We start from the raw sequence: 60948 nt of genomic DNA, 5'->3' as shown, positions 1-60948 counted from the left end.
GGTCGAGGATGGAGTCAAGCTCAACTCCCAGTCCTACTGCCAGTTTCTGGAAGACACCTTCTTCAAGCAGTGGTACAGGAAGAAGTCTGCATCCTTCAAGAAAAACATGATTTCCATGCAGGACAATGCTCCATCACACACGTCCAAGTACTCCACAGCGTGGCTGGCAAGAAAGGGTATAAAAGAAGAAAAACTAATGACATGGCCTCCTTGTTCACCTGATCTGAACCCCATTGAGAACCTGTGGTCCATCATCAAATGTGAGATTTACAAGGAGGGAAAACAGTACACCTCTCTGAACAGTGTCTGGGAGGCTGTGGTTGCTGCTGCACGCAATGTTGATGGTGAACAGATCAAAACACTGACAGAATCCATGGATGGCAGGCTTTTGAGTGTCCTTGCAAAGAAAGGTGGCTATATTGGTCGCTGATTTGTTTTTGTTTTGTTTTTGAATGTCAGAAATGTATATTTGTGAATGTGGAGATGTTATATTGGTTTCACTGGTAAAAATAAATAATTGAAATGGGTATATATTTGTTTTTTGTTAAGTTGCCTAATAATTATGCACAGTAATAGTCACCTGCACACACAGATATCCCCCTAAAATAACTAAAACTAAAAACAAACTAAAAACTACTTCCAAAAACATTCAGCTTTGATATTAATGAGTTTTTTGGGTTCATTGAGAACATGGTTGTTGTTCAATAATAAAATTATCCCTCAAAAATGCAACTTGCCTAATAATTCTGCACTCCCTGTTGTCACGGTTCTGGGTCCGTTGGACCCAGTATTTTGAGTTCATTATGTTTTGGTACTTTTGCATCATGGATTTTCCTTTATGTTTCTCTGGTACTTGGTGTTTCAGTTATCTTGGTGTTTTTCTATATTATGATTTATGATCTGATACTGTTGTGATTATGATTATCATTTAGTAGCCTTTGGTCAGTGTCAAGTCTGTCTCTGTCTAGTCTGTGTCTTAGTAAAGTGTGTTTTGTTTCCTGTTTTACTTTGAAGGTTCTTGTTCCTGTCTGATGTTAGTATGTGCAGCTTTGTTCCCCCTGTCTCGCTAGCCCTGATCTCTCCCAGCTGTGTCTCCCTCCTGTTGCCGATTCCCCCGTTACTACCCTGTGTATATAAGCCCTGTGTGTTTTCCTGCCTGTTGCCGGTTTGTCTGTATTACTTGGTGTCCGTCTGTGTTACTCGGTGTCCTGCTCGTCTCTCTGCCTCTCATCCCTTTTTGTATCATCTCAGGTTTGTCATTTAGCTTTCCCAGTTCAGGTCTTTAGTTTTGTCTTCCCTCTTGCCTGTTTGCCTTCTCACTCCTGTATAAATAAACTCACTGGCATCTTATCCACTGCCTGCATCTTGGGTCCTCCTTCTAAATCCACACGGCTCGCCTCGGCAGCCGTGACACCTGTATATGGGGTAATCAGGTTGTTAGTTTTTAACTGTTGCAAATTGGCAACGCCTGCCTCGAGAGGGTTAAAAGTTAATGTGATTGTCAAAAAAGGAACATAAACACCAAACTTCATGACAATTCATCCAACTGTTTCATTTTAATTTTATTGTCAATGATTTCGTGTTTGAGGATCTGCAAAACCATAGGGATCCCTGGGGCTATGGATACTTGTGTTAACTATCAAAACCCAAGTGGTTTACCAACTGCAGCTAGCTTGACTACAGATGTGAAAAATAGCACTGAACTATAGCATATTAAAGCGGCATGTTTTAACTTTGAAAAACCGCCACCATGCTGAGCACTGTGCGGTATTCCTGATGTTAGAGTGCAATTAATTGAGCCAAAATAGCTCATAAATGTGCATGTTTGACACCATGACATATCAGCCACACTGTTCCTATAATATTAAACTAATAAAATAAGTAAAAATCACATTAATTAAGTCATATAAAATCATGCCTACTTGCTTATGAAGAAGTGATATTATAGACAGCAACTCCAGATTTAGGGGTATGATTAAGATTTATTTCCTTTTGAAAATATACCCATAAATTTGTCATATGAAAACAATTATACAACCTTGAACATTTTATCACAACAGGATCACACAAGTTAACACCCACATCCCTGCATTACAAAGAATTGCCCTTAATTGAGTCACTTTTTTTTTTGTTTTCTCGAAACATTTAGAACAATTTCAACAACAACGGAAACCCCCCCTTAAACAGTACAAGATCCACTACAACTTTAAAATTTCCATCTATTAAATACCCAGGACCTTTTGGTAGCCCCTGGGAAGCATCCCGACACGCTAGCTTGAAGTGATGCGCTCAAAGAAAAATGCGAGAGGAAGGGGAATTCAACCCATAAATGTGCGAAGCTCAACTGTGTCTTGTCCCAAAGAGGGCACTGGCCAGTAAATCTTTGCCATTGTGTCTAGCTTTTATATCATATCAGGGGATTTGTCTGGCAGAAAAATCTCCAATGATTTATTATGTTATAAAATGGGTTTAACATGCCATTTCTATGGCTAGAAGCCTTTCCAGAGCAATAACAGAATTGTCCACTGCTGTTTGTCAGGAAAAGCGTCTTGTTTTGCTGGGAAGTGAGCTCCAAGGGAAAGACAAAGCTCTGGCCTCACATTATAACTACATTTCTGTAAGTTTAGAAAAAACTATCCAGTGTTGAAGTCATTCCAAGGAGGACAATGACCCCTTTTCATAATGTAGCTATGCAGCATCTCTTTTGAATATATTAATTGTCATTTTGCATACAAACATATATAATCCTCTGTTTTACTCAACAGTGGCGTTGGTGTCGTTACAATGACCGAATGAGAAGAAAAAGGCCTGGAAAAATGCTTTGGACCCCATCATTCGCTTTAATTGTTCCACCCAACAAGAAAGGCAATGCGTGCACATGCACAAAGAAACACACGAATGCAACATGCGCACACAGATGCACGCGCACATACAAGCACGCACGCACACATGAACACAACGCACACCTTTCACACTGCAGCTAAGATGGGTATTAGACAATTTAGTCCTGACATGTTGCAGCGATGATAGCTCTACTGCCACGCAAAGACGTCCCCTGTCAGTCCCGGCGGCTCCCTCCTTCACCTTGATGTCACGGTGAGTCGACAACATCATTACTCATCACATCACCACTGAATCACATGCCTAGTGCAACACTATATCACTCCCATATTGATATGTTGGTTATAGTATTATATTCAGTGTACTGTATGAGAACATTATTTCATATAAACACGTCCACGGTTTCATATATCACTTTTATGGTCACATGTCCACTTTGTCACAACGTCACCGTCATATCGACACCCATTATAAATGTACATGACTTTCATTTGTCACAAATCCACTGTGTCATAGAAAAAACTTTATTTTTTTCCCTAACTGATATGTGTGCACTGTGCCGTTAACACCGTTATGGTGTGTGCCAGTCTGCGTTGTTTTCAGATCATTTTCATGTTGACCCTTCGTGGGCCACTTGTTTCCGTCGCCTCTGCTGAAGCCCCGTTGGATTTGCGAGGGACATACTCCATATCAAAGTTGCTCTTATGGCGTCCTTTCCCTCGGCTCCAGGCAAACAGAAACAGGAAGCAGAAGATGACCACACCTAGGAAGGACAGGCAGCCCATGGCTGTAGATATAATGATAGTCTTAATGTCTAATGTGTCTGTCATGTTGTACAGTGCAGTCCCATTCCCCGATGTGCTGTTGGAGTCTGTCAGATTATTTGTGCTCCTGTTGCTATATTGAGATCTATCCCCAATGCTCAGACTCTTCACAGCTAAAGAGGCCGAAAGGCTAGCATTGCCAGCGGGGTTACTGGCAATACACCTATACACCCCGTGGTCATGCAGCTCTGCTGTCTTGATCTCAAGGGTACCATCTGGTCGGACCTCCACCCTACCACGGCTTTTGGCTGTGATATAGCGTCTGTGAGGTGTAATCCAGACCACAGACGGCTGTGGCGCTCCCTCTGCCATGCAGCTCAGACGGGCGGGCTGGCCTTCGTCAGCCATCAGCAGCTGTGTGGTGTTGGGTCCAATCCGTGGCTTGGTGCAGGTCATGTACTTGGACACCAGAGGCTCCTTGAGGTCCTGGAGAGTTTGCCCAATGAGGTTCTGAGGTGCGCTGCACTTAGGCTGGACATCCAAAATCTGCAGAGAAGGGGGCTTGTGGCTGTTGAGCAGCCAAAGCAATCTGCAGTCGCACACTAACGGGTTTCCACCCAAACAAAGCCTCTTCAAGCTGTCTAGAGAGGCGAACACTCCCTTCTCCAGAGAGTCCAGTCGGTTCTCTGACACATCCAGTAGTTGTAAAGATTTGAGGCCCGCAAAAGCAAAGGGCTCTATAGAAACCAGCTGAGCCCCTTGGAGGCGGAGCTCCAGCAAGTGTGAGAGTTGGCCCAGATCTCCCTGGTGGATGTGCTGGATGCGGCAGTAGGACAGGTTGAGATGCGTGAGGTAGGGTAGGTTGTGCAGTGCTGTGCCTGGGAAGGCAGTCAGGTTAGTGTTGGTTATGAACAATGTTGTGAGGTTGAGGCCATGCAGCGAGAGGGGAGGCAGTGTGTCCAGCCAGGGCCAGAAATCAATTTCTAAATGGCGGAGACGAGATAACCTCTTAAAAGAGAAAGGCTTAAGAAAACTAATGCTCAGGTAGCGCATGCGCAGCTCGACCAGGCTGTGCAGATGTGCCAGAGCGTCACTAGGTACGACCGTCAAATTGGAACGTTCCAGTGTCAGGCTTTGAAGTCCGAGTAATCCAGTAAAGGCCCGCTGAGAGATGAAAACCAGCTCGTTATCGCCCACCTCCAGTGATGTCAACCTACGCAGATCTTGAAAGGCATGATCCAGAAGAACCACCAGTCTGTTGTGGCTGAGATCAAGGCGGATGAGGCTGGTCAGGCCCGACAGAACACCGACAGGAACCAGTTGGAGAAGGTTACTGCGGAAGTTGAGCGAGCGGAGAGCAAGCTGAGAACGAAATGAACCAGGCTCGACCGCACTGATGAGGTTGTCGCTGAGATCCAGGTCTTCTAGTTGCTGGAATGAAGAGAAGTTGTCCGGCGTGATGACGCGCAGCTTGTTCTTACTGAGGTCTAGGACACGTGTCTCAATGGGGATGCCTTCAGGGATGGTGAGGAGGCGCTTGCGGTGGCAACTGACCGATTTGCTTGGAGCAGAGCAATCACATCGGGCGGGGCAGCTCAGAACCGAGCTGGCCAGGAGAAGCAGCAAGGCCCCGCCCAGAAAGAGGTGGCAGTGGTGCGATGCTGGGTGTCGCATGTCTCTTTTACCCACGATGCCCTCTTTCATGGCACAGCTTCTTGTGCATACAGAGCACCATCACGAACAAGCTCTGCAAGACATGAACAAGAAATGTGTTAAATTACACTTACACTCAGGCTGCACCCCCTCCTCCGCCTTCGTGCATTTTTCAACCTTTTACAACCTTTTACACTTTATGTCTACTTAAGCTGCCAACTCTGTTCTCCTTTAATGAACTGTCCCTTTTCCTGGCGAGGTGGATATGAGGGAATTAAACTCCCAGCAGGGCGAGACACAGCAAGAAATAGAAATATCAGCCCCAGAAAAATGTGAACGTTCATCACTGTGTTAGCACAAAAGGTTGCAGGCTAACTGGAGATGTTTTACGAGGATGGAAGATGTTTCAGCCCAATGGCGAGAAATGTCCCTCGTTAGAGTCCACTGAGGCTGAATGCCCATGTGGATTTGTTGTTGCTGCATGTGTGTGAGTTGACAGCGTGTGCTTGCTGCTATAATTAAATCTACAGAGTTTTGCCAGCACATGTAACCCCAACACAATGAATGGAAGTATATATTATATACAACTCTTTATTTAGCGATCGACATATTGAGTCAACTCACTTATTGTTAAATATTGCACTGAACACAGTGTGTTTCTATAATTTTCACTAAGATGTTGTGACAAATGGCAGTTTCACATGCTTTCTCTTCTTTCTTTTCTGTGCTTATTATTTTTTCGTTATGGTGTATGCATTTGTATTGCACTTTGTACTGCTTAAATAACCCAGCAATACTTATTGTATTTTGAAAAATACATTTTTATTTTTGCAGCACAGTGGACTAACACCTCTGCAGCCACTGTGCATGTTTCGCCGTGCACGTGATTTATTCTCAGCTCGCGATTATACAAAAGGTGTTTACCGTGGCCACATTTGCTGCTTTGCATAACAGTGCATGCAACTGTTTCCAGTTAAATCATTTTGAGTTAATTCAAACCAAATTCTTTCAATTATGTTTAAGGAGACAAATGCAAACGTGGCCACTTGCACAAGTTTTTTTCCCACACGGGTGAGGTGATTACACACTAATAATTTTCAGAGGCTGCTTTAGTGAATTTAAATACGCATTTTTATTCATTTGTCCTGCGAAATGTGGCTCTTAATTTCCATTCCTGCAAAGGCAGGGCTGGAAAGGAAGCATAGATAACAGCAGGGTAATGAGGAGACGGATGCAGAGTTCAACAGTAAAATGTTATCTCTAAGAGCCGAATCTCTCCATGGCTCGGAAAGACACAGACTTTGACAGAAAAAACCACCAGTGAGCAGCCACAGGTTGTTGAATTGACAGATGGCTATGTAGACAGAGAGGCTGACCATAATTGCCTCATTACCAGTAGTATTTGCATTCTGCTCATGGCTATCTTTGCCAATTAGGTGTGCAAAACGTAAGGCACATCTGTGAGTGGTGGAAATTTGAATGCTCTGTGATAAAGGCAAGGAAAAATGGGAGAAATATGAAAGGCGCCTTTAGAAAAGCTTTTCCACTGCTTGCAGAGCTCGCAAAGCAAAATCCTGCCAAGGTAAGCAGATGATGAGCACACAGACAGACACGTACCTTACTTTGATAGTGAAGTGAGTGACGTTCAGAAAATAGCTGAGATGAGGCAGAAGGAGCCATGCACACTCACTCATCCTCTTTCTTACAGCACTCACCCCACCGCTCAGCTCATCAGCCGCACCGCTCGCATCTCCATATCTCTGCCTTTCTTTCCCCTTTTCTTTCTATTGCTGTTTTATCTCCGTATCCTCCTGTTCACACATCTTCCACCTAACTCCTTTTCTCTCCGCGGTCCTGCCTGGCAAAAGCCCCAGTCCGTTCATCAGTCCCTGCAGGCTGGGTTTTTATCGATCGCGGCGCAGACACATCAGATGCCAGGAATGTAGCCTTTAACAAAGAGCAGGCCGTTGCCACAGCAACTACAAACCCTTACTCCCATCGGCTCTGTGTTGTCTGCCAATCAAATTAATGAAAAAAGGAAGGAATAGAGTAAGGGCGGGGGGTGATGTTTTTCCATATTCATTTAGTTTTCATATTGAGACAACAAACTATTTGAATGTATGGGTAGAAATTCAGGTCCGCTGGTGGAGCCAAGCTCACTTTAAGGTGTTTCCAAGCTGTCATTCCGAGCGCCTCGCTATTTGTCGGCCTGTCTTGTTTCCCATCCATCTGGTGCTCTGGTAACTATCTATGTCTCTCTACCTTATTATCCTTCCACATGCCTGCTTCTTTCTTTGTGTATTTATCAGTCTGCCCTTAACCGCCAGCTTCTCTTCCTCCCTGCTTCTCTGTTTAATAATTACAGTCCACTTCTCTTTTGCTGCAGTGGGGAACTGGCCTGGTGATGTGCTGATGAGTCGTGTGTCAGGCGGTCCTGCCACGGCTCTGCTCTGAGAGTTAGCCTACAAACGGAAACGGCACCATCTCGTCAGTTATTAAAGCTTGTATCAGGAGTAAACTAGCTGTTGTTTTACGCTTTCATTTCTCCACAGTTAGAAAAGGTTTTAAAAAATGAAGCAGAGGAAAATTTTATGCATTTTAAAGCAGAAATTGTGGAAAAAAAAAACTGTACAGTTGCTATATTGCTTCATGAATCAAAATCTGTCCAGGTTCCCATGCGGACACTGGTGCAATAAAGGTGATTCCCACAAGACTCCAAATCATGTCCTTGGATTAAAATACTATTTCAACATTTGTGCAAGCGCATAACCTTGAAAACTGATGTAGCTTTGATTCTTCTAAAGACCAGCAGTCTGTTTGATGCCCCCACACACACCCAACACCACTCTGCCGCTCACCGTTCTAGTTTATCTCCACAGAATAGCTGAATGGATAACTGATAAGAATGATCACACTTTCTAATAACCATCATCGCAAAAGGGTAAATAGTAGTAAACAAAAGTTAAATTAAACTTTCATCATTTTTAACTTTTAACTTGGTTAAAAGTTGTTTTTTAAACCAACCATAAACTTTGTTTGGCTATTGAAAAAGTTGTGACTGATGTTTAAAAGTATGTGTGAGTAGATGGGGGTAGTGATGGTTCCTCTCTTAGCTCAGGGCACTCTCACAAAAGAGTTTCACATCCTGGTAAACAAAGGTTTAAAAAAGAAATCACAGGACTGTGGTCATTATCAGTCTCACTCATTATTCATTGTTTGGTTATGTCTGGCAAAGTGTGTGAATCTCTGAAGTGCCTGCAGATGGATGAGGATGTACTTAGTGATCAGAAAATACTTTGATAAAATGTGGAAGTCTTTAAATACAAAATCCATTTAGTGATCTGACTATTGACCATTGCATTAAAAATTCATACTCTGAACTCTATCCAATCAGTCAACTGCATGGCAGCAAGAAAGCAACAGTAACTCAAATAACCATGTTACAACCAAGATTTGCAGAAGAGCATCTGTGAACACACAACATGTCCAACCTTGAAGCAGATGGGCCACTGTAGCGGAAGACCACACTGGAAGCTGGACACTCAGACTACAATTTATATGAGGTTATTAAAACAGGACAACACAAAACTTAAAAAGACTGGTCTGCTGAGTTTGGATTTTTACTGCAACATTTGAATGGGAGGGTCAGAATTTGGCATAAATGGCACGAAAATGTGTATCCAGCTGCCCTGTATCGAAGGTTCAAGCTGGGATTTTTTCTTGGCACATTTTCGGCCGCTTAGTACCAAATAAGTCTCATTTAACAGCAGAGCCTCCCTGAATAATTTTGCTAACTATGTGCATCCCACAGACCTCAGTGTACCAGTCCTTCCAGCAGGATAATGCGGCTAACAGATCTGCAGCAACTGTGCGGTACTACTACGTCAATAGGGACCAAAATCTGTAATGTTTCCAGCACCTTGTTCATGAAACTGTGTCGCAAAGAATTAAGGAAGCTCTAATGACTGTATGGGGTCCAAACTGCTCCTAGCAAGCTGTAACTAATGAAGTGGTCTGTGAGCATATAGTCCCTACTGCGTACACAAACACAAGAAAACAAATTACCAGTGGATTTGTTTCTTATCACCTTTGACACTGTAACTGTTTTTAAGTGAAACTGCAAGAGAGCATTCACTGGTTAATTGCATTATCCACCTCCAGATCACATTCGAAGCCCTCTATGTCACAGAAGCTTCTTCTATCAGAGTAACTCCACAGCCACTCAGATCACCACACCAATTTCTAGTGGGACTTCAACTGTGATATAGCACTGCTTCTGCAGACTCCTTTAACCATTAAAAACATCGATGGTTTTTTAGACATATTGTAAAATGCTAAATTAAGTTTGCTTACTTACTTACCCAAGACACACAGATAAAATTCTTAGAAAAATACAGCAAATCCTGTAACTGTACCCCACATCTTTTTAACATTGTGGCATAATTAATCAAAATAAGCGAGGCCTTTGCTGAAACAATGGTGTTTTCTGCGGCAACAACTTTGTTCTATACTGAGTAGCACCTGGTGCGAATTAACCAGAGATTAACTAGCTTGTTGTGATGAAGGCTCTGTGTTCCCAGCAAAAAGCTTTTCAGACTTCCAGGCGATGACAGGTGGTGGAGGGTGTGAAAAGCAGATGGGAAAGAAAACCCATTTCCAACATGTTAAAGAGTCAGAGGAATAAAAGAAGAAACGAAAAAATACAAACAAGACTGAAAGGAACACATTTGTACTCAGTTGCCAGTTATTAAACATCTAACAGCACATTTAAAAACGTGAGCTCATGACCTTTTAAAACAGCACCAATATCTTTATATTAACAGTGAAGAATATTTATGTATAATATAAAACAGGTCTTTAGTAGAGCCCACAGATGATTATTACTTCTTCCCATTGCCCTAAGCCAGTGTCTCAGGGAGGAGGGAACGAAAGATATTGATACTGATGCAAAAGATGATCATGTTTAGAATTTGCAGGTGTTGGAGTGTTGAAATTTCCGTCTGGAGGCATCATTCAAAAGAGCAGTACACTGCTAACAACAGTGTAAACTGGACACGCCGGTTGTTTAACTACGCAGGTGGATTTATACGGCCGATACTGCTGAATAAAAGTTCAGTGTTTCATTATCTTTGTTAAAGCTTTTTCAAGCAATTATAAAAAACACCCAGCTTGTGTGAAAAGTTTTTCTTGTTCCTTTATGGGCTTAATAAACACACACACACACACACACACACACACACACACACACACACACACACACACACACACGGAAGAATTTAGCCAGGTTACTGAAGAGTCAGATATATATCAACCTGGATTTGTGCAGACCAATACATAGAATGAACTGTTGGTATTTAATTTTTATCGGCTGGATAAATATGTTAGTGGATTTGTTGCATTAACTCTAAACTCTGCATTTTCCCAAATACAGCCAGTTACAACTTGGTCCCGATAGATAAGAAACACTATGGAGAAAAACTGGAGAGGTTGGGTCTCTTGGCTGACTTGGGTGAGCTTGAGGAGGAGGTGCTCGAGGAGAGGGTGGTCTGGGTGTGTCTGCGTTCACTGCTGTGTCTGTGATCTGAACTCAGATAATGGTTAGATGGATGGATGGAGGTGCAAAGTGAACTTTAAGCTCGCCACAGTGAAGAGGTGCAGGATGTGATAGACAAAATGTAACACCGAGCCTGCGTTTTTTCAGAAGGAAAAGAGAAAAGGGAGTATTTTCCAACCCATAACTTTTAAGCTACACTAACTTAATACTATGGACGAATTGAACGGAAAATGAAAGAAAGCACTTTCGCTTTAAAGTACACGCAGATGTTAATCTGAATATTTAAACTGTGAAAACATTTAATGAAAATTCAGCAACTCAAAAAATTCTACCATTACCAAATTTTGAAATCCAATAATCCTGATGGAAAACGACAGCAACAAATTCCTAATTATACATTTGAGAGTAAAAAATAGTCTTATAACAATGAGTCACTAAACATGATGACACAGAACTTATTCTACGGGTGCTCAGCTGTAACTGTGCTAAATGTGATTTATTTTAAAGAGAAAAAATAAACAATGGAACGCTCATTGGACTCACAGCTGTACCTGACCACCTCCTCACTGAATGGGCTACTGAGACAGCCACATCACGGTGCAGAAGCCTCCAGCATGTAAAGGGTTAAAGGGATGATTATTATCCTCTGTTATAATCATAATGAGACCAGAACTATAATATGAAAGCATTTACTGCGTCGAAGTAATCTGCACATCACTGACATATGACTCAACACTGCGAGTGGCCTGTTTAAATCTGTGGCTCTGACAAGCCTGACCCAGGCTGACATACAGTGGCACACATACAGTACCATAGATGCAGCTTCTCACTTTGAGCTTTACAATATTTTTAGAAAGAGTTGGAGCCAACCCTGTCACGTTCAAGATGCAAAATATACAAAAGCCCATAGAATTCTGGGTAAATTGTAATAGTAAGGCGGGTCATTGAGAAGGGCAGCCTACAGGGTTGAACGTTTTGGGATTTGGTTCTGAATTGGATTAGAGTCACAGTGAAACTGTAGAAAATCTGACAGCCGAAAAGGAGCTGTAGGGTGATGCATGAGTCACTGTGAGATGGAGAGAGAAAGAAAGAAGAGGGTAAAAAAGAGAGAGAGGGGAGAGAAGAACATAAAGCAGAAATGCATGAAGAAGTGAAGGAAAGCCACGCTTACAAGATTAGATAAAAACCCTTGTTTTCCTGAGCTGACCGTGACTTCTAATGTACTTTTTACTGCGTGAAGCTGGAGAAACTGATTGCAGCTCTTCCACGAGATCTCAGTAATACTCAGGCAATGTTCAGCGCACATGTTGATTTTAATCTGCGGGCTCATCTGTCAAGATGAGCACCATTAAATCCCTGTTCATTATCGCACCACTTACCAAATCTGCGGCCTTTGACAGGAGCAGAGCAAACGCAATTTACACTGGGAGGGACTTAATTGGACCGTACCAAAACATTTTATTTTATACAATATCTGTGGCTGCAAAACTATCTGTGGATTAATAATGCATTTTATTGACACAGCGTGTTCATCACGTTTCTTTTTGCCCTCAGGTGTGCAATAAATCAATGTGTTGTGCTGCAGTTTTGTGAAAAGCACCATTTGCAGGACTGCAACTTTGAGGTAATGATGTTTGCACAGTTAAGCCAGTATGTGTGGCTAGAGGTAGCTATATAACATTAAAGGCATGTGTTGTCTTTGTGGTTACGGTGCATAATAATCGCCACTATAAATCCTCTCTCCTCCTCCCACAGGCTTGCAAACGTGAGTCTGTTGTTGAATTCATTTACATGGCTGCAATTATTTTGCAGCCAGCTCCTTGGAAATAAGCCATTATCATTTTCTTCCCACTACAACCCCTGCAAAGGACTTTAATGCAGATTTTACTCTTGCTTTTGCATTATAAAAAGCTTGTATTTCTTTCAAGTTTTCATTTGTCACTTTAGATCACCAGTCATAAAAACTGTGCGCTTCTATTCATCCTTTTGCTTTCTCGCTTAAATAATAAAATGTTCTGCTTTGCTCATTTCCAGATGTATGAGTGGCATGAATAATGGAATTATTTCACATGGGAGAGTTCACATGTAGGCGATTATTATCAGCGGGAACATACTCTGCATGATAATTGACCCGAGAGGACATGTCATCGAACCAGTCATCGTTTTTGTGCATATCTGATGCACAAACAAATGTGCGTGCAAATGGTGATGATGATTCAACAAGCAACGATGCTGTGACACAGTGAATTAACAAAATATTAGGACTGCATATTCTACTAATGCCGTTAGACAAAGAAAGAAACAGGGGAGCTAGAGGACAGCTGAGATTTAGCAAAAGCAGCAGAAAGGCATTACTGATGCTTTCTGCCTTCGGTGCAGCCGGAGCTCGATTTAATGATAATTCGCTGTGTATTCACCACAAATACTAACAAGCCAAATTCATTTTCTATTCTGGGAATTGTGTCACTCTGCACATCCACTGACCACCCTGCAGAGTGCAAAATGTCAGCAGAGCTTTCAGGGTGCTGTTAGGATTCGGAAGTTGAACCGTGTTCTTCTCGGCTAATTAGAGCCTGTGCATCCAAACTCTGCCAATTAAACAGCTTCTTTCTGCACCACTGGCCACGTTTCCTCTGAAGCTGTGGCTTGTTGAGCCATCACCAGTGTATCCTGTCTTCCACCATGTGGCTTGTTGTGCGTCTGCTGTGCTGCAGGCTCACGAGGGATGTTGCTTTACCCCACAGTCTCTGGATTTAGAACTGTCCAGTTAATACTTAGTGAGTGTTTGCTCATACTGATAGACAGAGGGAGGGAGTGTGCAGAGCCTTTGCACAACAGCTTTTAGAAGTGCGACTAAATGCAAACAGTAATGTGCTGTAACACAGCGTCCATGCTGTGGACATGAATAATGTGAGCATTGTGTTCCTCCACCGGCTGACGTGCCATCTATGACACACAAAAACCCTGTTTGTAAAATGTTAGTCAAAACTGAATTCTCGTTACGTGCAAATTTGATTAAATTCTGACAAATACTGAAGGAAGAGCTGTGGTTTTTATAAACTGTGGATGGGCAACGGATTCCCATACTGCCTCTTTATATTCTTATATTCTTTAGATGACATATCATAGAGCACAGCAACTTTCAGATATGCTTCTTCTTGAAAATATATCAAATTTACATTTCAGTCTAATCCTTGGAAAGTCACTTTTGTGTAAAAGTGTATGTAGCATTGTATGAATGTTGCTTTTGTCTTATTAAGATCATTTAAGAGTCCTTTTGATTTTCAGCATTCACATGAAATAATTAAATTCAGTGATTTAGTCGCCATCATCCTCTGTTTTAATTTTTTTGGCATTATGCTAAAAAAAAAAAAAAGGAAATAAGGAAAAGGTTTGTGCTACCTATTCATCATGAAAGACAGACAATGTTAGCAACTATCCGATAAAGCCTAGTCATAAAGGTCCAAAGGCTTTTTGCAGTATTTTTGCTGTATGTTTAAAAGCTTTCGCTGTCATTGGTTATATATGAAGGAGATGGATGTAGTCACTGTGACCTCACCTATTGCTAATTAAAATCCACTTGTGAAGCCTGGATTTTAGCACTTTTGCTACCTTAATTTTGATATTTTGAAACCAAATGTCACAAATGAGGTTACTTGTCATTCATAAGGTAGTAGTAAGGGATCTTAACTCTAAATGGGACAGTAATTTACAATTCAATTTTATTATTTTATTATTTTTCAGTTGGTTGCACTGCCCCCAAGTGGCCAATAAATTATCTCACAGATTTCTGTTATTATTTGTTCTGGCAGAAGAATAATCTGCATGAAATAGAAATGAAATTTATGACTGAGAGGAACAGTGATCACTAGCCAAGGCTTCAGGGACACAAGCCTAGAAACAACATCCAGCAGACATCCATCCATATGGAACAATGTATATGTCTGACTCAACGGTGGTCGCCAGCTAAGTGAAATTGGTCGCAAAGTTGCTGCATCAAAAACCTCCTTGCTTTGATTGCAAGTGGTTGCCAAGGGGATTGCAACTGGTCTCTAGGCCGGTCGGACTGAGGCTGAAGGCTTCCATTGCAAAATATACTTAAAAATTGATCACTGAGCAATCAGGCAGCTGCGGTTCAGGAGGTAGAGAGGTCGCTACAAATGGAAATGTTGGTGTCTTCTCTAGTATGCATGTCAAAGTATCCTTAGGCAAGATATTGAACCCCGAGTTGGACCCAATGCATCCACTGGAGTTTAGAAGAAAAGCATAAGTAGCAGACCATTTGCATAATGTCCCGAATAATAACCTTTCAGACTCTTGTCATATCTAAGTAAAACTATAACACAACAATCTGGTATAACAGACGCGTCTGACAGAAAGCAGTTCCATTCTGCTTTTGAAAACAGTTCATTTTCAGCCTTCTAATGTACAGTCAAACATGTCAGATACATGGAAGAGCTTTACTTGATAAATGAGCGAGCCCTTAAGCTTGCTCTTTTAAATATGAGTCATTCACAAGTAGTTTTTTCTACTGATTCTCAAAGATTTCTCTCATATGCTAAAAGATCAAATAGTCCATTAAGGTCCTTCCTGAAATAATGAAATAGTTAAGTAGGCAATCTATTAGCTGCTTTCCAAGTGATTCGGTTTAAAATCTCCTTTTTCAAATGTGTCGCACAGACACTCAATTCTGTAACTAATAGTACTGTAACATCAATATTCATACTGGTCTGTGCGTTAGTCTCTAGCCATTTTATATTCTACCTCCGTCGCAGAAGGACAGTAATCATACTGTGAGAAGTGATTGCTTCAAATATCTCACTGCTTCATTTCAATGACTGCTTAGGTTTCCAACAAAATAATGATCTGATTTTCCACGCCATGTCCACCGGCATTATTGTCTCCTGCCTATCCTGGCAAGAGTTTTGTAGAGTAGTAGATTTTTCTCACCCTCTCGCTCTCTTTCCTTGTTGCTTATAAATCCGAGTGTTACTTGAAGGACACTCACCATATTAGGTTTCTGTCTAATTTTAGTCTTGGGAGGTAGAACTCATCCATTTTTCATGGTAGACGTATACCACTGCTGGTTCATAGGGGCCTTCCTCATTCACAGAAAGAAGATTTGTCTTAACATATTACACCAGAATGTTTTTGCTCTCTATTCTAATCATCTTATCTCCTGCAAACAAGTCCTGTGTAATGTGTTTCACGACTATATTACTGATAGGTTTTGGCACATTTGCATGGAGGCTTATTGCTGCTGGGGTAGAGGTTCGGATTTTCTTCTGTTAAACTTGTGCGCAATCCCAGCAACCATATTTAAAAAGAATCACATATAGTTCCAGGTTTTACTCAACCAGAGAAAATCTCCAATCCTTTTCATTCCAGATGACACTAAACCACTACGTCAGAGAGGTGCTGCTACTTTAAAAGGTCAAGTTTTACCTTACACATATTGCTTACCTCTAAAAATAACGAGGGAAAAAGAGCCCATCGTTGTTAGATGGTCTCTTGTTGTCAACATCTTTATGTTTGCCACAAAACTCATGGGAGGCATTTGTACTGTCCTAGTAGGGGCCTGTTGCAATTATATGGTGCCCGTATCGATCCCAAGTATTGATTCAAGTCGGTCGCTGAATTTAAGATTCAACAGATGCTTCTTTGGATTTCAGAGGAAATGAGAACAATGGAAAGTTCTTTCATTTGAAAACAGCAAGGCATCTCTTTAATAAGGCATTTTTATTTACCTTAAGAAGTAAGCTGCACCTTGTCTCTGTTGTGTTCACTAAAGCTTTCAAAACTGAAGGCTGAATGCTAATGAAGCAGCCCATTTAAATTCAGCTCATCCTTCATGGTTCACTGTGGAATTGGTAAAGTGTCGGTTTATAAAAGCAATTCTTACCATGTTTCACAGTTTCAAGAATATTTGCTGAATATCTGAAAATAAAATCTTTGAATGAAGTTGAACTATTAGCTCAGCCATCCTGTGTCTAATAATGCACACATGAATCTGCATGCACTCCCTCATAAGGCTCACTTTAAATTAAATATGCAAGATTATTTAACAGTATATGCAGCCAGGGACTACACCGCCAAGGTCTCCATCAAGGCCACAAGTCAGCTGATCAAGTACCGTGGGATCTTCATACAGCGATTGCAGTAATGAGGATGTTGCACAGGTTTGTTGTGGAGAAAAGAGCTGAGGAGCTGTCGTTTCACTGGTCGATACACATTCCCACCTTATCTGTGGCCACGAGCAGTGGGCAGTGACGAGTAAGATCACGGATAAAAGTGGCAGGAATGAGCTTCCTCTGAAATGTGACTGGGCTCTCCCTTACAGATAGGATGAGGTGTTTGTCCATTCAGGGTGGGTTCAGAGTGAGATGTCTCTTGGACACCTCCTAGGTGACTTTTTTCAGGCATGTCCCCACGGGGGAAGACCCCTGGGAAGACGCAGGACACACTGGAGATATTATGTCTCACGGTGTCTGGGGAACACCTCTGTTTCCCCCAGGTGCATGGGGAGAGGGGGGTCTGAGGGTCTCTGCTTCAGCGGCTGTAGCCATGAACCCACGATGGATGGATGGATGGATGGATGGCCTTTCTATTTCAAATCTCAAATTTTAGCCAGAAAAGATAAAACCCCCAAATCCTGGGAGGCTTTCAAAAGGCTAAGAGCTTCGTATTTATTATTTTTACACAACAGCTGAATCGATTTTCTAACATACCTCTTAGAGAAAAAGCTAATTTGCCAAAGTCGGCATGCTCCTTTGATTTGGTCTGTCCCCACCTGCATGCACTACACTTAAAAACATTCTTACTTTTTTTTGAGGCTGGTTTCAAAGATTAATTCACTCACAGATTCAGTCTTCAGTCTTTGCGAATAAAGATCGGCAGCTGACAAAGATATAGTTGCATTAGACTGCTAAAAAAAATATGATTAACTGTTGCATTTTTTTTTAAAGGGCAGGTTTTTCAGATACAAAGATGTGGGGATAACGGAAAGTTTTCCTTTCCAGTAAGCACAGTCCCTCTAAGTGACTGCATACCCAATTTTCTTTAGTATATCTTAAGGAAGACATAATTTCAGCTAATAGCATCTGTATTTACACTTGGTATCTGAAGCCAAAGCAAGACATTCCTGCCAGCTGTATAATTAATATAGCTTTAAAAAAAAGCCTCATTTTCATTTCACTGCCAGAGGGTTTGTGATTATAATTTGCTCTCATCCCTCTTTTTTTTGTCTTGGAACTTACACTCCCCTCCTTCCCTGGAATGTCTCCTCCACTTACAAACTATGTCAGCATGGGACCTGGTATTTTCTCTGTGTTCAGCTCCTCATATCTAGGAAGTAATTTTGCCTGTTAGCAATTATTAATAACACAAATCAGATGAAAGCCCGAATGCTGAAAAGCTAGTTTATCCGACAGATGTTTGAACTCATGCGGACGTTTAGTGCCAAGCTGCAGCATGTTCTCACTGGCTTCGGATCAGTTTGTATTTAGGCTGTGAGTGTTAGAGAGGAACACGCCGCAGCAGCATCCTTTTCATTAACTGCTGTTTACACGGCAAAAGGTGAAATGTGGATTTTTGGTGATCACATGTTCACAGTATTTGTTATGCTATTAGCCTAAATGTGAATCAGTTACTCTGGAAAAGCTGCTCTCGCAGGATTTTGATCCCAGCGATGCTTCAGATGATTTCTTTTCACCTGAGGAACAGGCTGTCTGTCAGGACGTTAATACGCTTCTGGCTCGGATCCAAACGATACTTAGACAAAATACACAGAGCAGCAGTAAATATTGGCTGTGTTGATATCAGTGAGTACCGGAAGCATGAACTTGCTCCCAGACCTTACGATCATTTTCCTAGTTAGCGTCATCTCTTTTTACATCAGACCCTCTGTGAGGGATTAGGCAGTCCTCACTGGCATTGAATAACATGGGAGGATTAGCACTTTTGCCTGTCACCAAATCAGTCTGACGGATTAGCAATCTCCTCTGCCACTCTAGAGAATTCACTCCTGCTCTAAACGTATTCAAGTCAGTGTGACAGCCAAGGTGACATTGGAGTGAAAGGGAAAGAGTCATTTTCGTCAAACCCTCTGACAGAGTGTGGCACTGCGCTGTGCATGGACAATTTTAGCCTTCACGGGCATTTAGTGGGAATGGGTAATTGACAGCATGGGCGTTAGCAGTCAGGTGAGCTAGCAGATCTTTGACTGAGTAAACTGGTTTCTTTTTTCAAAGTTCTCCAAACTCTGGTACCTTTTTGTGGTCATTTCATGGCATAGCTTCCAACTGCTTTTTGTAGATCACATGGTTGTGCTGGTGTCATCTGAGTATGACCTTGACCTCGGAGTGGGGTAGTTTGAACCTGTGAAGCAGTCTAGAAAAGAGTCAGCGCCTCAAAGTCTGAGGCCGTTGTTTTCACAGTGGTTTTCACCTGCTGAATGAGAGTCACTGCTCCAAGTGAATAAGTTTAAGTATCTAAGGATCTCTGGTTTCACGAGTGACGCAGAGGTGGAGCATGAAATGGGCGTAATCTGAGCGTTGAACTGGACCGCTGTGGTGCAGAGAAGGCAGAGCCTGAGGACAAAGCTTTGGTTTAACCAGTTGATTTTCATTCCAACCCACACCTATGGCCACATGTTCTGGGTAATAACCAGAAGAATGAGACCAAACAGTTGAGTTTGTTGTTTGGACATTTGGTGGGGACTGGGGCAGCTGAAGTGCTTCAGGCATCCAATTAAAATGCCTCTTTGACATCTTCTTCAGGTCCTGGGAGGCAACCTGGGGCAGAGCGCGAACTTGCTGTAGATGTCATATATATCTAATCTGACCTGCAAATGTGTCAGGACCACTCAGGAGTAACTGGAAAGTGGGGCGGGGGATAACTCCATCTGGAACTTCCTGCTCAGCCAAGAAGAAGAAAAGGTATGGCTGGACCAACAGATGGCTATATAGATGTGCATTTAAAATAGAGACAAACACCGAACGACATCTTTTTTGTGCCAACAGTGGCATCTTTTAAATTGGATTTATCCCACCAACAGAACATAATGCAGATATTCATTTGAACTTGACACGACTGACTAATTATCTAATAATTACAGCCCTATTAGAAATCTGCATGGATTTCTCATTAATTCAGGCTCCTCAGGATTGCAGTTCTACAGTTAACACTGGCTAGCAGTAGCACGAGAAGATTACCTGCTTTCAGTCTCTCCTTTAGGTGAAACCGTTCCTGCTGTGCACTATTTGTGGATTTTTACCACAACAGTGACAGAAGCCCGAGGCTGCCTGTGACAGAAAGAGAAGCTCTTCTCCTGTGATTTGTTTACAGCGGATCCGCAGACTTAATGTAAGAGCATCAAATTATTGTTTGTGTGAGCTCACTGGATGCTTTCACACAATATTACACCTGCCGCATAATTTGCTGCCTGCAAACATAGCTAGAGACTGGGAAATGTGAACTCCTTGGGGAATGGAGCAGGTTTGGGCCACATAAATGTTCGCTAGCACACATTCACATGCATGAATATTCCAAAGACACTGCACAAAGTCTCATATCCACTTGAAAGACTTGTTACTAAGCGGGAAGGGAAATTTTCCACTGCTATGCAGTGGCTAGACTTCATACTGACTTGAAGGCAGAGTGTTTGGATAGAGCTTCTATTTTATGTTTAAACAGTGTTTCATTCATGTACTCATTTAAACGACTGGTATTCCAAAAAGCACTTGGGAAGCTAGTAAAAAAAAGACCATACAGCTGAGATAGATGCAGAGAAAATCTTTTAGCTTGAAGCCACACATTTCTGTCCCTCGGTGGACTCTGGGTGTTTGCATGAGCTCAGCAGTCTCAGCATTAGCAGTCTTACAAATTGCACCATTCAGAAAAAGCAAGTATATGCCAGAAAATCAATATAAAAAGCTGCAGACAAAGTGGCCTCTATAGCAAAGCCCATGTTTTACACAGGATGGAGGACTACAGGTGGCACACATCCCTTAGCACCTTATCTATTTTCTATCAATGGAACTAAAAGAAACAGAATAAATAGTCGCAGCTGCTCAAACTAACTCAGACACAACTCAGTGTCTACCTTTTAATTTTCTAGGCCTGAATTTAGATCACACAGTAGGTTGTTTTAGACAAAAAGATGAAGGGATAACAGGTTTGGACAGTATGTTATGAAGTTTGTCATTGTGCAACAACTAGGACTGTAAGTGCCTGCTAGTTATACACATTGACTGCAAATAAAATATAAACACAGCCTCCAGGTCTGCAAAGTGAAGCCAGTGCAGGGACGCCTAAAATCTGCATTGTATCTAATCACCAGAAGGGGGCGACTACTGAAAAGATTTCTATTGGAAAACAACCCTTCGGTTATCTTGATCTCTGACCTCAGCAAACATTTTTCTAATACGTTTTCATGTTTTACTAAATGTAGCCTGATGCTTATTTTTTAAATTATGTTTTTAATTAGAGTCAAAAAGGACAATCAAGCAGGTTATGCTAAAGAGCAGACCTACACTCAACCTGCTAGTTGAAACCATGTGGGTGTGCAGTGTTCCTTGGATTCTTTGTGCAGAAATAAAGAACTTGACCATAAAACATCTCTTAAATCCAAAGGAACAAATCATGAGTCTACAAAACACTCAAAGACCCAGAAACATGAAAACAACTTCACTTATCAGTGACCGTGGCCATGTTTCTGTCAGAGAGTCTCTTTCAGTGTCTGTGTACAGCTTTCAGTTATAAGTCAAGAAAAGACACAATGTCTTATGGTTTTATTAAGTAGAGCCAAATAGACTAGACTTTTCTTTATGAGCCAAAATGCTTTTGAGTGCACTTTACAAGTAAACTTATGACCACGTAGACTTCTCAAGGAGGCAGATCACCGAAGCAAAATAAAATCCCCAAACTCAGACAAAGTCTTCCTCATGCCAAAATTTGGTTTGACCTTTTATAATAGGACCAAAATATAAAATATGCAGTACTATAACTCAGGTTTAAGTAACAAAAGTTCATCAAAAAAATATTGGAAATATTTGGGTATCGGGTGGCATAACTGTTAGCCATCGGTACTGGATACATTTAAACACTTCTCTGTTTATTTCTCTAAAACACCCCAAGAAAAAAAATCTGACTGTTCTTGGCATTATATGAGAAGTCAACAGAACTGAGTATTGATTACTTTGTGTCAAAAGTACTAAAGAGAAGTAGTTTTGCAAATTATTATCCAAGAATGGCAAATCAGTGCAGAAATGTTGAGTGCACTTAGCACATGCAACCAGAGTGCACCCTGATAGTTCTCTTCCGCTTCAGTGATCCATTAAGGCTGATAAGTGGCCGGAAACATTAAAGCGACTTTTGTCATTCACAGAAACAGTATTTTTATGTTTTAGAGAGCAATCAGGAGCAAACAGCTTGATTCGTTTTCTCTCGCCTTCTGTAGATCAACAGGTCATGTGTTACATGGTGGGTTTGGCAAGAGCTAGCATGCAGATGAGAATGAGGCAGCCTCACGCAAAGACCTATTTTTAGAAGGAGAAATGATACTAACCTTTCTTCCCTATGAAGGGAAATTTAGCTTCATTTGATATTCCTGTTAAAGACAACTGAAGGGCTTTTCTATCTCATAGACAAGTCACCTGCTTAAACCATGAAATACAAAGCAGCAACTGGTGCAACTAAAAAGGAAATTAAAATACTTTGTTACAAAAGATTTCCCTTAATGTGCTTTACAACAGATTAATGAGATACTGTACAATCCTGCATATGTCTCAGAGCGCCTGCTTACTGTTCTCTTGTGAGACCTGCGACTTGAGGAAAATGTAACGGAAGCACCAGAACTTCTTAAGTAAAATATTCCAGCAATTATCCTCCCTTTAATGACTCCCATAGTGAATTACTGAAAAAACTGTGCCTCCAAAGAATGGAGAAATGGATCTGCTACCTACAACATCTGAAATTTCTTGGAGTTTTGATCTTGGAATCAGCATATTGATGATGAACAGATGGATGATGGACAAATGGATGGATTCAGGGTCACAGGGAGGGCGGGGCCTATTCTAATTGTCACAAAGTGAAAGGTTTAGTGCACCGTGGACAGGCTGTCAGTCAATCACAGGCCAAATAGAGAGAGAGAAAGCCATTCATGTTAATATACTGTGAAATCACTCATTAACGTGACATGTGTATCTGTGGGTGATACTCCAAAGACGAGCAGGGAGACATATATGCAACATTCTTGCTTTAGGGTGACAGCGCTAACTGGTGCACCCCTCTGTTGTACAGCACATGTCCGGGGCGACATGCATACAGTGCGACCGCTAACTGCACCCAAGCATGAAACTCCAATGCATCCTCAATGTCAACTGTGACTGTGAAAATGCTGTGTTGAGTAATTAATAAATCAGCGAGGCATATGAAAGGACAGTATTTCAATGCTTTCTAAAGGAAACCCCCATGAAGAACACTGTGCCCTGCAACAGCACGAAACAAAGAGACAGTGAGAGAGGAGAGCTGAGATGCTAACGCAAACTGAGGCATATTTTGGGCTTGAAATCATATAAAGAAAAAAACGGTCTAGTGTGAAGCACAGCAAACAAAGAGATACTTTGGGGAAGATACAAGGTAAAAGGAAATAATAATGAGTAATAAGGTAGCTACATTTGTATGGGCAATGAGTTTCAGGGAACACATGGTTTAAGCAATAATAATGAGTTAAAGAGAAGCTGACAGCTTTATAAGGCTGAAATGAAAACGTGCCATTACTTGTGCTTTGATTCAAAACTCTCAGCTCCACAGTGGCGAGAAATGAGTGTCATTTCATTCCAGCTGGTAGAGCATTTACTCATTATGTCAACAATATGACACCATATACAGTTTTTCTCTGAACACCTGGATTTTATGTGGGATTTATTCATTTTATTTAGGTGTTACAAAACCGAGAGGTTCACAGTGTTATTTTACAGAAAGGCAGGTAAGTCACAGTATTTAGCAAAACATAACTTTTATGGTTTCCTGAAATTTGGGCTGTCTCTGTGAGATTGTTAAGTCTGTCCACTGTGTGAAATAAGGGACAGTCTTCTGCTGCAGTGGATCCATTTCCAGCACCGCTATGCTAATTAACCCCCAAAGCAGCTGACAAACACGGCGAGAAGGGAAGCTTACACATTTTGCGAGATTAGGAAATTGCAACAAACTCGGGATGTTCTCTCATCAAATTGTCACTGTCCCAACAGCAGCTCAGTCTTCACTCAGCTGCTCCAAAGTGTAACATTCAGACACCTCCGGAATATTTGTTCTGCCGAAAACCCGTCTTTCAGCAGACACCCTGTGCTCTTCCTCAATTACACGGTGAAATGCTTAGATTTATTCCGGTGTGTTTGCCAGCTGGATTGCAAGACTCTTACAGCATTACAGCAAATGCACTTATTTTGGCAAACATGCAGAGACAACAAATTACTAAAAATTAGCAGAGCTTGCTCTGAGGCTGCACACAGCAATTTATACATAAACTCAGCCATGTTATCCCTTCAAATCTCAGTGTGGTGTTGCAGAATCTGGTGTGCAAGGCTAGGATTGCTGTGTTTACAGTCAATTTGCCCTAACATGGAATATTTTTATAATTTCTAATTAGATATTATGTCATAACTAAATCTTAAAACGTTGTTGATTTGATAACAAAAAATATTCAGAAGTAGTTTAGTGACGGTAAAGTGAATGCAAAGTTGCGTAAGACTTTAAAATCATAAATTTACAAAAGGCATTTTGTAGCTGAAATCATCCATCCATCCATCCATCCATCCATCCATCCATCTTCATCCGCTTTGTCCGGGGCCGGGTCGCGGGGGCAGCAGCCTAAGCAAAGAGGCCCAGACCTCCCTCTCCCCAGCCACCTCCTCCAGCTTGTCCGGGGGAATACCAAGGCGTTCCCAGGCCAGCCGAGAGATATAATCTCTCCAGCGTGTCCTGGGTCTGCCCCGGGGCCTCCTGCCGGTGGGACATGCCTGGAACACCTCACCCAGGAGGCGCCCAGGGGGCATCCTTGTCAGATGCCCGAACCACCTCAGCTGGCTCCTTTCGATGTGGAGCAGCAGCTGCTCTACTCTGAGCCCCTCCCGGATGGCCGAACTTCTCACCCTATCTCTAAGGGAGAGGCCAGCCACCCTTCGGAGGAAGCTCATTTCTGCCGCTTGTATCCGCGATCTCGTTCTTTCGGTCACTACCCACAGCTCGTGGCCATAGGTGAGGGTAGGGACGTAGATCGACCGGTAAATTGAGAGCTTCGCTTTTACACTCAGCTCCCTCTTCACCACGACGGACCGGTGCAGCGTCCGCATTACTGCAGCTGCAGCCCCAATCCATCTGTCGATCTCCGGCTCCCTTCTCCCATCACTCGCGAACAAGACCCCGAGATACTTGAACTCCTCCACTTGGGGCAGGAACTCATCCCCGACCCGGAGTGGGCACTCCACCCTTTTCCGGCTGAGAACCATGGCCTCAGATTTGGAGGTGCTGATCCTCATTCCCGCTGCTTCACACTCGGCTGCGAACCGTTCCAGTGCGAGCTGGAGGCCCTCACCCGATGAAGCCAATAGAACCACATCATCTGCAAAAATCAGAGATGAGATTCTGAGGCCACCAAAGCGAAAGCCCTCCGCCACTTGGCTGCGCCTAGAAATCCTGTCCATAAAAATTATGAACAGAACCGGAAACAAAGGGCAGCCCTGGCGGAGCCCATCACCCACCGGGAACGAGTCCGACTTATTGCCGGCAATGCGAACCAAGCTCTTGCAACGGTTGTATAGGGATCGAATGGCCCGTAGCAATGGGCCAGACACCCCATATTCCCGCAACACCTCCCACAGGACACCCCGAGGGACACGGTCGAATGCCTTCTCCAAGTCCACAAAACACATGTAGACTGGTTGGGCAAACTCCCATGCACCCTCAAGTATCCTGGAGAGGATAAAGAGCTGGTCCAGTGTTCTGCGACCAGGACGAAAACCGCATTGTTCCTCCTGTATCCGAGGTTCGACTAACGGACGAACTCTCCTTTCCAGCACCCTGGCATAGACTTTCCCAGGGAGGCTGAGGAGTGTGATCCCCCTGTAGTTGGAACACACCCTCCGGTCCCCTTTCTTAAAGATGGGGACCACCATCCCGGTCTGCCAGTCCACAGGTACTGCCCCTGATCTCCACGCAACATTGCAGAGGCGTGTCAACCAGGACAGCCCTACAACGTCCAGAGCCTTCAGGAACTCGGGGCGGACCTCATCAACACCAGGGGCTCTGCCACCAAGGAGTTGTTTAACTGCCTCAGTGACCTCGCCCCCGGAAATTGGCGGGTCATTCCCCTCATCCCCAGACTCTGCTTCCTCCTCGGAAGACGTGTCAGTGGGATTAAAGAGGACCTCGAAGTATTCCTTCCACCGCCTGACAATTTTCTCAGTCGACGTCAGCAGCGCTCTGCCAGCACTATACACAGTGCAGGTAGAGCACCGCTTTCCCCTCCTGAGACGTCTGACGGTTTGCCAGAATCTCTTCGAGGCAGTCCGAAAGTCTTTTTCCATGGCCTCTCCGAACTCCTCCCACACCCGAGTTTTTGCTTCAGCCACTGCCCAAGCCGCATTCCGCTTGGCCTGTCGATACCTGTCGGCTGCCTCCGGAGTCCCACAGGCTAACCAAGCCCGATAGGACTCCTTCTTCAGCCTAGTGGCTCCCTTCACCTCTGGTGTCCACCATTTGGTTCGGGGATTACCGCTACGGCAGGCACCAACCACCTTGCGGCCGCAGCTCAATGCAGCAGCTTCGGCAATGGAGACGCTGAACATGGTCCATTCGGACTCAATGTCCCCAGTCTCCCTCGGAATGCTGTTGAAGCTCTGCCGGAGGTGTGCGTTGAAGATCTCGCGGACTGGGGCCTCTGCTAGACGTTCCCAGCACACCCTCACTAAGACCCTTATGAAAAGGACACCGAGGGAACAGTTTACCCTGCCCGGGATAGGGTTACCGGGGCCTCGCCCTGGAGCCAGGCCTGGGGAGGGTGCCCGAGGGCGAGCGTCTGGTGGCCGGGCCTTAGTCCATGGGGCCCGGCCGGGCACAGCCCGAAGAGGAGACATGGGCCCATCCTCCCGCAGGCCCACCACCCGCAGGAGGCGCCATAGGGGTCGGGTGCATTGTGTGCCAGGTGGCGGCCAGGAGCGGAGGCCCTGGCGGACTGACCCCCAGCTGCCAAGACTGGCAATAGGGACATGGAATGTCACCTCTCTGGTGGGGAAGGAGCCTGAGTTCCTGCGTGAGGTTGAGAGGTACCGGCTAGATATAGTCGGGCTCACCTCTACACATGGCTTGGGCTCTGGAACCAGTCTCCTGGAGAGGGGCTGGACTCTGTCTCAGTCTGGAGTTGCCCTTGGTGAGAGGCGGCGGGCTGGGGTGGGTATCCTAATATCCCCTCGGCTTGCTGCCGGTACGTTGGGGTTTTTCCCGGTGGACGAGAGGGTTTGTTCCCTGCGCCTTAGGGTCGGGGAACGGGTCCTGACTGTCATCTGCGCTTATGCGCCGAGTGGCAGTTCAGAGTACCCAGCCTTCTTAGAGTCCCTGGGGGGGGGGGGGGGTGCTGGAGGGTGCTCCACTTGGAGACTCTGTTGTCCTGCTGGGAGACTTCAATGCTCACGTGGGTAACGACAGCGAGACCTGGAGGGGCGTGATTGGGAGGAACGGCCTCCCTGATCTGAACCCGAGCGGTGCTCTGTTATTGGACTTCTGTGCTAATCACAGTTTGGCCATAACGAACACCCTGTTCGAACATAAGAGTGTCCATAAGTGCACGTGGCACCAGGACGCTCTAGGCCGTAGGTCGATGATCGATTTTGTAATCGTATCAGCAGATCTGCGACCATATGTTCTGGACACTCGGGTAAAGAGAGGGGCTGAGCTGTCAACTGATCACCACCTGGTGGTGAGTTGGATCAGGTGGCGGGGGAAGACGCTGGACAGACCTGGTGCACCTAAACGCGTAGCTGAAATCATTAAAAGTAAAATTTCTTGCAGTTGTGGTATTTATTTGCAACGACGTCATAATTAAATTTGCCTTCATTGCAGTAACAGTAACTAAAAAAAACAAACAACTCACATTGTGACAACACTTTCCCCAAAATCTGAAAACTTTTGATCTCATTCTGATGTAAAACAGGCTCCGAATTTTTAAGAGAGGGCAGTTCAAACTTTCTCGCTATCACTCACTGTCTCACACTATGGCTTGGCTACCTTTTCATATTTTTTGCTGAGGCTTTGAGATGTCTGCTGCTGAGATTTCTGCCACCACGGCGGTACAACGGAGGCAAACGGAATTCGAATGAAATTACTTGCGCTGCTCCTTTGTCATCCTCATCTCTGCCTGTCTTCCACTGTAAATAAGTTTTCTGCTCAGTTGGATGAAGTGAAAATTATTGATGAAAAGTTATCTGTGGTTGTCACTGGCATCTTTGATGTATTCGGGCCCACATCAGTAACAAGAACTGCTTCAGCAACAAAAGTTTCTGAGACGCACTCCTCCCCGTATGAGCACAAATATTACAGGTGAGGAAACTCAATGAAAAAATAAAACAAATCTACTGCTAAATAAAGGTTGACACGTGAACTCCAGACAATGTCGGGAGAAGAAAGACAGGAAAACTACACAAAGTCTGCAGAGCGTTTACACTACTGAAAATACTTTTTTAGGTGAGGATGCTGCCTGGGCAGAACGTGCAGCAGGCACCACTCAGAAAGACCACAAGCTAGCTGTGAATATATTCGCCTATTTGCACATCAGTGAATCACACAGACTTTCAGTTCAGCGCTGCAGTGCACGTGTGAACATAGCTACACTAGACTGTAAAAAAGTGCATGATGCAGCTACAGAGATGTCACCCATTTTGGAGGCTCTTGGGGTGCATTTATTTTTAAAGGAGGTGATAAGTGAGGTAAACATGCTCACATGGTAGCAGCTGTCAGTCACAAATAGCTAGAATGTGCTTGCAGTTATCACTAAATTTACTCTAAATGGGAGCATAATTTACAAAATGAACATTGTGCTGTATTAAATAAAAGTAAAAATTAGTTTTTGAGACCATAAATTCATTGTGAAAATGTCTACTGAGTTCATAAATCAAATGATTAGTAGGGCAATTTTTTCATAGACTTGCATACAATGTGATGAGTTGAGAAGGGGAAGGCCTCCTGCTGGAGATTGGAAAGATTGCAGAGCCAAAGGCCTTTTCTATATTTTAAATACAGCCCATACTTCTAAAGCAAAAAATCACCAAGCCAAACTTATAATTATCCCAATTGACAGGCAGCTCTGCACATCTCTGCGTTAGATGCAGAGAAGGACACAGTTATTGCAGACATGTGGTGCCAATGCTGTCATCCTGAAAAGCCACTGAAGCTGCGGCTTTGGCCGTCAACCAGCCAAACAGCCCCCACGGCAAGGAGTGTGCTCTCAGACAGAGGATCAGCCAGAGCGTTGGTGTCCACGCAACAGGACAGCTGAGAGGCCACGGGCTCCACAACTGGTGCTACACTGTGAATATAATGGCCTCTCTGTTCTTTCAAGTGCTTTATAATGACAAGCAGGTGAGTGCATTAAGACTGAAGCTCTGTGGGCCAATCGTATTGACAGGGTCGTTACTACAGTATAGCAGGTGCTCCCCAGGAGCACCGATCTGTTCTCTACCACCGAACAAACAACCTCTCTGTATCAGCACTTACTGTTTTTTATTTGTGCTATTACCGAGCGCTCAAGCAAAGCCATCTCGCGTCCTGTCACAGAGGTGGATAAAGCCATGTTGACCATCTGAGACCGGAGCAATATTTGTTCTGAAATGTGCAACAGCAGGCGGTCTCGTTCCCTCTATCACACATGACAGGCAATCAGCAGCTGTTTTTATTACCGAGGATATGATGTCAGGAAATCAGTTTGATTTGTGTTTGCCTATCACCTGGTGTCATTTATTACGCTCGGGAAGCATAATGTGAATAGTGTCTTTTTATACCAGACTTTTATTTTGCTATTCATTGAACTCTTTCATAAAGAAATCCACTGTGTAGATGCTGCGTTATTCTTACTTCACAGGGTGATGTTTCATTTATTTTCCCGGCTGCTGCAAAAGCATCAGAAAATGCAACATGAAAGCAAAAAGATTCAGCATTTGCTTTGCACATCGTTCATAGCTGCATTTGTGTTTTGAATCCTGAATTCAGGGCAGTTTATCTTTGCATTAAAGAGTCAAACTTCTGATTTGAATCAAGCTCCCCCTCACCTACCACTGCTCTAACGTTCATTCTCCCCACCTGGTTTGCTTAATTTCATGCTGTAGAGTTTGACAACCTGAAATGACATTGCCGCGCTGCTCCCTTTGCCATCACTTCCCCTCTGTTGTCCATTTCAGTGAAGTCTTTAGAACCCATCTCTGCTCATTTCAGCTGCATTTTGTTTTGCTTTCAAAGACTCCTCTGGGCTTTATACTCTATCACCTGCACAATGTTCTATCTATTTTGCCCTAATGCATTTCTATCATTTTTACTGTACATGTGACTAAAGTGAATTTGCAGTAACAGAGATGGAGGGAGGCAGTGGGGGAGAAGGGGCGGGGGAGCTAATGATAGAATATGGGCCAGATGCAGGAAGAACTCCTGGAGATGCAGGGTTACGGACCTCACTGTTGAGAATGAAAAGAGATGAGGGTGGGAGGGCTCGCAGGCAGTCTGATATTCTCATATCGAATCTGGCTGTGGGCTTATGTCACACTTAATTCCTCGTCTCTCCTGTTGGTCCCTGCTGGAATAAGTCAATTCAAAAAGCTGTGAAATGATCTAATCAGTTTGAATCCTGTCATCATGAAAATCTAGAGTGTTTAAAAAGTGTTATAAAGTAATTCAATTCATTTTTAACCCAGTTGTATTTATACTCATAAGGTATAGCTGTTCGAGAACATAAATATCTCATCAGCCAATCACATGGTTGCAATGCAAAACATTTAAGCATAAAAACATCTGTGTTAGTTGATGACCTGCTGAAGTTCAAACTGAACATCAGAATGTGACACAAAGGTGATTTAAGTGACTTTGAATGTGGTGTGGCAGTTGATGCTAAATGGGCTCGTCTGGGTAGCTCAGAAATCTACTGGGATTTTCCCAAAGAACCATCTCTAGGGTTTACAGAGAATGGTCTGAGAGGAGAAGAGAAAACATCCAGTGAGCGGCACTTCTTAGTGAGAAAATACTTTCTTGATGCCAGCCGCCAGAGAAAAATGGCCACATTGCTGACCATTAAGCAAATGTAACTCATTGGAAACCAAGGTTTGCAGGAGAGCATCTCTAAATGTCAAACCTTGAAGTAGATGGGCTGCAGCAGCAGAAGACAACCACAGCGGTTGCCACTTCCGTCAGCCAAGAACAGGAAATTGAGCTCACCAAAATTCAACATTAGAAGACTGGAAAACCATTACCTGGTCTGATGAGTCTCAATGTCCCCTGCAACACTCAGATGGTGTAACCAACATGAAAGTGTGGATCCACCGTGTCTTGCATCAACAGTTCAGGCTGATGGGTTCAGTGTAATGGAATAAAAATATTTTCTTTGGGCCCATTAGCACCAACTGGGTATCATTTAAATACCACAGCCTACCTGAGTATTATTGCATCCCTTTACGACCACACAGTACCCATTTTCTGATGGCTGCTGATGGCTGGATAATGTGCACAAAGCTCAAATCTGGTTTCCTGCATCAGATCTCAATCAAACAGAGCACAGGCTGTGGTGGAACTGGAGATTCACATCATGCACATGCAAATCTGCAACAACTGCAACGTTATCGTGTCAATGCCAAAGTCTCTGAGGACTGTTTTCAGCATCTTCTCGAATTTCTCACACAAAGAATTAAGCTACTTCTGAAGGCAGCCCAATACTAGCAAGTTGTGCCTAATAAAGTGTCTGCTGTTGTATATAGAGCCAGTTCATACCGGTAATAAATCTTTATTTGGTGTGGAGATTGTGCAGACTAGCTAACAAATTAATTATATTGTATATAACATGGGCACATCCATTAAAATGTAGCTGTTTAACATGACCCAGTGGTTTGAAGCTTAGGAGCTAATGCTAGCAGCAGCTTGTAAACTCAGCTAGCATGATTCACTGTGATTAAACGGCATGCTTTATTGTTGGGAATGTTGGGATTAACTTGGTTCTGAGAAAAGCCTCATGTGTATTGTTAGTGTAGTCCAGAATTTTGGCACTTGAATTTTTATTGAATTTAAAGTTACTTTAAAAATTAAAAGGGTTCACTGAGTTCCTACTAACCTACAAGCAGCTAACAAGTTTAGAGAATTAAAAACTTTGGATGGTGCAACATAATGTTGAGGCTGTTTCTACCCAGGAGAAACACTGAATACTGAAACTTCTCATAAGTTCTCATTAGCTAAGCTCGGAAAAATTCACAGGTGCAGGAAAATATCACTCTTTGCACTAAAGTGTAAATGAACGCACCACTTTATAAAAAGCTGCTTCTACAAACTGTGCTCATAAACAATATAGAATACACAGTGTTGGGTAAGTTACTTTAAAATAGTAACTTAGTTACATTACTAGTTACTTCTCTCAAAAGTAACTCAGTTACTTCAAGTTACTCGTTACTTTCAAAGTAACTAGTTCCTAGGGAAAGTAACTTTGGTTTTACTCAGAATTCTCTTGTTAATGTGTTTCTTCCATAACTTTGCCAGTCTTCTAGCTTGCTTACTTGCCACAAGTGCACTGTGCCACCTACCAATAGAAAGGAAAATATAATGTATAATGTATAATGCATATTTCCACGAGAGAAATCCCACGCCTGGACCGTCATTGACTGCTGCCATGATTCTAGCCTACGTCACAGAGTCATGTGCGCCTTTTACATGCAACACAAAAAATGCAGTCGTGGTGCTTTCGATTGTACTCAGAACTCAGAAATTCTGCCTTCTGAATAGGAAGATGTAGGCAACACCAGACTGCAGCTGAGCTGCATACAGGGCTGGACTGGGACAGAAAATTGGCCCGGGCATTTTGACTAGAGACCGGCCCACCATTATAGGAAAAATCTTAAAGCCTTTGAATGAAAACAAACACTGTTGTGACAGTGATGTACACTGTTCTGATGGTATATATGTATCAATCTGTCAATCGTTTGTTGTAAGACTCAGATAATTATTTTTTAAAAGCTAGACATTTTAAATGAGAATAAGAAAGAAAAGTATTTCTTTGTGCCCTCCTTTCCCTGTTAATGCCCTACATGCCCCCCTGGCAACACTTTGCTAGACCCGCCCCTGCACAGTTACCAGCTGTCAGCTACCTAAAAAAGGATCCTGGTGTTATTTGTCTCTCAGAAACAGTTCATAACTTCCCTTCAACTCATTCATGTCACCTAAAAGGTAAACCTGTTTCTCCATCACCCGTTCAGCTCTGATGATCCAGTAAGGACATCTCCTGGTTTCATCTTCATGTTTCCCTCTCACCAGATAACCAAACCATATCATGACCAGCAGGTTTACAGCTGTGGCTCCAGCAAACATCAGCTGATACTAGAAATTAATATTAAATAAATTCTAACAACAGCTGATCAAGCTTAAATGTGCTGCTGTTGTTTACCGCGACATCTGCTGGTTTCCTCTTTCGGCGCAAAGTGAGCGATAAACAAACAAGAGAGAAAAGCCGATCAGCTGATCATTGATCAGTTTTCATGATTGAAGTAGAAACGGGAGAGGGAGGGGGGAGAATGAAAGAAGAAGAGGCAGCTGTGCAGCAAAGACACAGAATAACTCCAGCTTTGTGTCTTTTTCATTGTAGCTGAATTACGGGACAAACTGTTCCTTTTCACCTCAATAAGAAACGCGTAATATTTTCTCTGAATACCAGACGGGACGGTTGCAACTCTAATAACTTATGAACAAAATAAAGTTCAACATCATTAACTTCATAGCACCACCCAGCTGTATAGAAACTCCGTCATGCTAGCTAGCACGCAGTACGGAAAAAGTCAGAATAACGAAAATAAACTCCACCTAAACTTGGTTCATATCTGACCCAGAGAGACTGCAGGTCAGAACTTCTTACCTGAAGTTCAGTTCACACTTGGACCGGCGGTCTCTTTTCCTTCTGCGTCCCCTTTCCTTCATCCACCTGCTGGCCTCCACCACTTGCTAATGTTACTGAATCTGTGGAAGCTCCGTGATAGCCACCACACGAAGTAACGAGTAACGACCCTATCTAAATCCCAGTAACGACTAATGCGTTCCTGATTTTGGCATAATAACTAGTTACCGTGCTCGTTACCACAATAATAACGTAGTTACTGTAACGCGTTACTTAATAACGCGTTAGTCCCAACACTGAGAATACATATCGTGGAAGTGTCTAATGTCAGCCTCCCTCTGTGTTTGTGACAGTGCCAGAGGAAGGTTGCCCACACTAACCTGAAGAACTCTTTGTGCTTTCCCCCCAATTTTACTGGCATCTCTTGCAAGAGTGTCCTCCAGAGACCTGCCTGTTGCAATGTTTTCTCATTTCTCAATGGAAAGGATGTGCACCATTATTTGCTCCTGACATTGCTGAGAGCTGAGCGCATTTATATATAGCAGCAAGAATGGCAGATACTTCTAAACATTTTGACTTTTAGCACCTCAGAGGTGTTTTCATTCAATCGTCACAACAATCTGCAATGCTACAATATGTGTAAAGTATACACTGACTTGCATTAAGGCAATAAAAGATTATACATAAAGTTTGCAGGATGGAACTACAGTGAGATCATTATTGGCATGAATGGAAGAACAGCTATCGATTATTGGTTCCTGTTGTCTGGTTTAAACTATGTAAGCATTCCTGAAAATGTTTCACTGTAGAAAAGGAGGAACTTGAATTTTACCCATCACTAGTTTGCGCATGGAAATTACTTGAAAGCTTCACAGTTGGTATTAAATTAACCCCTTACAACATTCAGAATGCAGTATGTCACAAAACTTTGTAGCATCTTCTAGCTCACCATGGCAACATTTTTGTATATACCTATTTAGGTTGTGCCTATATGAGTTTGCATATACGCAGGTCTTGTTTAATAAGTGAACAATCTCTTGGAAGAACGTGGGCTGTCAAATCACAACAACGTATGTTACACACCACGTATTCTGAGTAATTTCCTAAATAATACAGTTATACAGTCCCAATTACTACAGTAGTGAAAAGGTTACCAAGATGCTATAAATTACACTCACCTGACACTTCATTAGGTACATATCGTTAGTACTGGGTTGGGCCCTCTTTTCTCTTCCAGAGCTGCTTAAATTCTTCGTATCATAAAATCAAGAAGGTGTTGGAAACATTCTTCAGAGATTTTGGTTTTTGGCTGCTGCAGATGTATCAGCGGCACGTTCATGATGCAAATCCCACCAAAATCCCAAAGGTGCTATATAAGATCTAAGACTAGGATGTGGAAACTGTGAGTGTGGACTGCTTAGTACAGTGAACTCTATGTCGTGTTAAAGAAACCACCTTGAAATGATCCTAACTCAGTGACATGTTCTGTTATTCCCCTGCAAGATAGCAGACATGAGCAACAATAATAATCAGGTAGGCTGTGGCATTTAAATGATGCTTAGTTGGTCCTAAGAGGCCCAATTTGTGCCAAGAAACTATCCCACACACCTTTACATGATTTTTTCTTTTTCTGGGCCATCCTGTGTGAACCCCAGAGGTGGTTATGGAGTTTCCAACATCCTCCTAGAAACTCTTCTGGTCACTTTGACCAATTCTACATATGTAAAAGCATTGAGTTGGTGCCAGTTTACTCGTGTATTCAGTTGGATATTTGAGTTTCAAAGCAGTTTAACAAAGTAGGTAAATCTAAAGGTTGTTTTTTATCTAAACAGAAGAAACCGGCTGTATGCCAAAACTACCCCAAAGCTAATATCGCTATGAACAAATGAACACATAATGATGAAGTGTAAGAGGATAAAAAACTACAGACAATCAAATTTCTTCATGAATAATATATTAGTCTTTAAAATGCCACACAGCACAGCTCAATGATGGGTTTTTTTTGCCTGCACTTCCTATACTAATGGCAACCCATGCACACACAGAACACCCACTACAAGCTGGACCCATGTCCAACTGTGTGTGTTTGTGTGTATACAGCGTAGGTTGACACCAATAGTGTATATTGATTTTCTGATAAATGGCCCCGATGCTGCAGGCTTTCATTAAGAATCAGCTTCTACTGTTGTCTACACTAACAGATATGATGCGGTTTGATTGATCACATACTTTAAAGCTGATCAATGCTACACTGGTTGTCTGTGGGAGGGTCATAACCTTAATGGACCTAAATTACACGAAGATGATGTTTTTATGATCCCTTTATTTATTAGGACTGAGGATTACTGACTATTGTGGATCATCCCAATTATTATTACGGTTATTATGATCATGCCAGTGGTTATTCTTATTACTTTTGCTTTCTGTGCTAAATTCTAATACTAAAATTAATTCATCTTTACCTTCGTTTCTCGAGGAAAGTCACGAATCCCCTCATTTCCCTTTCATATTCACACATTAATTTTTAATATTGAATACCTGCAGAAAGTAATAGCTGTTGGCAGCTTTGAGACATATTAGACTTCAGCACAGAGAAACTCGTGTGGTTGCAGCCCTTGTGTGTATTTATGTGCAAGAGGAGGTGCAAAAAAAGCCCATGCAGGAGGAGGTGCAATATACACCTGAGCAAAAAATAGGCTCTTTGAGTGTTGCAGCATAATACTGCTCCTGCGAATTAACCACGCATCACTGTTACATTTTAATCGTGCACTGGAGACGGGGAACCTTGAGTTTGTTGAAACTGACGCCTACAGAAACCAGCATCTGCAATGCTAATCACACTCCAGCAAAAGGGCCCCACACACTGGCCTCATCTTGCCTGTCAAACAAAAAATTCGTCTCCAATAACAACCGAGCACTCTGGAGCTCGCTGCATCGCTAATGTGTTGCTTAATATGAAAAGAGTCCTCACTGTCCTCTTGCTTTGGACACATCTATATTCAGAAGAGGAGTGGGAAGTCATGGCTCTTGTCATTATTCGCTGATTTATCTGGGACTCCTTGGATTAGACAACTATTTTATACACCGTTTAATAAAGTTAGTTCTTCTCAAAGTACTTTAAGATCGAGTGTGATTATTTCTGATATGGAGCCATTTAGCACAGGGTAGTTAAAAAAAAAAAAAGTAAACTAATTTGTGTTTTATCGCATCTCTCTGACTAAACATTTGGGGGCTTTTATCTGGTTTCCACTTGTTATAGCCATTTCCTTTTTTTCTTAAGAAAAGTTACATAAAATTCTCATATTCTACACCTTTGCGTCTGCTAGGCACCCTTTTAAAATATACTGTATTATTAATGATATGAACATAAATGCCACGTTGCTTTATCCTTTCTAGATTTATAATCTTGCCACTGGGGCTAAACGTTAGTGCTTAAACTCAAATTTAAGAATATATTTTGCTATGAAGATATTAATAGAAAACAGCAAGAAGACTTATTTAACTTGACATATCTTCTTCCTTTTCCAGTCAGATTAAGTGAGAGGAGAGTCTTCCTCCCTGACTGTGAAACACAGTGAACATGAAACAAACTCCAACATTATAGAGCAACCTGCACAAAAGGACCTAAGTTAATTATATTACTCAAATAAAAAGAATTATTTATTGAAGTCCATGAAACTTCTTCTATAAGCATTCTGTATATGACAATTCAGAAGCTGAAACATTTGCTTTTTATTGTAGTGTTACTGGGAAACCTTATTGACCTTATTACATGTAAAACCCTGGAAATTTAAAGTCTTAATATAATTCATGTGTGTGTTAGTTGGAGGCTCTGACATCTGGGATTGAAAAGTGGCAACTGAACAATATTTAATCAGTTATTAATGGTGTAGATAAAACTGATTCACATGGTAATTATTAAGTAATTAAAGTTTCTGTCTGCAAATCTGCCTTGCATTAATAATGTTGCCTTTCAGCAGCCATCTGTTGCTTTAGGTTGTCATAATGGGTTATTTCAGAATGATCAGTTTAACGTGCACTAATATCCTGAGAATGTGTTTGACACCTATGGGGTGTATTGATTTTCTGACAAACTGTACACATACTGCAGGCTCTCATTAAGAATCACCGTGATTAACTACACAATTACTTTAAAATTCCTCAATAGTAACCCGGTTGGCTGTGGAAAGGTTGAAATCTGAGCACGTCGCAGTAACAGATCACCTGGTAGCTGGATAATAACAATGAATATAATTTTTAATGTTTTTTTTTATCACTGTGGATTATCTCTAAAAGAGCACATCAATGGGAAGGGCAAAGACGTTTTTGCTAATGGAAATGATTTTACTCTCATTCAGCTCAGTCTCTGAGTTATTGTTACTTTGGGAAGTACAATAAATGGGCTCTCAGTGAAAATGACATTTAAACTTCCACGTGGATGATATTTAATTCAGATTCAAGATGAAACAAAAAAAATAAATCTCCTGCTTCTCCATGATAAGAGATTTTGAGAACAAAACACATTAGACCTTCAACTGACCAAGTGACCTCTTTTATGATGCCAGTTATACATTCATGTGCACTGTTATTATATTTCTAATCATAAAAATTCCTGCTATAATGAATCAAATTGTCTACTTTTCTTTTAGCAACCAGATTAGACAGACAGGCCCTGCCATTAGGGATATTTGTATATTTTTGTAGTGCACTTATCCAAAAACTGGTACTGATCTGTGTGCAGATGAACAGTTGGTGGCTTTTGGAGGCAGGTGCGATACATCCCCTTCTAAATCAGCCAAGTATGGCGTAAAGATCTGGTGTAACAGTGATGCCAAAACTCCTTTTCTGCAAAAATTATTTTTAAACTATAATCGAAACCATAACTGATTAGATAAAAGTATTTTTAGTATAAATGTCATTGGAAACCGCAGACAGGTCCATAACTAAATGGTCAGTGACGCAATTTTTGTCATTTTTCCACAGTCGATTTTAAACGATATAACCAAGATGTGATTAAAGTGAAGACTTTCACCCTTAAGTGGTTTAATTAAGTATTGCAATAAATGCGGAGGAATTACAGAAGCACCAAAGTAATGGGCCAGGCTAAGATAATGTTAAATATATGGATTTAATAATTGGATGAAAATCATTTGTAGCTAATGACTGCCTGAAGTCTAAAACCTGTGGACATTACTAACTTCTGTAATCCCCTCTTTTAAATACTCTGGCAGGCCTTTACTGCACCCACCTTCACTTCCTGCTTATTTGTGGTTCAGTCACTGTAAAGCCGCTGTATGGGGCTGAGGTCAGGTCACTGACGTGGTCATTGAAGAATATTCACTTTCTTTGCCTCTTGGGCTGATTTTTCTTTGGCATGCTTTCAGTTATTATCCATTTGCACTGAACATAGAGTACCTTCTACTTTTATCAGCAGTCACATCATCAGTAAAAATTTGTGACCCTGTCAGCCTTGCAGGCTAACACAACATTCACGCCATCTTGAATAAGCAAATGCTTCAGCCAATACCTTTTGATTAGCCTTGTCTCATGCTTTCTTGCTTTGTGGTAGATTTTTGTTCTGTATTCATTGATATATTTGAATGCTAATCAATAAAATCAAATCAATCAAACATCATGTTTGAACGATGATGTAATATGCTTGGAATGATGAGCTGCTTCTTTCCATCTCCACACTTTTTAATTCCCATCATTCTGGTACAAATTAATCTCGGTTTAACCTGTAAAAATAATTTCATTCAGAACTGTGATGCGTCAGTCAGCAAGTTGGCATACAGACTGCAGCAGTCAGGGATTAAACCTGCAATTAATAGATCACATGCTCTGCCTCCTCAGCTACAGCCACACCAAGCTCTCAGGCTTTTTAGTGAGCTGGTCAATTCATTCCTTATCCCGAAAAGTTGATTCATCTGGTCGCAGCGTTTTCATTGCATTTCGTCACTCATCCAAGTGACTGCAGGTCATTTGCACAATGACTGAAACTAGCACCACTGGCAAACAAAGGGCTGTGAGGTCAGTTTCTTTATCATTTATATTGCAAATTGTCATAACAATTGATCAACACTCACTGATCAAAGACCATTGATCAGTGGCCAGTGGAATAGCTGCAATCAAAGGAGTGTTTGGAATTTCTTTTCCTGGATGACTGAGCATGCATCAAGACAAATTCATTCCCTACTTTTAAAACAGCCACTGAATGTTTTTTGCTTTCTCACTGATGGGCTTAGTTTATTACTTTTTTGCCTAATTATGGCCGCGGTCACTTGCATGAAGTTGCTACCAAATGCGAGTAATACATTTAAAATCATAATAAGATTTTAATCTACTTAATTTATGGCCTCACATGGCCATGAAACTGCTTCTCAATCAACTGTTAATTTTGAGCTTTAATGGAATCTGGTCAAATAAAATTTACTTGATTCGTTCATTGGTATATATATTCACTTTTAAATATCTCTCTTTATAAATATTTTATACACTTCCTTGTATTTCTCTCAAAATTATTGCTTCATGTTTATGATGCCAAAGAATATTTTTTCGCCTGTACTTAGACTAAGACAGACGTTTTGGTAATAAATGGTGAGATGCATTTTTAATTATTATCATTTAAATCTGGAGGATCAAGAAAAATGGGCTGACTTTTGCATGCTTAAGGATGGAGGGAAATCAGCCACATCATATCTGTAGGTGTAACTTTGTGATTGCACTGTAATCTATTTTAGTTTCTAATGTTATATTTTATTTTGTTTTTTCTTCTGTCCTTGGTTTGCATGTGCGCTTCTTTTTCTTTTTTTTGCCTTTTTGAAATCCCTTTTATGTTTTATTTATGTCTTTTATGTCTTGCCTTGCCTTAGATCTTGTTTCTCTTATTTTCTGTTAGATCACAAACAATAACAGAAAAAAAATCCTTGTCACACTTGTTGCAGCAGCATGTAATCAATCCCTATATTCTTCCATTTGGTTTAAGTTGGATTTCTAATGTAATCCAACTAATGCCAATAAAGGGAATCAGTACATGTAAGACAGAGCTTAACAGTCAGTGCATAAAACCCAAACACTGGCATTGCTTTTCTCCATTATTGGCACCATCTGAGGGAAATAAAGGTGCCAAGAATCAGCCAGGCGGTTTGTGTGCAGCTACGCGGGTGGGATGTTAACTCATTAGTTTGCGCACCCACAATGAGGGACAAAAACAGGGGGGGCTGAGCTTGATTGGTAAGGCTGTGGAGGTCAAGAATACAGTCATGGTAAGTATGACCAGCTGTGGATTACATTGAGGCAGCGTGAAGGTTGATTGGGAGTTAAGTCAGGAGAAAACGGTGGTGGCGCGGTGATTTCCTCAGATGAGTTTTGTGCACTTGGTTATTACCCAGAAATCCTCCCATGTGACACAAGACACAGACACGGCAAGCCTTGAAATTTCCTTGCAAGGGAACAGAGTTAGAGATGTGAGAAAGGGAAAGGGAAAAGGAAGCCTGTCAGGGTTGGAGAAAATAAACAGTAGAAGGTTGATAGGGTGGTAGGGGAAGACAGAGGGGCGGAGGCAATCCCACCTTACCCCCCCCCCCCATTAGCTTATCTCATTCCCCCCCCCAACCCTTAACAAGGGATAGTTTTCTCCTCGTCTCATCTTTCTCTCTCCCTCTCTCTATCTCCCGGGACCAAACACACCCCTGACAGGTTGCCATGGAAACGCCTCACACACACAAATGCCCACACACTCACCCACACTCTCTCTCTCTCAGAGACACACGCTCAGCATCACTCTCTCTCGATCTTGCAGCGGTAACGCCTGTATCCCCCCCTCCAACCCCTCCATTAGCATCCCTCTTGCTTGGATACAGCAGGGCAGCACTGGCCGAAAGCCCTGAGGTACAGCAGAGTCCTCCGTGCACCTAAATTCATTTGTTACAAGAAAACTTCTAAAAACCATACTTTGGTGAGCACACTGAACAAATGCTTACATGCTGTGGCCTTGGATTTTGGAACGCAAAAGTATTGTTCCCTTTTTAAAAAAAAAAAGTAATTAAAAAAAGGCTTACAAATGCATTTCTGGTTATTTCCCCTGAACTATGCTCTCTATTATGAAGATAACAATGGCCAGATTCAATTTGCACACAATTACTGTAGCCATGCCATCCTCAATTAATGCCCACGGAAGTCAGAGAAGAGCCAGTAGCTGGAGAGTCCCTTGGCTGAGCATAACTCATTTATAATTCAGTCTTATTTCTCGTACTTAAGGTCAGAACAGGAGCGTGTAAAGTGAGGGTTTTTTGCAAACACTCATCCCCATGAAGGGATATCTACACTATATCTCATCCCCGCAGGCTTTTAGGGATCCTGGTCCACTCTGAGGGGGGTACAAAAAAAGAACTGTGTTCCTCAGTGCGTTCCTCTGCTGCAGGGCCACACTGACTCACAGCAGAACACCAGCTTCATACAGAGCTTGTGTCATCCCCCGCCGTGCAGCACAGGAGGGTTTTTATCTCTCCACCTTGTCAAGTGTGTTGGTGTCATCATGTCAGACAGTGTATAGATGCGATCTCTTTGCTGCAACAATCTCAAGTGGGGGGGAAAGAAGTCACATCCACAGGCGTCACCATTCATGCAGGCGGTGGATTGTCTTTTAAAATTTATGTATATATATTTTTTATATTTTATATTGAGTTTTCAGTCATACGGTATGATACATAAAGTGTGATCACAATCCAGCATCCTTTCTTCCCTCAACACCTACATCCCTCCCAAAACAGAGGCAGAGCTTTTATCTCCATTCACCACCACAGACCTCATGGGGACCTCATCAGCTCTCCTGTTCGCATTTATTTATTTACTTATTTGAATAACTTGCATCCTTCCCCCCTGAAAATATTCTCACACCTCCTGCCCGGAGAGGGACTACGCCTATAGTCTGCTGATGAAACCAAGTGTCAATATCTTTTCTTTTTTTTCCTTTTTTTTCGCGAGTTATCGCCCAGTTGATGAGTGAGTCGGGAAGGGTTTTGTTCATGTTCGTCACGGATTGAAGTGAAATATGAATTTGAGCTTAAAAAATATAAATATATATGTATCTCTCTCTCTCTCTCTCCCCCCCCTCTCTCTCTATATATATATATATATATCAGTGTTACAACAATTTAATGGTCGATGAAGTATCACGAGTCTTACCTTTTACCTGCTCCGCCACATGCCAAAATCCACCTTCACGTTTTACATCACTGAGTGGGAGTCCGAGGCGCGCACACTCTTAACACAGACTTGCACAGACTGTGAATGCAATCCTCTCTCTGAGTTGGTCTCCTTCCACTCTGGCTTCCATGGAAAAACGACCTTAAAATAGCAGACTTTTTTTCGTTTTTTTTTAATGTGGTTTCCTCTCCGGTTATCACGCAGCTCAGTGTTTCTGAAGTCGGCTCCAGGTTTAACGAAGCATCGGCACCGCGCTGGATCACGGCGCGCGGAGAGAGAGAGCGAGAGAGATGCGTCAAGCCAGCAGCGTGTACAGAGTGGCATTAAATGTTGGCCTTCAGAGTAAAAGCCTGAAAAGTGCTCTCTGATGTACAGTTGTGCCAAACAGCTGTCATTTAGTTTGGCTGAATGGTGAATACATTTATAGGTCAGCAATCTGAAGCAGTTTAGTCTCGACTTAGATCGTTATTGATCTGGATCAGTAAAATGTACAGGATAGTTTATTAGATACACCTTTTCAGCCTTTTCAGTCTTTGAAAATGCTGAAATTTTTTGTGATGTGGTTTCAACAAGGTGCAAGAAACATTTTGGTTCATATTGATGACATTGCAGAGTTTTGGTAGGTTTGTCTTTGCATATACATTATGTAAATCTCCCATTCCATTCCATCCCAAAGATGCTCATTTGACATTTTCTATATTTTCATGTTCAAGGAACCAGTTTGGGATGATTTGAACTTTTTGACGTGGAGAGATATACTGCCTGAATGAACTTTCATAAGATGGGGATGTGTTGAGGGATGCAACAAAACTCCAATGGGCCAAAGACATGTTCTTCAGAGGTGCTCATCTGCACGACTTGGTTGTCCCATATGATAATTTTACTTACTCATCCCTTCCTGTCAGCTTGGCCAAGTCACGTATATCATCTTTATTTCTCAGTCTGATACACACTTTGAATTTCAACAGCTCGATTTGACCTTGTCTATATGACTAAATCGATTTAGTTTCTGCCACTGAGAACATAATCAGCTGTACCTAATAAAGTGGCCAGTGAACGTACATATTCAATGTACAAAAGACAGATTTTATTACAACGTCCTTCCAAAGAAGCAGCTTTTATTTGAACCTGTGGTGGTTTTAATCTTGTTCATCTAAAGCCAATTTGCAGTCTTGGTTCAGCTGTTATTAAAATGGATCTCGTTTACAGTTGACTTAGTAGCATTGTGATGGCGGGAAGCATTGCATTAGTGCTAAGTGGCCAGATGATAATCTGGGTAATCACAGAGGATGTTTCTGGGTGCAAGACTTAAGGAGGCAGTGCATGGAGGTATAAAGCACACGGTGGAAACTCCAACTTTGTTTTCAAAGCAAGATCAGGCAGATGAAACAGAGCACAGCACCAAATTAAACTTTGTTTAGTGAGAAGAAGTCCCACAAAGTGGAAACTGTTGCCTTGTACAAGATGGCATGATAGATAAAGAATATTTTAATAAATAATGCGAGACTCCATTCAGCAAAAGTCAAGTCAAAAGAATGCTGTGTCCTAGTGGTCTCAAAGGGTGAGGAGGCCTCTTCTGAAAAGCTAAAACAAGGCTTAAGGTGGACTAAGATATGCACATAGTGGATAATGGAAAAGGACATATAGACACTACTATGTGCAGCAATTTGTCTACTCTAAGGAAGTTATAATAAGAAGTGATTGTGGAAGCTATAAACAACAGTGTATGTCAGATAACCCCCCCCCCCAATCCCTCCGTTTCCCACCTTAAAAGAGAAAAAACACTTTACTTATCCTCTTATCCAGCATAGAAGATCAAATTGAAATAATGCATTGAATGAGGGAATTATTGATAAAGTGCTTAGACACTTGGAAAAGCTCTTTGCTTTCTATCAGCTGGGCTTTTCTTATCAAAGCTATGGTGGAAGTGAGATGTTACGATCTGTTTTCTTTTACGTGAAACATAATAGTGGTAATGATGCAATATAATATGCTTAAACATCAACCTGTCATGTTAGAGGTTAAAATCAAAATTGGACTCATTTATAAATCCAGGATATTATCAGGTATTAAAAATAAATGTTGTGATTCCAGCTTTTAAATAGTAAAAATACATTTTATGATATGAAGAATTAAAGAAGGATTTATTAATTCATCCAAATATTTCATTCTTTGGGCACTCAACAGAAGAAGATGGAAAAGAAGAGGCACGATGATGACGATGATGATGACTCATTCTTGATGAATCAGATCAGAATGTCACATTAGCATCAACTCCAAAGCTTTCTACACAACAGGCACTAATCAATGCTCCAATCAATTTCTGTTGAAGCAAACAAACCTTTACATCACAGGTGGATGATGCTGAGACTCCTACATAAGCTTATCAGGGTTTTAAGAAGTCAAGAGCAACAGCGTGCCTCTTGGATGATCCTCACACCTGGAATGAACAGTAATAATTTTTTCCTCATATGATTTAATTTTGAAAGTTTTTACAGGAAGTCCCATTTTATATTGCGCTTTCTTGCCGCTGGGTATGGTGGGACTTCAGTCTTCCAAGTTAATCATTTTGCTTTTACCAGAGAACAGCAGCTCACAGCATGGGACGAGAAAACGAGGAGCGCCTGTGGGATCTGTGTTTCTACCTCCGCTTCCCCCTTTTCCACTCATTTCTTCTTTCTTCGCTTTGCCCTGTGAGACTTTTAATCTGTAATCACCTTCTATCCATTCATTCCTTTACCTTTGTTATTCATACGCGCCACATTTCCCCTTATCATTCCCTCATTTTAATCTTTTGTGACACACTGTAGCTTAGTCACGGGGGACCCCGCCGACTCAGATGGTATAATGAAGATATGAAATAACTGTGAGTGTTTTCTTACACTACTATTCTTGCCAGGACAAAATGTTCCCACAAAAACTGTTTAAAAATTATATGTCACTATTTTGGGCCCAGGTGTACATTAAAAGTAAAGATTATATTTAGGACCAGATAAAGTAATTTATCTTCACTTAATGCTGAGCTTCACTTAATTTTACATTTATAGTTAATTAAATTTTAGCAAAACATGAATCTAAAAATAATAGTCATTATATTGGTTACATTTTATGTATTAGCATAGCAATTACAAAAGGCCATGCAAGACTCAAGTTCAACGATAAAACAAGAATAAGAACAAAGTGACTCAATGGTTAAGAAAACAAGAGTTTAACATCAAATTTAAAAAGGTAAAAGAATAAAATGATGGAAAGTTAAGAATGTCAAACATATAAAATAAAATTTATATGAAAGCGCTACCATATAAATGAGTCTTTAACAATGATATAAGAGAGAAGACTGATAAAGCGAGTTGGAGCTCCTCATGCAGGTCATTCCATCCCAAACTGCAAACACTTTATTGTCTTTTGTCTTTAAGTGTGAGGTAGGACTAGTGAGCAGACTTGTGCCGGAGGATCTCAGGCTGTGCACTGGTTGGTCTAGGACAGTAGTTTTAATATATATTCTGGAGTCCAGTCAGGAAAAGTAAGAGGTAACTGTCATGGTTGGTGCTGTGTGGCATGCAGGATGTAGGACCCAAATGCAGGACACTCAGATGGAGGAATAAACTCGAAGCGCAGCTTAAATGCTGGACAAAGTTTTCATAAGAAATAAACTTCACAAAAAGCAAACCAAAACCTGAATATGGACACTAGAAACTAAGAAACATGAATTAGGAAAAGTAACCAGGGCCAAGCAGAGAGCAACACAACAGTGAGGGTTCAATGCAACACAGAGCAAGGAAAACACAGGGCTTAAATACAGCTGGAGTAATCAGGGAATGGGAGACAGGAGGGGAACACAGCTGGGATTAATTAGACATAACAAGACAAAAGAAGCAAAACTAGAAACATTGACATGAGACAAGGGACCGTCAAAGTAAAACAGGAAGTATAACACAGAGACCTGACTGACCAGAGAGACAGAGGAAACAAGGAGACGAGACATGACACGAGGAGGAACATGAGAAAAGCAAAATAACAGAAACCAAAATCATAGAACAAAATCTATAACAAGCAGAACCAAAACCCATGAATAACAACAATCAAAGAATATACCTAAAACACACAAAAACACTGGGCCGCAGACTCAGTGTTACAGACAGTAACACCCTCAAATCAGCTCTAAATTAAATGGTCAGCCAGTGTAGAGTCAGTGTAGAGCAGTTTGGTTGAAATTTGTTGAAACACCATTACGATAATCAAACTGAGAGGAAATAAAAGCATGAATTATGACATTTCTCAGGTTTCAGGTGCTGGACTGGGTAACCTTTTTTTCCCCCCGGAAAAAACCCCAAAATAAAACTGACATACATTAATTAAACATTCTGCTTTTACACAAAAAATAAAAACAATCAGTGGAGAAAAGAGGGAAGGTAGAAACTTTTTTTCTACTTTTTCATTCTTTACATGGAATGATCCAGATGACCCAGTCTGTAAAGGTGTGCTCAGATGAAGTGAAAGTCACAATATTTAACTGTCAAAGTGTGGCTGAAGCGTCAGCCTAATATAGCAGTGCTTCTTACAGACATCTTCATCCTGACATACAAAGTTGCACAGTCGAAAGTAACAAAAAGAAAAAATGTTTACGATTTTTCACGTCGAAAGGTGATCAAACCTCTGTTTAAAATGATTATCATGTTACATATACATTCATTAAAAAAGCTTTTCTGGTCCTCGCTCACACCCTCATTTCTTTTCAATATCTCGCTGTGGCTATTTTACTTACTTTCAACTGCAAAGCAATTGCACAGGTTGCCCTGAGACTGCAATCAGCTTCAGACTGACTGCAAACACTCTGCAATCAATCTGAGTCAGTCAACAGAGATGAGTGCAGCTCATCAGTGATGTATTTCTTTACAGTAGGGGATTCAACTCAACTTGACAGCTGGTTGTATTCAGGTTATATTCCTATATAAAAGCAGGGGTGCCGAGCGCCTATGTCATTTTGCAGTTACATTGCTGTCCTGCAGCGACTCTGTCACTATTTGTGAAGGAATTTTAGTTTCAGATCTAAAGATGCAAATAGTCGATGTGAATTTCTGCTTAATGTGTATTTCTGTGTATGCAGATGATGACACATTTTCAGTTTTTGCTGGTGTATCACAGTAAATTGCCACATCATTTCAGACTGCATAGAATTGCTAACTTGAAGTCAGTCTGAGATAAAATGTCTTAATGCAATTTTAATCACCTGGTCTGTGAGTGGTCACCGACCAGCTTCCCATCTTTGAAACAATGTAAAAGTCAGCCGTCTCCAACCGCTGTTGTCAAGACTGTGACTGTAGCATGAGGCAGCTTGGCTTCTCTCTAGCAACAAGTGTTTTTGCTAAGAGTTAGCTTAGCAAAAACAAACAGCCTGACCTGCTTATAAAAAAGGAACAAATTAATAATTCAATTTGCAAACAAAGAAGTGAAAAAATAAAGTTTTGCTCAACATCCAGTGAATTGCTGAGTTTTGGAGGCGCTCCGAAAGCAGTAACCCTGAACAGTCACAATCTACCCGAGGTTCTATTTCACCTTTCAGGTCTGAAAATGGGGACTAACAGGAGTCAATGGAAGGTTCCCACAAGTACAGAAATACAAATTTATGCATGTGTGTCGCTGTGGGGAGGATGGCAGGAATATTGATTTCACTGTCTTCATTAGCATGTACCTGTGGGGCTAACGTCTCTATGGGGTACCGGCGAGACAAGCCAGCACTCCACTTCTCTCCCTGTGGTGAAAGACTGGCTTGCTACTTCCCTCCTGCGCCGCCTGACACTTTGGACTGAGAGCGAGACCAAAATAGAAACAGTAAAGACAGAACCGGAGACCAAAGAGGAGCAGACACAGTTCTGGCATCTATGGCAACCATGCTTCAAAAGAAATAAAGCACAATCTGAAACGTCTAGAGCCATTTACACTTTTTATTGCTCCATAATTTATTACACTTCCATTACTCGTGGTGTCAACATGAAATATTTCTGAGTTTTTTCTGTCGTAAAGTAGCTTTAATTACATTAACTTCCAACTTCTAATTTAGCGAGCTCTGTCACTGAACCTCAATTAAAAAGGGAAAAACAAAACAATCATGTTAAGTACAGGGCGGTAATCCCTCCATTAGCGTTTCTCAAGACAGTCCTTTGATTTAAGAGCTTATAGCAGGGTCCAGGAATTTAAATCAGCTTCAACTATGACAGTTTGTTCCCCACAGATTAAGCTTGTGTATTTATTTATGCTGCCTTTATCTCTGTGTTGCCATGTGTCTAAAGCCTGCAGCATTATCACTTTGTTAGTGCGCTCTAAAGCATACAGTATGTTATGGTAGCATACATTATATAAATGAGCTGATGGTCTTTCTCGCTTTCATAGAACATTCATTTCTTCTGCAGTTTTGACCTCCGTTTTGTTTGCACAGCCTCAACAAAAAGCTGCCGTGTTTTCGTTTTTGATATTTTTATGCCATCACCGTGACTCCGGGGATGATAGGGGGCGGATGGTTAGCAGAGTAAGTCACTCAGATCAACACTTCAGTCCAAACTGAAATGTTTTAACAACTATTTGAGTGCTTACTTTGACATTTTTGTCCAGACGTGCATTGTTCCCAGAGGATGGAGCAGACTCACTCACTCAGAGTCACCATTAGGTTGACATTTCAGGTTTGGAGGGAAATATCTTTCCAACTATCAGACTGGATTGCCCTGCTGGAGTCATTCATGTTTCATTTGAAGTTCAAACATCCCTCCAGAAATAAAACGTTCATTTTTATGACAAATCCATTTAAGTTCTCATCTCTCTCGGAGCTGCACTTACCGTGTTTATTGGTAATTAACAAATGACCTACCAATTATCAACCTGTTGATCAATGCGAGCATGTAGCACACTGACAACATAATTTAGTTCAAGCATAGAAGCTTCCCCAGGCCTGTGCTCTTTATTGTAAGTGGTTTTTATTCCTTTTGCAACCATTTAAATAATAGATTTTTATGTCTGTGTTATGCTAACATTTGGCAGATCCCATTTGGGAAAACACAGCTATATTGTACATTAAACATTAAACAGGTAAACAGTGTGTATAGAATGCTTTTAATGCTTTGCCTTAAGACTAAATTTCCAATAAATTGTGCATGAGGTAGCAGAGTAAAGACTATAAATGTTGCATATAAAACTTGTTTGTGTATCATGCAGAGACTGAACAGAAAGTTTTAACTTGCTTGATCAATACATGATAAATAAAGACTTAACATTGTCATGGTAAATATTCATAAATGTGTACTCATGTCATTGCAGAATCCTTCAAAAATGTTGTGAATATGTTTTTAACTGACAGCAAATAGACTTGCTCTTTATTAAGGTACACCTGTTCAATTGTTCATTAATGCAAATATCTAATCAGCCAATCCAATGACCTGCTGAAGTTCAAGCATGGGGAAGAAAGGTGATTTAAGTGACTTTGAACCTGGCATGGTTGCTGATGGCCTGATCTGAGTTTTTCAGAAAGCGCTGATTTTTCTGCACGTTTAAAGAGAATGATCTGAAAGGAGAAAACATCCAGTAAGAGAAGAAGAAGAGTGTATCTGCATGCACGACGTGTTAAACCTTAAAGCAGATGGGCTTCAGCAGCAGGAGACCATACTGGGTGTGACTTCCTTCAGTGAAAAAGAAACTTTTTCTGGTCTAAAAAGTCTTGATTTATGATTCAAAATTTGGATAGCAGAAATTTAAACAACATATAAGCGTGGATCCATTCTGACTCCTGTCATCCATTTAGGATACTGATGGTGTAATGGTGTGGCCAATATTTTACTGGCGCTGTTTGAGCCATTTAGTACCAGACGAGCATTACTGTTGCTGACCATGTTGATCTCTTTGTGACCACAGCAGACCCATCCTCTGATGGATGCCTGCAGCAGGATGACACACCATGTCACAGAGCTCAAATCATCTCAGTCTTTTCTTGAACAAATGAGTTCACCGTACTCTGCTTCCACAGTCATGAATTAGAGTCATATGACAGATTCATATGTGCAGCTGACAAATCTGCAATTACTGTGTGATGCTATCATGTCGACATAGACTGAAATCTCTAAGTAAACTTTTCAGTACCTTGTTTAATCCATCTCATGAAGAGTTAAGGCAGCTAAAATCAAAGGAGAGCTTAACACAGTACTAGCAAGGTGTATCTAACAAAATAGCCAGCAAATGCAGATAAATCTGTAAATACAATCAATTTGCATTTTGACATTTTTGATTAATAAATAGGAAATATTTTTCCACTGTAATATCCCCAGTGATGAAAACATAGGGAATGTGACATTTTAATTTTCTTTCTTTCTAATCTGACTCAAAAGGTCAGATGAGGAGATTGTAAACTTAATTTGAGGGTGACAACCTATTTCATATACGCCAAGCAGACACAGCTGGATCCGAATGACACTAATTACGCATCATGAAGTAAAAGTCACTTTCACAATCGTCTAATTTGTTCTGAATTAATACTAATTTGTTTGGCTTTCCAGTTCTGCCCAGAACTCATTATAGAGTAGTTAAAAAGACACAAAAAACTCATGTAATGTAGGACTAAGTAAAATACATTGCATTTTAGTGAATATATTAAGGCAGCTTTTTGGTTACAACTAAATGGTTAAAAACTGGGAGGATGGGGACTGTATTATTTAAAGGGAGAGATTAAGAAAAAAAAGCTTGGTACCTCTTGTGTAATTTAAAAGCATAAAAGTAATAAACCTTATTAAAAGATGTAAGGGGCTAAGTGACCGCCAAGTGCAGGATGTTTCCTTTTTCTCAACACAGCCTTCTTCCCGTGTCCCAGAGCCTGGTAGCAATGGAGCCTCAGGGTCACAAGCATCTGGTTTACATCATAAATGTCGCCCGCACTCATGCAGAGGTTGTGCAGAAAGGCAGAAACAACAGGGACAGAAGGCACACCATTTGGTCTCATCTCTGAGGCCTGAAAGAAAACAACCACGCCGTCTTGACTTCGCCATGCCAAAGGTATTCTGCGTCTGTGCCAGCCCTGGGACCAGGCTGCTTGTACAAGGTTGGTGTCATTATGGGGTACTGAGTACATGGATGTCATGTGGTATAAACAGGGTCATGCTTGAGCACACCAGTGCTGTGAACATTTCTTGGGCGGCTTTAAACATAGAAACTTTTCGGGGAGAAATTCATTCCTTCTCTGGTGCACATTTTGCAACTGTCAACACGAATCTCAAACTGCATGTAGCGAGGCATGAAGTGGGACAGTTATATAAACTTTACACCTTCCACAGGTCCATCTGCCCTGCACTGAGGTAGCTCATGCCTGACCAGTCTCTAGGTGATCATATGAACTACAGCGGGGTTGCATAAGGCCTTAGATATTAGGTTGTGTGACAGGTCGCCCTTAAACAAACAGCAGCACCTCCAGCTGATGTGCTGCGCCACCGTTGTTGCAGTTCCCCAGAGACTGACTCAGCTTGTGCATTGCCACTGCTTAAAGGTCACGGTCTGAAGTAAACACCCAACACACAGATATTTTGGATCTTAATAGGACTTTCCTGAGTAAAAAAAGAAAAAAGAAGAAGAAAAAACGCAATGTTATTTGACATTCAGTAACATCAAAATACTGTAGACTCATAGAAATTGTTTTAATGGGTGCAGAAGTGACCTTGTGGTTACTTTCTTTAACTTTGACATTTTGGGAAGAACTTTTATTTATTTATTTTTGGTCTCTTTTAAAGGTTATACAAGCGAGAGTTTGAACATTATAGCAGCGAACAAATCTGCCATATAAAGATACAGTAAAGTGAATTTGTCTTTAGTAGGCGATGAACACAGGCACACTCTCTCTTTCTGTGTTGTAATCCAAGTTTATCTGGTTTTGGTTTTGCAAATAAATGTCTAAAGGGATGAGTGTGAAAGTAAAAACGGGCTAGCAGAGAGCACTTTGGCAACGATCAGCCAGTCCCTCCCAAATAATTTAAACTTATGTGAACTTCTTTTATTTCATCTCCGTGTGAGAGTTGACTGCTGTGTCACACAAGCACATACACGAGGTGAAACAGAGAGCAGAGGAGAGCAGCCTAAAAGCAGGAAACACTCTCACCTGAAGCATATAATAGGCTTCATTGTATTTTAAAATTGTAGTGCTCTTACTGTTTGAAAAAAAAAAAAGTGAAGATGGGAATGGACACGGCCGATGTACATCGTCTGTTTTAGGTTGGGGTGTTAATGACATTAGGACATTGCCTTAACCTGTAAAGATGAGAAGACGGATCACACCATTATGTCTCTACAGTGAAAGCAGAGCCAGAGCCAAGAGATTACAAAGACAAGAGTGTAATGAGGCTCCAGACAGTAACTGCACCAAACCAAGATATAATGCCAGCAATTTACTCCCCAGTAAACTGGATTCAAATACACAAGATGTAAAAGGGTGATCTTAAACTGTGCTGGTAGGATTATTTGACCTTTGGATGTCTCCCTGCCACAATTTACAACCTCAGCATCCATCATGAATTGCTCTCCAAAGGCGACACTGTATCTGTGGTTTGACTGCAATGCCTTCAGGTGTCTGAGACTCAACATTAAGAGGAAATGATCTGAACTGTGGTGCATGCCAACTCGCCATCTCGTCCTAGCTCAGAACACGCTGAAAGTGGAGAAGCTTTTTGAACAAGTGCAATCGCATCACCTGGACGCTTTCCAGATGCGGTTGCTGTCAACTTTGTCCACTCACCGAGAATAAAAATCAAGTTGAAGGATGGCGGTTTTTGAGGTCCGACGCAAGAGACATCTTCAAAATTGTTCAGAAGTGGATGAAATGATGACCCTGAGTGTGAGACTAATCAAATTTCAAATGAGAATTTTATGGACTTGCTTTCATATCACAACTTAACAACAAAGACTTTTCTGTGATAAGGATCATCTAGGACAGATCTGAGACTTAATGAAACTCCTCATACCTACGTCACAGTCTGCGGTGATCTCCTGCTTTATTCCCTGCGAGGGGTATAAGGAAGCTGTGATGAGCATTAATGTAAAAGTGCCCTTGTTCTGAATATGAATAAGAAACATTAGGGGAAAGAGCTTAAGGGTGACATATACAGATAAATGATGTAATAAGGAAAAAACCAAATCACTGACTCCTACAGTGAGAAGATTCAACAGCTCTGTTATGCTGTGGGACCGTTTTACCTGCACGGTTTGAGTCCAGTTCTCCACTCACAGAACGAAGCATCACCTCAGATCTCAATCCCTATGAAAAGAACACCTATGTAAAAATGTAAAGATGCTTTAGACCATCATCAAGGTTTTAAGACCATCCTTTAAAAACATAGAAGAATAAATAACTTCATAAAAAGCACTTATGATACTGTATTTTTTACTAATACAGAATCTGCAAAAAGGGAAGGTTGTCTGAATTTAGAGGCTCATGTGTTTTTTGCACAGTAGGCATGAATATTAACCACTTTATCACCACCGAAGCCCCCTGCGACTTAAGAGCAGCGTGTGAAAGGAACACTGCAGTCTTCCTTCCATCTTTACTGACATGTGGGAGGTAAATTGGGCAGGAGGGAGTAGCAAATACTTGGCAACCTCCTGCAATAGCAAGCAGCAGAGTGTTCAGCGTGTGTAATGAAATCACTTTACCACCAATGCCTGGTATACGAGAATATGGAAGCAGTAATGAGAGGACGAGGATTCAGACCACAGAGCTAGAAACGGGCCATTAGTGCCCCGAGGTTTTAGCCTGCTTGGGCAAGACACTTCAGCCGTTGCCTACTGATGGTGGTCAGAGGGCCCGGTGGCGCCAGTGTCCGGCAGCCTCGCCTCTGTCAGTGCGCCCCAGGGTGGCTGTGGCTACACTGTAGCTTGCCATCACCAGTGTGTGAATGTGTGTGTGAATGGGTGGATGACAGGTTGTGTAAAGCGCTTTGGGGTCCTTAGGGACTAGCAAAGCGCTATACAAATACAGGCCATTTACCATTTTTAGTGCGTGTACCACAGTGATTACTGTTACTGTAACTGTTCAAGCTCCTGATTTGTATAGTTCCAGCTGTAGTTTTGTAACTCAAGCTTAATTCTGTGCTGCATACAACTAAGAGGAGCAATTAACAAAAACACAAAGCCGATTTATGATGCACAGTCAATTCACAACGCCCCGATCTGTTATACAGTCTTGCACAAATGCACTTGTTTGGGAATTACTGAGAGATAACAGCCGCGAAGAAGTGACAAGTGGCTCCGAGGTGGGCGTTGAATAGTCGGAGGCTGCATCACTTTGTGCTACACAAAGGCAGCAAGTGACTGCAAAGTCCTCGAAGCATAAAATAATAGCAGAAAAGCTGCAATTTGAATATATTTTTTTAAAAATGTAAATGTCCTTATTAAACAAACACTGCATCAAGAGACTCGGTACAAGATAACTGCACAGCGCATTGTGTTATGAATAAAATGTGTGTTTAATGTGTATTAATGTGTACTAATCCACTAAAGGCAAACACAGCTCCAGGATGACACGGTGTAATGATGTGAAGGTTGTGGCTTTGTTTTAGGGGTATTCATAATAAATATGCAGGCTGGCAGAAGCACTTACTGTCATATTACTAAATACTACATACCACTACACATATCTATAAAAAGAAAGCTCTGTGTATTTTGAAGGATATCTCTGTTCTCTACAAGAGCAGCAATGATATTGTTAGTCTTTGCAAGGGAAGTATTGGCTTATACATTATATAATCCCCAAGACTGCTGCAGGCAACATAATATACTTTCCACCTTTTTATTGCATGTATGCAGTACAGTGTCAGTGCTTTGAAGTATCACTACAACTCTTTGTTTGCTGTCTGTAAATGTCTTGTTTGTGCACGACTTGTGCAAGGAGGGCGTCATTCTTTGAAATGCATATAAGATGGTGTCCTCTTTTATTTAAAGTCTACTGAGATGTAAATCCGAAATGTGGTGATTGCGTTTTCACAGTTTGCCTGGTCAATGGGGAAAAAAAAGTTGAATATTCTGTAATAAGAGGTAAAAGGAGAGTGGCAGATTAAACACTGAATTAGGGCTAACGTTGCTCTCTATCTGCGTGATGAGTGAGCAGAAACACTCAGTGTGCTGACTTCTGGTTTGAAAGGGTTGTGACAGTTTTGTGTTTTGAAATTGATTTACTGAGGGATATTATCCGATGCTACTTTTGTAATATTTCTGTAAGAGGAAAAAGCAATGTTAACCTTTGCATCTAAAGAACAATGCCATTTGTGGTAAATGCTGACCAGTCCTGTGCATCGCTTTGGGGAAAAACTCATTCCTTGGTTCAGAACAGCTTCAGCTCGTGGATGATGGTGGATTTCCTCACATGAAAATGTTGCCTAAGGTACTTCTTGGGTTATAATCTTATAGTTTTAATCCATACCATTCATTCTTCACTGAGTAGAAGCCTTCTGTGTTGAGCGTTGTCAGTTTGCTGCATGACCCAGTTTATCTTATAATTCAGCTCACAGACAAATGTCCTGCAACTGACCTTTAGAGTTTGCTGGTATAATCAGAATTCATTTCTCCATCAGTGATGATGACCAGTCCAGAAATAGATGCATCAAAACAGATATAAACTGTCCACTAATATAGTTCTCATGCTACTATTCAGTGGTTTTCTTTTTCCAAACGGGAGGTTTTTGCTTGTCCACATGATCTTTGTAGACGAGCAGTGACTTTCTCCTTGCAGCCCTGCCCTGCGCACTATTCACGGTTAGTGCTCTCCTGGTTACACATTGGGAAAGATTAGCCAATGGAAGAGAGGCCTTCAGCTCTTCTAAATTTAGTTTTGAAATTTGTCCATACACTGCATGGACAATATGTTGGGCCACATCTCTTAATTTCTGAATTCAGATCTTTTCCATCCTGCTACCAGGTGTATAAAATCAAGCACCTAACCATGCACTCTGTAAAAGTAGTATTGTAATACGTAGGATGCCACTCCCACAACAAGTCAGTTAATGACATTTCTTCATTCCTATCGTACAGTAAACTGAAAGTGTTATTATTGTAAAGGCGTTGAGGAACCAAAGCAGCTCAGCCACAGAGTATCAAACCACATAAAGTTACAGAGCACGGTTGCTGAGTCCTAACGGCGCCCAGTGAGTAAAAGTCAGCAATGCTCTGCTTCACTAACCACTGAGGTCCAAACCTCCTCTGGCATTAACATCAGCACCAGAACTGTATGCCGGGAACTTCATGGCAGCTCCTGTAGGTGTCAGAGCCCTGATGCCCATTGCAATCCCTGTGACCGAAAAACATCACATTCTGAATTCAGCTTTCAACAGATATGTAACATCTGATTATTTGATATATGGAATAAATGACAGGGTATAATATTTTCATTTAATTCGCCTGTTTGGGTTCTCTTTATCTGCTTTTGAGACCTTTATGAAAATCAAACTTTGTCTTAGGTCGCAGTATATATATAGAAAACTAAACTCTTCCTGCACCTGCACGCAGCGTGAGTCGCATTAACAAATCGGACTTTTGCCTGCTTTTCTTCCCATGTGGCTGAAAGCGACACTTACTCAGCTGACAGCAGGAAGCTCAGCCATGCCACAGTTATGCCAGGAGACTGTGGGTGGGTATAATAAAGCATTATGAAATTAAATGCTAAAACAGAAAATATTCACCTCACTGGATTGAGAAAACAAATGAAATATGACCACGGAATCTCTTGAGCTCATTTGTCACAGATGAATGATGCAGACAGTGCACGAGGGGTTATTATTACCAGCCAATTTAATGCATAACTGCTGGTGCAAACACCACAACACTTCACAAAAGGCAGCATTAATTATCCCCTGTTTGTGTGAAACCCTTGCCTTCCTTTGAAAGTTAGATGAACGAACGGCTGAAATTAATGAGAATTTCTATCGATTGGCTATTTTGAAGTTGTTTGGAAAGTGTTCGAGCTCATTGACTGACCCACTTCTTTTAGAAGAAATAACCTTTTAAGTTTTTTTTCCTCACTTCTTTCAAACCAGTACTTTTCCATCCTGCAGTTTCACAACCCTGCTGTTTTTTATTCCAGGCATCTAATGAGCGATTATTTGACACCTGCGATGGCAGGTGAATGCAATTAACTGCAATTAACCAACTGGTAAGATAGATGACCAGGAGCTCCGTGGGTCCTGAGGACAGCACCGACAAACCACTGTATCAAAGAAACAAATCAGTGTTAATTAACACAATGCAAACTGATTATCAGAGATGTCAAAGTAAAGAAGAAAAGGGCAAAGGTTCTTGCAGAAAAACAGCCATGTGAAAAATGATTAAACTAACCAACAAAGAGGCTGATGACGCACATAGAAATGTGTCACATAATAGCGTGTATTTTCTTTGTGAACAGGCTATAATCATCTCCTGTGCTGCTGCTGCTGCTCTGACGTTCACCGCTCTTTGTAGATTTGGCCGTCATTCCAAGTCTAAGCCATTATGGCTGCTTTCCCACTCCTAGCTGATATAAAGGTGGAATTTGGCAAGTGAGAGTTCAAATTGATGATTTCTACCAAATCCCTTCTAGAGGTCCTGGCATTCGTCAGCTATCTTGGAATTTATTTTGAATTAAGTGCAAATACAAAATATCCAGTCAAATTAAAGAAAAAAAATTGCTGATTTCATCACAAGATAAGTTTTTAAAGAGCGTCTCTCTCTTATCACTGCTCTCACCCAGGACCTAACCTAGTTGTGACCACAGAAATCCACAGAAAGTGATTGTAAACTGTACCCCAGTACTGACATTTTTCTTAAAATAAAATATTTTCTTGAAATAACCAGAATTCTCAGCAACACCTCACATCAACACATCTTCTTCTCCTGTTCTCTTTGATCTCACAGAGTGAAGTTTTGTTTGACTTTGGTTTGTTTCTGATAAATACTGCAACTTCTGCTAGCAAGGCTCGATGTGTGCCAGACTCCACACAAACAGCCTCCTGTGAGTGTTTGGCAACTGCACAAAATCATCTCGAGCTGGTTTCTTGAACACGACAATGAATTCACTGTACTCAAACGGCCTCAGCAGTAGAGCAGCTTTGGGAAGTGGTGGAAAAGGGGATTTGCATCGTGGATCCCGCAGCATCATGTGGCATCATGCATCACACAGCTGCATCTGCAGCAAATGTGCCAACATGGATCAAAATCTTAAAGTTGAATCCATGACATGAAAAATTAAAGCGGTTCTGAGCGCAAAAGGGGGTGCAACCCCCTTGAAGTGACCAGTGAGTGTATATTGAGCTGTTTGAAACACTGCTTTTGAAATTAGCCGCTACTTGAAAGAAGCCACCCTGTAGAATTCGTCTGCTGAAGCGCAGCGCAAACAAATATATTGACATCTGCACGCGTGAGAAGGATAAGAAGAGAAAAGCGAGTGTGCAGGCGGGACCATGTGGTGACTTGACTGTCCGAATGACATCAGCTGTAAGGGCCTGCATTGTATCTAACCACCTGCCAGATTGAATTACTAATCAACTGAAGGTGACAGAAGGCCATTCCAGCCCACCTTAAGACCTGCTGGCAGGCCAAGTTTGGAAAATCTTGGACATTTTCCCACTGTTTCCTCAGAGCACCAGTAAGCATCCTCAGGCCTCGGGATCTCATATTTGAAAGTTAAGGAAAATCGCTCTTCAGACCTGTGTCGTAAAGGTGATCAATGAAATGTTCAAATCAATCCTACAGTGCATTCAGCACCAGCAAAGTGAAGCTTACATGGAAATAATATGCTGTTTCTTCTGAGTGGGCTGTCAGGACTCGGTCTCAAATAGGTGCACAGGGAGTTATTTGGATCAATACTAAATGCCTCACGATGCAATGCAATAACTGCTTTACACTGCACGGCTGTGTCCTGTGTGCTTCTGTGATAGTGTGCCGATACATATATTTTAAATATATGCGCCTGGGATTTCAATTTAGTCTAAGTGTTTTCGATCACACAAAGTGGGCTAACTGCCTGTCTGATTACCCCCTTCATTCATTTAATCTGGGTTAACAAATCCCGCCATTGATCCTTACAATACATGAAGATAAATGAGGGACTCGAATGGGCCCTTGGGAAAACTGATCAGCCGTCTAGAGAATGGAAAGCTGATAAATAGTTGAGCTTCACAAATGGCTTTTCCTTGAATCCTTTAGCTGTGGGGTATTACACAGTATTATGTCCTAATTATAGCTTCTGGCAACATACAATTCTTTGATGTTAAATGCTCAGTCTTATGGACGGCGTTTGTTTCTGTGCACTGCTTTTCAGCCACTATGAGAGTCTACTCGTGAGAGCTTTTACTCACAGTCCCGCAAGCAGATGAAAAAGTTGTGTTTTCATGTTTTCTGCTTTTGCTCATTCTTTGAAACTTCCTCTTCACCTCTGCACAAACACAATGCCTCTTTCAGCTCATGTTGCGCCATAACTTAATTTCTTTTTTCCTATGAATTGAGCTGCAGCCATCAAAGCCTGAGATAGGAAACACCCAGACTGACAGCAGTGCAATCCACACGACGGTAAGCTCCTAAACCACTGCCTTTAAAGATGAAAGCTAAAACAATGTAGACTTAGGGCTGTAAACAAATCCTTGCCTGCACTGCCTACTGGCCTTACAAACACCAATTTAAAGTTAAATGGGGCTGCAGCTCCCTCCAGTGTAAAGTGATGGACAGCAGTGAAATGATTACCTATTAAAACCTGCCAGCAGTCGCGGCATAAGTGGAATACTCAGAGCCGCAGTAAAACAAATCAGCTAGGTAAAATTTCCACGGTAACA

General features: G+C 41.6%; 1 protein-coding gene across 6 annotated transcripts; it reads right to left on the bottom strand.

The window, feature by feature from the left end:
• Positions 1-1993: 1993 nt before the first annotated feature.
• lingo2b (leucine rich repeat and Ig domain containing 2b) lies at positions 1994-43399 on the bottom strand. Of its 6 annotated transcripts, none has more exons than XM_082515325.1 (3): positions 43118-43399; positions 6974-7720; positions 1994-5352 (listed from the first exon to the last, which is right to left on the bottom strand). In XM_082515325.1, exon 3 carries the CDS (start codon positions 5307-5309, stop codon positions 3441-3443), a length of 1869 nt encoding a protein of 622 aa, XP_082371451.1. In that variant the 5' UTR covers positions 5310-5352; positions 6974-7720; positions 43118-43399; the 3' UTR covers positions 1994-3440. The 6 variants fall into 6 exon arrangements, with proteins under 6 accessions (XP_082371451.1, XP_082371450.1, XP_082371452.1 ...); XM_082515324.1 differs by lacking the exon at positions 43118-43399 and adding an exon at positions 33953-34257; XM_082515326.1 differs by lacking the exon at positions 43118-43399 and adding an exon at positions 9620-9646.
• Positions 43400-60948: the final 17549 nt, after the last annotated feature.

The sequence above is a fragment of the Aulonocara stuartgranti genome (genome assembly GCF_965226115.1).
Source record: "Aulonocara stuartgranti genome assembly, chromosome: 19".
Taxonomy (NCBI): domain Eukaryota; kingdom Metazoa; phylum Chordata; class Actinopteri; order Cichliformes; family Cichlidae; genus Aulonocara; species Aulonocara stuartgranti.
Note: the sequence above shows the minus strand (reverse complement) of the source record. Positions and strands in the feature narration are given on the sequence as shown.

Bases quoted from the DNA above. Each gene is read 5' to 3' on its own strand.
- lingo2b (XM_082515325.1), bottom strand. From the start codon at position 5,309: ATGAAAGAGGGCATCGTGGGTAAAAGAGACATGCGACACCCAGCATCG.